The sequence below is a fragment of the Lepus europaeus genome, unplaced genomic scaffold (genome assembly GCF_033115175.1).
Source record: "Lepus europaeus isolate LE1 unplaced genomic scaffold, mLepTim1.pri SCAFFOLD_162, whole genome shotgun sequence".
NCBI classification, from domain to species: domain Eukaryota; kingdom Metazoa; phylum Chordata; class Mammalia; order Lagomorpha; family Leporidae; genus Lepus; species Lepus europaeus.
The window spans coordinates 5,971-78,059 of NW_026909064.1; the positions used below are offsets into that span (position 1 = coordinate 5,971).

Genomic DNA, 72,089 nt, shown 5'->3' on the forward strand with positions numbered 1-72,089 from the left:
TCTCCCTAGAAATTACGAATATGTAGAGCTGGTGTCTCCATGTGGAACCAATTAGTGTTTCCAAGCAGAAAATTAAATGTTTCCTGAAAAAAAAAAAACATTCAAAACAATAAAGTCTGTGGATAATATCAGGCATACACAACCACAGAGGATGTAGCAATTTCGGGGATTGAGTTAGCCAAAACACAACCGGGTATTTCCGGTTTCATCCAGTCATATCCGGAGAAACTGGTTGGAATTCGTATGAAATGGACACAGAAAATAACATTAAAAATGGTTTTGGAGAAAAGCAAAGTCTTTACTTTAAGCAAGTGCATCAAATGTCATCTATAGAAACAGAAATACCATGTTTGTTTACCGCAGTTCCTCTATTTTCTCCCGAGAAAATACCAATGTGTAGAGCTGGTGTCTCCATGTGGAACCAAGTAGTGATTCGAAGGAGAAAATTAAATGTTCCCAGATAAAAAACATTCAAAACAATAAAGTCTGTGGATATTATCTGGAATACACAAACACAGAAGCGGTAACAATATCTGGGATTGAGTTAGCCAAAACAAAACCAGATATTTCCGGTTTCATCCAGTCATGTCCGGTTATACTGGTGTGGAATTCTTATGCAATGGACCGAGAAAATCGCAGTACAAATGGTTTTGGAGAAAAGCAAAGTCTTTACGTTAGGCAAGTGCATCAAATGTCATCTATACAAACAGAAAGATCATGTTTGTTTGGCATAGTTCCTCTAGCTTTCTCCCTAGAAAATACGAATGTGTAGAGTTGGTGTCTCCATGTGGAAACAATTAGTGTTTCCAAGCAGAAAATTAAATGTTCCCCGATAAAAAAACATTCAAAACAATAAAGTCCGTGGATAATATCAGGAATGCACAAACACAGAGTATGTAGCAATTTCTGGGATTGAGTTAGCCATAACAAAACCAGATATTTCCGGTTTCCTCCAGTCATATCCGGACAAACTGGTGTGGAATTCGTATGCAATGGACCGAGAAAATCACAGTACAAATGGTTTTGGAGAAAAGCAAAGTCTTTTCATTAGGCAAGTGCATAAAATGTCATCGACACTACCAGAAATATCATGTTTGTTTATCGCAGTTTCTCTAGCTTTCTCCAAAGGAAATAAGAATTTGTAGAGCTGATGTCTCCATGTAGAACCAATTAGTTATTCCAAACATAAAATTAAATGGTCCCTGAACAAACAATCAAAACAATAATGTCCATCGATACTATCAAGAAAATACAAACACAGAGGCTTTCACAATATTTCGTATTGAGTTAGCCAACCACAACCGGATATTTCTGTTTTCATCCGGTCAAATCTGGGCAAACTGGTGTGGAATTCGTATGAATAGACCGAGAAAATCACAGAACAAATGGTTTTGGAGAAAAGCAAAGTCTTTCGTTAGGCAAGTGCATCAAATGTCATCTATACAAACAGAAATATCATGTTTGTTTGCCACAGTTCCTCCAGCTTTCTTCCTAGAAAATACGAATGTGTAGAGCTGCTGTCTCCATGTGGAAGCAATTAGAGTTTCTATGGTACAAAATGAAATGTTCCCTGATAAAAACATTCAAAACAATAAAGTCCATCGATAATATCCAGAAAACACAAACACAGAGGCTTTCACAATATTTCGGATTCAGTTAGCCAAAACTCAACTGGATATTTCTGGTTTCATCCAGTCATATCACGAAAAAGTCGTGTGGAATTCGTATGCAATGAACCGAAAAAATCAGAGTAAAAATGGTTTTGTTGAAAAGCAAAGTCGTTTCGTTAGGCAAGTGCATCAAATGTCATCTATACAAACAGAAATATCATGTTTTTTGCCGCAGTTCCTGTAGCTTTCTCCCTAGAAAATACGAATATGTTCAGCTGGTGTCTCCAGGAGGAACCAATTACTGTATCCAAGCTCAAAATAAAATGTTCCCCGATAAAAAAATTCAAAAAAAATAAAGTCGGTTGATAATATCCAGAAACACAAACCCAGAGACTGTAGCAATATCTGGGATTGCGTTAGATAAAACAAAACCGGATATTTCTGGTTTCATCCATTCATATCCGGACAAACTGGTGTGGAATTCGGATGCAATGGACCGAGAAAATCACAGTAAAAATGGTTTTTTAGAAAAGCAAAGTCTTTTCGTTAGGCAAGTGCATAAAATGTCATCTATAGAAACGGAAATATCATGTTTGTTTGTCTCAGCTCCTCTAGCTTTCTCCCTAGAAAATAGGAATGTGTAGAGCTGGTGTCTACATGTGGAACAAATTAGTTATTCCAAGCACAAAATTAAGTGTTCCCTGATAAAAATATTCAAAACAATAAAGTCCATCGATAATATCCAGAAAACACAAACTCAGAGGCTTTCACAATATTTCGGATTGAGTTAGCCAATGCACAACTGGATATTTTTGGTTTCATCCAGTTATATCCGGACAAACTGGTGTGGAATTCGTATGCAATGGACCGAGAAAATCACAGAAAATGGTTTTGGAGAAAAGCAAAGTCTTTTCGTTAGGCAAGTGCATAAAATATCATCGATACAAGCAGAAATATCATGTTTGTTTGCCGAAATTACTCTAGCTTTCTCCCTAGAAAATACGAATATATAGAGCTGGTGTCTCCATGTGGAACCAAATACTATATCCAAGGTCAAAATGAAATGTTCCCGATAAAAAACATTCTAAAGATTAAAGTCCGGATAGGAAATTAGGAGAGTGACAAGATGGCGGAATAGTCAGGGAGCACACTGTTAGTCCCGGGGAGAGACAGTTTAATAGAAGTGGAGATACTGCAGGGTCAAGGAAGTGTAGGGGATGAAACAGCAGAGGAAACAGTTCCAGAACTAATGATTCACAGTGTACCTGCGTGGAGAGCATGGGAGCCCAAGTTCGGGACATCAGCGGCAGACTCAACACTCCGGCACTGGAACGTGAGGTGAGCCGAACCTCAATAGCCCGAGACACCAGCGGGCAAGTGGAAAGAGGAGGCTAGAGGGAACGAGGCTTGAAACTCCGTGGGGAAAAATTCACCAGGATAACGAGAAGAGAGAGAGGAAAAAAATAAAAAAAGTGACCGATACGGACACAAGTTTCTCTCTCTCCGCTCACCTCTCAAAGGTGAGCAAGACAGAGCAGGTGCCATTTTGGACATACGTCATAAGCAGTGCGACCTCAGGTCTGTACCGGCCCTGAGCCTAGCAGAAACACCTGACTCTGGGGGGAGGGGTGAAATAACAGGAGGTTAGCATCTAACTTGGCAACCCAGTGGGAGACTGCAGGAGAATTGGAGCCCACACTGAGGGCAGCACACATTTCCTGTGTGGTCCTTGGGAAAGAGCTTCCGATCTCTGGCTCCTGTGGGTATATCATTTGCCTGCTAACTACCTCCAATTACGTTCAGCTGTGCAGAATTACTTCCCTTTTGAATCAAAAAAAGAAAGAGACATTTACCACACCTAACCTGGGAGTGTCATCTTTGACACACCCTCAACCCTGAGGAACCAAACACAGCTCTCAGTCCACACTCATCTCAAGCCTCTAAGACTCCACTGAAAGCAGACAGTCCACTTAATATAGAGCCATAGTGTAAAGAAAAAACACCACAGTGAAGAAACCAAATATCTCCAACATGCCAAACAACAAACACAAAAACCAAGCTAACGGGAACAAGGATGACACTATGACGCCTACAAATGAAAAACACACCCCAATTCAAGATTATGAAGACGATGAGATTGAAGAAATGCAAAAAGCGAATCTCAAAAAATTGATAAGAACATTAAGAAGTTCTCAAAAACAAATTCTTGAACTACAGAAATCCTTAATGGACAAGATAGAAAATCTCTCTCATGAAAATGAAATATTAAGGAGGAATCAAAATGAAATGAAGCAACTAGTGGAACAAGAAACTGTGATAGTGACGAGAAATCATAATGAAATGAAGAATTCAATAGATCAAAAGACAAACACATTAGAGAGCCTTAAAAACAGAATGGGCGAAGCAGAAGAGAGAATATCAGACTTAGAAGACGGAGAACAGGAAAGGAAACAGGCAAACCAAAGAAAAGAAGAAGAAATCAGAAATCTGAAAAATATTGTCAGGAATCTACAGGATACTATTAAAAAAACCAACATTCGGGTTCTAGGAGTTCCTGAAGGCATGGAAAGGGAGAAAGGATTAGAAGGCATTTTCAGGGAGATACTAGCACAAAATTTCCCAGGTTTGGAGAAGGACAGAGGCATCTTAGTACAGGAAGCTTATAGAACCCCTAATAAACATGACCAAAAGAGATCCTCACCACGACATGTTGTAATCACACTCACCACAGTGAAACATAAAGAAAAGATCCTAAAATGTGCAAGAGAGAAACGTCAGATTACTCTTAGAGGATCTCCAATTAGACTCACAGCAGACTTCTCATCAGAAACCCTACAAGCTAGAAGGGAATGGCGAGACATAGCCCAGGTATTAAGAGAGAAAAACTGCCAGCCCAGAATACTATATCCTGCAAAGCTCTCATTTGTGAATGAAGGTGAAATTCAGACTTTTCATAGCAAACAGAAACTGAAAGAATTTGTTGCCACTCATCCTGCCCTGCCAAAGATGCTTAACGATGTGTTACACACAGAAACACAGAAACACGGTCACCAATATGAAAGAAGGTAAAGGAAGGAAACCTCACAGCAAAAGATCACAGGAAGCTCAATTTCTCTTTGACATAGAATTAAACTCTGATGCTCTGTTAAAGCAATGTGTTCAAGTAATCTATTATGTGCTCTTGATGTCTGTTAAATTCTAATTGTTCAAAAACAGCTGAATTTTTATTAAGAGCTATGGGTTATTTAAATATGTGCTTCTTTTCAAAGATTTGAATAGTCACCTTGTAACAATGATCAAATTTGGTCTATGTTATGTCATGATTTTAAGGAATCTTAGTTCAACCAGATATTTTGGATTTTGAGCCTTCTTGGCATTCTTGACAGGCATTCAAAAAATCAAAGTTTCAAACAATCTGGTCTCTAAAATTTCCAGTAAATCCTGGACTTTGGTTTTTCCAGTTTGGGCCCAACTGAAAAAATCGAAGGACCTATGTCTCTCATCTTATAGAGACACCAACTAAGCAGGCTATTTGGATTCTATTAGAAGGACTGTCAGGATGTGATGTGCTACCAGACTTTAAGTTTCTATAATGGAAAATGCTATTAATACAAATGTTTGAGAATTAAAAAGTCTAATGATCTTGTGTTACTAGACATGATAGTTATCTTAATGAGAAAGCCCCAGAGGCCTAAAGGGTTAAATAATTGTAAAATCCTACAGGTGCTTTCAAAAATACTGTGAAGTAAGCAAGTGCCTCTTGTTGGTTGATGAGTTTATAATTTTAAACATGGCGACTTAAAGTCTTTTGTCATCCATAGTTATATATGATGTACTGCTCATAAAACTAAAGCGTTGTTGGTTCTGTGTTTAGCTGTCTTCCTATAGGTTCCTATGGACATTTTCCAGCCACTTTTATTGTATTCAGTACTTTGGGATGGCTCTGTAAACAGATGAAGCCAATAATGTATTAACAGTACCAACTGAGAGAAAGTATGGTTAACTGAGGTTACTAAAAACAAAAAGCAATTCAAATCCATTGGCAATCTAGAAAAAGAGTTAAAGATTTTAAAAGCTATTATTAAAATTGCTATATTGGTCTATTATGCTATGTTATATGTGTGTACATATTGTATGTCCACATGGGGGAATTTTATTAAGAGTTTTATTTTAAATGGCTTATAGATAAGATGGTCCATAAATTTAAGCTGCTAAAATCCATCAAAGATACATTTTAATTGGTGTGACCTGGATCTCTGTATCATATGTTTTATACTTGTTGGTAGAAAGAAACTAAAAACATTTTAGATGGTTGTGCTTAAGTTTACTGGCTAAACAAACTACACCATGTTAGATATTTAAGAGGTGTTTTCAAATACATGATTCTTAAAATTTATAGAAGGCATTGGACCTTCTGGTAAATGTTTTCTTAAGTTGTTATCTAATGGTTGAAACGGCTTGCTAAGTATTCATGTGATATTGCTATTGTCAGTAAGCCATCTAGGACTTGCTCCCTCATTTCTCTATTCTAAGCCCAACTTGTTCTTTCATTTCTCTATTCTCTTCAAGGTAGGAAACTAATTCTATTATAAAGGAATCTGTAGGATGCACAATTAAATCTTTAGACCTTATAAAAGAGATGGCTAACATTTTTCTGTAATAGCATAGCCAAAATAAGAACTTAACTAATAATCTCATAGTAGATTCACTTTGCCATCAGCAAAGTATACAGTAAGTAGAAAAAACCTCCCTTTCAGACCAAAGGGAAAGAAAGTTTTCAAGTGAGAATATAATTTTCCTCATGGGCATTGTCTACCTTAGAAAAACTACTGCAGAACATGCCTGTGACTATAGACTTGTAGTTCAGGCTGCAGAAGATTAGAGATGGGATTTGGGCACTCCCTTGACTTGCATGCTCTGGTCTGCTTTAACACAAACCAGGAGGAAAAGAAAGCTCGGTATCAGAAGCAAAGGGTGGCAGGCCTATTAATGGCTGATCTGTACAGTGATCTGCCCTCAAGGAGACCCAACAGGCCAGTCCACTGCAGTGGCTTTCAATGTGGTAAGCCTGGGCTTCAGCAGAAGTCAGCTTGTGAAGAGCCCTGGTAGCTCTGCCAAGAGTTGGATCACTGGAAATGGACCTGCCCTGGAGTCGAAGGATGCCCAGGTCAGAGCCACAGATCTTATTGGCTCTAAGCTCAAAAGCCCTTCACTCAGCCCAACTTCCAAAGTGACCACTGCAGCTGAGGGTTTGGTCAAGTAGGGTCAGCAACATTGCAGGCAGAACTGTAAATTTCTTGTTAGAGATGCCCCCTGCATTTACCTGCCCAGCTCTCCTCCCAGGCCAGCCAAGTAATGAAAGTCAACAGAGGGCCTTCCCCTAGGAGGTTCACACCTCCCTTAGGATATACCCCATGTGAAGAGATAGATAGGTCTGGGCCTCTGAATTTGCAAGGCCTAAAGCCCACCAGATTATTATCAAGCCCCTTCTATCAGGTTCTATTTGCCCCTCAATCAGAAAAAATACTTGTAGCTTAGACAGCACCTTTCTTAGCTCCTCTAATAATGACTCTGTCCTTTGTTCTAGGCCCTGTCTAGTGCACTTGGGCCTCATTCCTTTGTAATCATAACCTCTACTCTACCACCAATGGCTCTATTCCCAACCTGTGTGTACTGATGATCCTCTTCCCCACTTAATGCTGTACAATTGTTCAAACCTGGTAAATGCCACTCTTAGGATCATTGGTTACTATCCTCACTCTGTCTTTTATGACCTTGTCTAAATATGATCAGAGTCGGTAAACTTGGAAGGCTTCCATAGCCTTGGCAAGTCATGATGACAGCATAGGATGGTTACTGGCGCCATAAACTAGAGTATCAATTTGTTGGGTCAACAACAGGAGCCACTGTGCACTTGCTCTTCATGTGGGATCTCTGTCCTTAATGTGCTGTACATTGTGATTTAATGCTATAGCTAGTACTCAAACAGTATGTTTCCCTTTGTGTTTCTATGTGGGTGCAATTGTTGAAATCTTTACTTCATATATACTAAATTGATCTTCTGTATATAAAGAGAATTGAAAATGAATCTTCATGCAAATGAAAGGGTAGAGGGAGCAGGAGAGGGGAGGCTTGCAGAAGGAGGGAAGTTATGGGAGGGGGAAGCCATTGTAATCCATAAGCTGTACACTGGAAATTTATATTCATTAAATAAAAGTTAAAAAAAGGAAAAAAAAATAAAGTCCGTTGATAATATCCAGAAAATACAAACGCAGAGGCTGTAGCAATATCTGGGATTGAGTTAGCCAAAACACAACCGTATATTTCTGGTTTCATCCAGTCATATCCCGACAAAGTGGTGTGGAATTCGTATGCAATGAACCAAACAAATCACAGTAAAATGGTTTTGGAGAAAAGCACAGTCTTTTCATTAGGCGAGTGCATAAAATGTCATCTATAGAAACAGAAATATCATGTTTGTTTGCCACAGTTCCTCTAGCTTTCTCCCTAGGAAATATGAATATGTTCAGCTGGTGTCTACATGTGGAACGAATTACCTTATCCAAGCTCAAAATAAAATGTTCCCCGATAAAAAACATTCAAAAAACTAAAGTCCGTTGATAATATCCAGAAAACACAAACACAGAGGCTTTCATAATATTTCGGATTGAGTTAGCCAAAACAATACCGGATATTTCCGGTTTCATCCAGTCATATCTGGACAAATTATTGTGGAATTCGTATGCAATGGACCGAGAAAATCTCAGTAAAAATGGTTTTGGAGAAAAGCAAAGTCTTTTCGTTAGGCAATTGCATAAAATGTCATCTATACAAACCAAAATATCATGTTTATTTGTCGCAGTTCCTCTAGATTTCTCCCTAGAAAATACAAATGTGTAGAGCTGGTGTCCCCATGATGAACCAGTTAGTGTTTCAACGGTACAAAATTAAATGTTCCCTGATAAAAACATTCAAAACCATAAAGTCCATTCCAGGCCGGCATTCCCCATCCAGGGGCCATTCCTAACGGATACCACATAGTTACCATTGATATCAAAGATTGCTTCTTTTCCATCCCCATTGCAGAGCAGGATAAGGCTTACTTTGCCTTTACAGTATGGGAGCCCAATTTCCAGCTCCCGGCAAAAAGATTCCAGTGGACAGTACTCCCACAAGGCATGCAAAATAGCCCTGCCATTTGCCAAAGATACGTTTCTCATGCGACCAGCACACTTAAAGATCAGTGCTTGGTCATACATTATATGGATGATATCTTACTTGCTCACAAGAATGTAGCAATTCTGAATGCCTGTCTAAGTGAGACAGTAAGAAATTTACAATTCTTGGGTTTGTCTATTGCCACAGAAAAAGTACAACATTTTCCTCCCTTTCAATTCTTGGGTTATCAAATCTCCTCCCATATATCTCCACTGGGCCCAAACCTGAAAGTCAAGCATAAATACTCACTTAATGAACTTCAGCAACTATGTGGCCAAATCAATTGGCTGAAGCCCTTCCTTCCCCTAACACCTGCAGAACTTAGACCGCTATACGATTTATTAACTAAAGGAAACAGCCCTTCCTCAAAAATCACATTGACACCAGCAGCCAAATCCACTATAGAAAAGATTAACATCCAGTTGTCAAATTTAAAAACCTGTAGATATGACCCTCAGGTGCCTCTATTTGCCATAACCATATCTACCTTCAAGGCCCCCTTAGGAGTTATTTGGCAACGACATGGACCACTTTTTTGGGTGCACATAGCCTGGAGCGATTGTCGTAAAATAGTAAACAAAGTAGATGCCATCCTTATGATGGGACTTAAATTAAGATATTATACCAATAAGATATTTAACGCAGAGCCAGACATAGTAGTCCTACCACTATCACAATTGGAACTGTCAACATTGATGCAGAACAGCACGCTCTTTCAAACTTTAATGATAAATTTTCCAGGACAGATTGACAATCACCTGCCAGCAGACAGGCTACTCCAGACACTAAAAACCTTAGAGATAGACTATCCAAAACATGCTTTCCCTGCTAATCAACCTATACCCATGGCACCATGTGCGTTTACGGATGCCAACAAGTCACTCTTTGGAATGGTGATCAAATCTTTATCTGAAAAAGATAAGATCCATGTAGAACCCCATGGGGGATCAGTACAGTTGGGAGAAATAAGAGCAATAGTCAAGGTTCTACTCCTTAGCCAAGATGGACCAGTAAATATATTTTCGGACAGCAAATACTCAGTACAGGTAGCAAAGACGATCCCTTTTGCAATCTTTAACCCGACCAGTAAACCAATTGACCAGATGTTCACAACACTTAAAGAGCTAACTGAGAACAGAAAATACCCATGGTATATCTCACACGTAAGATCACATACTGGGTTACCTGGCTTTATTTTCCAAGGCAACAGAAAGGTTGATCGTCTTATCTCCTGCAACACGGCTTCCATTGGACACTTAGAACAAGCCCGTATTTTACACCAAAAATTTCATATGTCAGCAAGCAACATAAAATTGCTTTTCCCAGAGCTAACAATGAGCCAATGCAAACACCTAGTGCACTCTTGCAAGAATTGTGCACCCCTCGCCCCATTAGGCCCACTGCAACAAGCAGGAGTGAACCCACGAGGCCTTGCTCCTAATAAACTATGGCAAGTGGACATCACCCACATTAATTCCTTTGGTAAACTTAAGTTTGTTCATGTGGTGGTAGGTACTTATTCAAAGGCTGTATTTGCAACAGCCCAATCCGGAGAAAAGGCTAGTAATGTGATAAAGGCAGTTAAATCAGCCATGCTGGTCCTTGGTGTCCCCTGGACCATAAAGACTGATAACGGGCCAGCGTATACATCACAGGAATTTACTTCCTTCCTGAAATCTTGGAACATACAGTCTGCTACAGGTATCCCATACAACCCACAGGGACAGGCAATTATTGAAAGAACTCATAGGACGATTAAAGATCTCTTACAAAGGCAAAAAAATAATCATATACCCTCAGACCCACAGCTTGCTTTGACTGAGGTCCTTTTCACTATCAATTTTCTTACTTTTGATTCCCAAGGGATCAGCCCAGCTTATAAACACTGGGGATCCTTTCCATCCCAGACCCCAGCCCCTATGGTTAGATGGAAAGACCCCCTGACAGGAGAATGGAAAGGACCACACCCCCTGCTAACCAAGGGTCGAGGATATGCTTGTGTCTTTCCAGAGAATGCAGAACAGCCCATTTGGGTACCAGCCAGAAACATCAAGCTTGCAACTGACAGCCAACCAGAACCAGCTGAACAAGACCGAGACTCCGCCTTGTTAGCAGACACACCTGCCCTATCATCCTACCCTAAGAAACTGCCCATAGCCACATCTGTTACCATTGTGTACCCCACTAGCTCTGGTCAGCCACTCCAATGGCCCACAGCCTGTGTGCGGTCATGCCATTCCTGATAACCGTTATTCCTCATTCCCACCCCCATCTGAGCAAGCACTCCTGTGGTCTCTCGATTTGAGCGCTGGTTAGTCAATGACGGGTAAGATCCCCTGGGGGACAACCTAAGACAGGCACAGCTGCATACGGAGACCACATGGAAACGGGGTCAACAATGGTATGGCCAAGAATCATGCCTCCCGTTGCTCAAAAATAAATGAAAAGGGGGAAATGTAGTGGAATGAGAAGGCCATGCCAAGGTGGCCACTGGCAAGCGAGCGTCAGTTAGTCAGGAATGGCTTTGAAACTGCCTAGCAACAGGCTGTGATTGGATGGCTCTGGAAACTGCCTGGCGACAGGCTGTGATTGGATGGATTTGAAACTGCCTGGTGACGGGCTGTGATTGGATGGCTCTGGAAACTGCCTGGCAACAGGCTGTGATTGGATGGATTTGAAACTGCCTGGCGACGGGCTGTGATGGATGGCTCTGGAAACTGCCTGGCAACAGGCTGTGATTGGATGGATTTGAAACTGCCTGGCGACAGGCTGTGATTGGATGGCTGTGGAAACTGCCTGGCAACAGGCTGTGATTGGTTGGGGTAAGGACCACCCCTTGACCAGATTGGCTGGTCTTGGCTATATAAGCTGTTGTACCAACTGTAATAAATGAGTCTGCAGGCTGCTCGCCTCAAGCCTGCTCTCACCGGACTCCAGGAGTCTGTGTGTTGACTCCGCGCCTCTTACCCCCACAAAGCTGCTCTTCTCAGAAACGAACCCACTGCAACATTGTGGAGAAATCAACTGCAACACAATGGACCGTGATAATCACAGTAAAAATGGTTTGGAGAAAAGCAAAGTCTTTTCGTTAGGCAAATGCATAAAATGTCATCTATACAAACAAAAAATATCATGTTTGTTTTTCTCAGTTCCTCTAGCTTTCTCCCTAGAAAATACGAATGTGTAGAGCTAGTCTCTCCATGTGGAACCAATTAGTGATTCCAAGCACAAAATTAAATGTTCCCTGATAAAAAACATTCAAAACAATGAAGTCTGTGGATAGTATCTGGAATACACAAACACAGAGGCGGTAACAATATCTGGGATTGAGTTAGCCAAAACACAGCCGGATATTTCCGGTTACTTGCAGTCATATCCGGAAAACTGGTCTGGAATTCGTATGCAATGGACTGAGAAAATCACAGTAAAAATGGTTTGGGAGGACAGCAAAGTCTTTTCATTAGGCAAGTGCATAAAATGTCATCTATACAATCAGAAATATCATGTTTGTTTGCCACAGTTCCTCTAGCTTTCTCCTTAGAAAACACGAATGTGTAGAGCTGGAATTTCCATGTGGAACCAATTAGTGTTTCCAAGCTCAAAATTAAATGATCCCTGAGGAAAAAAAAAAACATTCCAAACAATAAAGTCTGTGGATAATATCAGGAATACACAAACACAGAGTCTATAGCAATATCTGGGATTGAGTTAGGCAAAACAAAACCGGATATTTCCGGTTTCATGCAGTCATATCTGGACAAACTGGTGTGGAATTCGTATGCAATGGACTGAGAAAAAAACAGTAAAAATGGTTTTGGAGAAAAGCAAAGTCTTTTCATTAGGGAAGTAGATAAAATATCATCGATACAAACAGAAAAATCACGTTTGTTTGCCGCATTTCCTCTAGCTCTCTCCCTATAAAATACGAATGTGTAGAGCTGGTGTCCCCATGGTGAACCAATTAGTGTTTCTACGGTACTGAATTAAATGTTCCCTGATAAAAATATTCAAAACAATAAAGTCAATTGATAATATCCAGAAAACACAAACACAGAGTCTGTAGCAATATTTCGGATTGAGTTAGCCAAAACACAACTGGATATTTCTGGTTTCATCCAGTCATATCCGGACAAAGTGGTTTGGAATTCGCATGCAATGGACCGACAAAATCAGACTAAAAATGGTTTTGGAGAAAAGCAAAGTCTTTAAATTAGGCAAGTGCATAAAATGTCATCTATACAAACAGAAATATCATGTTTGTTTGTCGCAGTTCCTCTAGCTTTCTCCCCAGAAAATACGAATATGTAGAGCTGGTGTCTCCATGTTGAACCAATTACTGTATCCAATCTCAAAATGAAATGTTCCCTAATAAAAAACATTCCAAACAATAAAGTCTGTGGATAATATCCAGAAAAAACAAACACAGAGGCTGTAGCAATATCTGGGATTCAGTTAGCCAAAAAACAACCAGATATTTCCGGTTTCATCCAGTCATATACGGACAAAGTGGTGTGGAATTCGTATGCAATGGACCGAGAAAAATCACAGTAAAAAGGATTTTGGAGAAAAGCAAAGTCTTTACGTCATGCAAGTGCACAAAAATTCATCTATACAAACAGAAATATCATGTTTCTTTGCCGCAGTTCCTCTAGCTTTCTCCCTAGAAAACTGAATGTGTAGTGCTGGTGTCTCCATGTGGAACCAATTAATGTTTCCAAGCACAAAATTAAATGTTTCCTGATCAAAAAAAATTGAAAAAAATAAAGTCTGTGGATAATATCAGGAATACACAAACACAAAGTCTGGAGCAACATCTGGGATTGAGTTAGGCAAATCAAAACCGGATATTTCCGGTTTCATCCAATCATATCTGGAGAAACTGGTGTAGAATTCGTATGCAATGGACCAAGAAAATCACAGTAAAAATGGTTTTGGAGAAAAGCAAAGTCTTTCTGTTCAGCAAGTGCATAAAATGTCATCTATACAAACAGAAATATCATGTTTGTTTGCCGCAATTCCTCTAGCTTTCTCCCTAGAAAATACAAATGTGTAGAGCTGGCGTCTCCATGTGGAAACAATTAGTGTTTCAATGGTAAAAAATTTAATGTTCCCTGATAGAAATATTAAAAAAATAAGGCCGTTCATAATATCCAGAAAACACAAACACAGAGGGTGCAGCAATATTTCAGATTGAGTTAGCCAAAACACAAGTGGATAGTCTGGATTCATCCAGTCATATCCGGACAAAGAGGTGTCAAATTCGAATGCAAAGGACCGAGAAAATCACATTAAAAATGGTTTTGTAGAAAAGCAAAGTCTTTTTGTTACGGAAGTAGATAAAATATCATCGAAACAAACCGAAATATCATGTTTGTTTGCCGCATTTCCTCTAGCTTTCTCCCTAGAATATACAAATGCGTAGAGCTCGTGTCTCCATATGGAAACAATTAGTGTTTCAATGGTACAAAAATAAATGTTCCCTGATAAAAAACATTCAAAACAATAAAGTCTGTGAATAATATCAGGAATACACAAACACAGAGGCGGTAACAATATCTGGGATTGAGTTAGCCAAAACAAAACCGGATATTTCGGTTTCATCCAATCATTTCCGGACAAACTAGTGTGGAATTCGTATGCAGTGGACCAAGTAAATCACAGTAAAAATGGTTTTGGAGAAAAGCAAAGTCTTTTCTTTAGAGAAGTAGATAAAATATCACAGAGGGTGCAGCAATATTGCAGATTGAGTTAGCCAAATCAAAACCGGACATTTCTGGTTTCATCCAGTCATAACATGACAAACTGGTGTGAAATTCGTATGCAATGGACCGAGAAAATCAGACTAAAAATGGTTTTGGAGAAAAACAAAGTCTTTTCGTTAGGCAAGTGCATCAAATGTCATCTATACAAACAGAAATATCATGTTTGTTTGTCGCAGTTCCTCTAGCTGTCGCCCTAGGAAATACGAATGTGTAGAGCTGGTGTCTCCATGTGGAAACAATTAGCGTTTCAACGGTCTCAAAAACATTCAAAACAATAAAGTCTGTAGATAATATCAGGAATATACAAACGCAGAGACGGTAACATATCTGGGATTGAGTTAGCCAAAACACAACCGTATATTTTGGTTTCATCCAGTCATATCCGGACAAACTGTTCTGGAATTCATATGCAATGGACCAGAAAATCACAGTAAAAATCGTTTAGGAGAAAAGCAAAGAGTTTTCGTTTGGCGAGTGCTTAAAATGTCATCTAGACAAACAGAAATATCATGTTTCTTTGTCGCAGTTCCTCTAGCTTTCTCCCTAGAAAATACGAATGTGTAGAGCTGGTGTCCTCATGTGGAACCAATTAGTGTTTCCAAGCAGAAAATTAAATTTTCCCTGATAAAAAATATTCAAACAATTAAGTCCGTAGATAATATCAGGAATGCACAAACACAGAGGATTTAGCAATTTCTAATATTGAGTTAGCCAAAACAAAACCAGATATTTCCGGTTTTATCCAGTCATATCCGGACAAACTTTTGTGGAATTCGTATGCAATGGACCGAGAAAATCAAAGGAAAATGGTTTTGGAGAAAACCAATGTCTTTTCATTAGGCAAGTGCATAAAATGTCATCTATACAAACAGAAATATCATGTTTGTTTGTCGGAGTTCCTCTAGCTTTCTCCCTAGAAAATATGAATATGTAGAGCTGGTGTCCTCATGTGGAACCAATTACTATATCCAATCTAAAAATAAAATGTTCCCCGATAAAAAAAATATTCCAAACAATAAATTCTGTGGATAATATCCAGAAAAAAAAAAAAACCAGAGGCTGTAGCAATATCCGGATTGAGTTAGCCAAAGAAAACCAGATATTTCCGTTTTCATCCAGTCATATTCGGACAAAGTGTTGTGGAATTCGTATGCAATGGACCGAGAAAATCACAGTAATAATGGTTTCAAGAAAAGGAAAGTCTTTTCATTAGGCAACTGCATAAAATCTCATCTATACAAACACAAATATCATGTTTGTTTGTCACAGTGCCTCTAGCTTTCTCCCTAGAAAATACGAATGTGTAGAGCTGGTGTCTCCATGTGGAAACAATTAGTGTTTCAACGGTACAAACTTAAATGTTCCCTGATGAAAACATTCAAAACAATAAGTCCATCGATAATATGCAGAAAACACAAACACAGAGTCTGTAGCAATATTTTGGATTGAGTTAGCCAAAACACAGCCGGATATTTCTGGTTTCCTGCAGTCATATCCGGAGAAACTGGTGTGGAATTCGTATGCAACGGACCGGGAAAATCACAGTAAAAATAGTTTCAAGAAAAGCAAAGACTTTTCGTTAGCAAGAACATAAAATGTCATCTATACTAACAGAAATATCATGTTTGTTTGCCACAGTTCCTCTAGCTTTGTCCCTAGAAAATACGAATGTGTAGAGCTGGTGTCTCCATGTGGAACCAATTAGTGTTTCCAAGCAGAAAATTAAATATTCCCTGATAAAAAACATTCAAAACAATAAAGTCTGTGGATAATATCAGGAATACACAAACACAGAGGCAGTAAAAATATCTGGGATTGGCCAGCACCGTGGCTCAACAGGCTAATCCTCCACCTTGCGGCGCCGGCACACCGGGTTCTAGTCCCGGTCGGGGCACAGATCCTGTCCCGGTTGCCCTTCTTCCAGGCCAGCTCTCTGCTGTGGCCAGGGAGTGCAGTGGAGGATGGCCCAAGTGTTTGGGCTCTGCACCCCATGGGAGACCAGGAGAAGCACCTGGCTCCTGCAATTGGAACAGCAAGCTACACCGGCCGCAGCGCACCTACCGTGGCGGCCATTGGAGGGTGAACCAACGGCAAAAGGAAGACCTTTCTCTCTGTCTCTCTCTCAATGTCCACTCTGCCTGTCAAAAATAAAAAAAAAAATATCTGGGATTGAGTTAGCCAAAACACAACTGGATATTTCCGGTTTCATCCAGTCATATCCGGACAAACTGGTGTGGAATTCATATGCAATGGACCGAGAAAATCACAGTAAAAATGGTTTTGGAGAAAAGCAAAGTCTTTTCGTTAGGCAAGTGCATAAAATGTCATCGATTCAAACATAAATATCATGTTTGTTTGCCGCAGTTCGTCTAGCATTCTCCCTAGAAAATACGAATGTGTAGAGCTGGTGTCTCCATGTGTAAACAATTAGTGATTCCAAGCAAAAAATTAAATGTTCCCTGAAAAAAAAATATTCAAAACAATAAACTCCGTGGATGATATCAGGAATACACAAACACAGAGGCGGTAACAATATCTGTGATTGAGTTAGCCAAAACAAAACCGGATATTTCCGGTTTCATCCAGTCATATCCGGACATACTGATATGGAATTCGTATGCAATGTACCGACAAAATCACAGTAAAACTGATTTTGGAGAAAAGCAAAGTCTTTTCATTAGGCAAGTACATAAAATGTCATCGATAAAAACAGAAATACCATGTTTGTTTGCCACAGTTCCTCTAGCTTTCTCCCTAGAAAATGCGAATGTGTAGCGCTGGTGTCTGCATGTGGAAACAATTAGTGTTTCAACGGTACAAAATTAAATGTTCCCTGATAAAAAACATTCAAAACAATGAAGTCTGTGGATAATATCAGGAATACACAAAATCAGAGGCTGTAGCAATATCTGGGATTCAGTTAGCCAAAACAATATCGAATATTTGCCGCAGTTCCTCTAGCTTTCTCCCTAGAAAATAAGAATGTGTAGAGCTGGTGTCTCCATGTGGAAATAATTAGTGTTTCAATTGTACAAAATTAAATGTTCCCTGATAAAAAACATTCAAAATAATAAAGTCCATAGATAATATCAGGAATGCACAAATACAGAAGATGTAGCAATATCTGGGATTGAGTTAGCCAAAACAAAACCAGATATTTCCGGTTTCATCCAGTCATATCTGGACAAACTTGTGTGCAATTCGTATGCAATGGACCGAGAAAATCAAAGGAATAATGGTTTTGGAGAAAAGCAATGTCTTTTCATTAGGCAAGTGCATAAAATGTCATCTACACAAACAGAAAGATCATGTTTGTTTGCCGCAGTTCCTCTAGCTTTCTCCCTAGAAAATACGAATGTGTAGAGCTGGTGTCTCCATGTTGAAACAATTAGTGTTTCAACGGTACAAAATTAAATGTTCCCTGATACAAAATATTCAAAATAATAAAGTCCGTAGATAATATCAGGAATGCACAAACAGTGAGGATGTAGCAATATCTGGGAGTAAGTTAGCCAAAACAAAACCAGATATTTCCAGTTTCATCCAGTCATATATGGACAAACTGGTGTGGAATTCGTATGCAATGTACCGAGAAAATCACAGTAAAAATGGTTTAGGAGAAAAGCAATGTCTTTTCGTTAGACAAGTGCATCAAATGTCATCTATACAAAGAAAAATATCATGTATGTTTGCCGCAGTTCCTCTAGCTTTCTACGTAGAAAATACGAATGTGTAGAGCTGGTGTCTTCATGTGGAACCAATTACTATATCCAAGCTAAAAATAAAATGTTCCCCGATAAAAAACATTCCAAACAATAATGTCTGTGGATAATATCTGGAATACACAAACAGAGAGGATGTTGCAATTTCTGGGATTGAGTTAGCCAAAACAAAACCAGATATTTCCTGTTTCATCCAGTCATATCCGGACAAACTGGTGTGGAATTTGTATGTAATGGACCAAGAAAATCACAGTAGAAATGGTTTGGAGAAAAGCAAAGTCTCAAAGGTGAGTAAGACAGAGCAGGTGCCATTCAGGCAAACCAAAGAAAAGAAGAAGAAATCAGAAATCTAAAAAATATTGTCAGGAATCTACAGGATACTATTGAAAAACCCAACATTCGTGTTCTAGGAGTTCCTGAAGGCATGGAAAGGGAGAAAGGATTAGAAGGCATTTTCAGGGAGTTACTAGCAGAAAATTTCCCAGGTTTGGAGAAGGACAGAGGCATCTTAGTACAGGAAGCTTATAGAACCCCTAATAAACATGACCAAAAGAGATCCTCACCACGACATGTTGTAATCACACTCACCACAGTGAAACATAAAGAAAAGATCCTAAAATGTGCAAGAGAGAAACGTCAGATTACTCTTAGAGGATCTCCAATTAGACTCACAGCAGACTTCTCATCAGAAACCCTACAAACTAGAAGGGAATGGCGAGACATAGCCCAGGTATTAAGAGAGAAAAACTGCCAGCCCAGAATACTATATCCTGCAAAGCTCTCATTTGTGAATGAAGGTGAAATTCAGACTTTTCATAGCAAACAGAAACTGAAAGAATTTGTTGCCACTCATCCTGCCCTGCCAAAGATGCTTAACGATGTGTTACACACAGAAACACAGAAACACGGTCACCAATATGAAAGAAGGTAAAGGAAGGAAACCTCACAGCAAAAGATCACAGGAAGCTCAATTTCTCTTTGACATAGAATTAAACTCTGATGCTCTGTTAAAGCAATGTGTTCAAGTAATCTATTATGTGCTCTTGATGTCTGTTAAATTCTAATTGTTCAAAAACAGCTGAAGTTTTATTAAGAGCTATGGGTTATTTAAATATGTGCTTCTTTTCAAAGATTTGAATAGTCACCTTGTAACAATGATCAAATTTGGTCTATGTTATGTCATGATTTTAAGGAATCTTAGTTCAACCAGATATTTTGGATTTTGAGCCTTCTTGGCATTCTTGACAGGCATTCAAAAAATCAAAGTTTCAAACAATCTGGTCTCTAAAATTTCCAGTAAATCCTGGACTTTGGTTTTTCCAGTTTGGGCCCAACTGAAAAAATCGAAGGACCTATGTCTCTCATCTTATAGAGACACCAACTAAGCAGGCTATTTGGATTGTATTAGAAGGACTGTCAGGATGTGATGTGCTACCAGACTTTAAGTTTCTATAATGGAAAATGCTATTAATACAAATGTTTGAGAATTAAAAAGTCTAATGATCTTGTGTTACTAGACATGATAGTTATCTTAATGAGAAAGCCCCAGAGGCCTGAAGGGTTAAATACTTGTAAAATCCTACAGGTGCTTTCAAAAATACTGTGAAGTAAGCAAGTGCCTCTTGTTGGTTGATGAGTTTGTAATTTTAAACATGGCGACTTAAAGTCTTTTGTCATCCATAGTTATATATAATGTGCTACTCATAAAACTAAAGCGTTGTTGGTTCTGTGTTTAGCTGTCCTCCTATAGGTTCCTATGGACTTTTTCCAGCCACTTTTATTGTATTCAGTACTTAGGGATGGCTCTGTAAAGAGATGAAGCCAATAATGTATTAACAGTACCAACTGAGGGAAAGTATGGTTAACTGAGGTTACTAAAAACAAAAAGTAATTCAAATCAATTGGCAATCTAGAAAAAGAGTTAAAGATTTTAAAAGCTATTATTAAAATTGCTATATTGGTCTATTATGCTATGTTATATGTGTGTACATATTGTATGTCCACATGGGGGAATTTTATTAAGACTTTTATTTTAAATGGCTTATAGATAAGATGGTCCATAAATTTAAGCTGCTAAAATCCATCAAAGATACATTTTAATTGGTGTGACCTGGATCTCTGTATCATATGTTTTATACTTGTTGGTAGAAAGAAACTAAAAACATTTTAGATGGTTGTGCTTAAGTTTACTGGCTAAACAAACTACACCATGTTAGATATTTAAGAGGTGTTTTCAAATACATGATTCTTAAAATTTATAGAAGGCATTGGACCTTCTGGTAAATGTTTTCTTAAGTTGTTATCTAATGGTTGAAACGGCTTGCTAAGTATTCATGTGATATTGCTATTGTCAGTAAGCCATCTAGGACTTGCTCCCTCATTTCTCTATTCTAAGCCCAACTTGTTCTTTCATTTCTCTATTCTCTTCAAGGTAGGAAACTAATTCTATTATAAAGGAATCTGTAGGATGCACAATTAAATCTTTAGACCTTATAAAAGAGATGGCTAACATTTTTCTGTAATAGCATAGCCAAAATAAGAACTTAACTAATAATCTCATAGTAGATTCACTTTGCCATCAGCAAAGTATACAGTAAGTAGAAAAAACCTCCCTTTCAGACCAAAGGGAAAGAAAGTTTTCAAGTGAGAATATAATTTTCCTCATGGGCATTGTCTACCTTAGAAAAACTACTGCAGAACATGCCTGTGACTATAGACTTGTAGTTCAGGCCGCAGAAGATTAGAGATGGGACTTGGGCACTCCCTTGACTTGCATGCTCTGGTCTGCTTTAACACAAACCAGGAGGAAAAGAAAGCTCGGCATCAGAAGCAATGGGTGGCAGGCCTATTAATGGCTGATCTGTACAGTGATCTGCCCTCAAGGAGACCCAACAGGCCAGTCCACTGCAGTGGCTTTCAATGTGGTAAGCCTGGGCTTCAGCAGAAGTCAGCTTGTGAAGTGCCCTGGTAGCTCTGCCAAGAGTTGGATCACTGGAAATGGACCTGCCCTGGAGTCAAAGGATGCCCAGGTCAGAGCCACAGATCTTATTGGCTCTAAGCTCAAAAGCCCTTCACTCAGCCCAACTTCCAAAGTGACCACTGCAGCTGAGGGTTTGGTCAAGTAGGGTCAGCAACATTGCAGGCAGAACTGTAAATTTCTTGTTAGAGATGCCCCCTGCATTTACCTGCCCAGCTCTCCTCCCCGGCCAGCCAAGTAATGAAAGTCAACAGAGTGCCTTCCCCTAGGAGGTTCACACCTCCCTTAGGATATACCCCATGTGAAGAGATAGATAGGTCTGGGCCTCTTAACTTACAAGGCCTAAAGCCCACCAGATTATTATCAAGCCCCTTCTATCAGGTTCTATTTGACTCTCAATCAGAAAAATTACTTGTAGCTTAGACAGCACCTTTCTTAGCTCCTCTAATAATGACTCTGTCCTTTGTTCTAGGCCCTGTCTAGTGCACTTGGGCCTCATTCCTTTGTAATCATAACCTCTACTCTACCACCAATGGCTCTACTCCCAACCTGTGTGTACTGATGATCCTCTTCCCCACTTAATGCTGTACAATTGTTCAAAGCTGGTAAATGCCACTCTTAGGATCATTGGTTACTATCCTCACTCTGTCTTTTATGACCTTGTCTAAATATGATCAGAGTCGGTAAACTTGGAAGGCTTCCATAGCCTTGGCAACTCATGATGACAGCCTAGGATGGTTACTGGCGCCATAAACTAGAGTGTCAATTTGTTGGGTCAACAAGAGGAGCCACTGTGCACTTGCTGCTCATGTGGGATCTCTGTCCTTAATGTGCTGTACATTGTGATTTAATGCTATAGCTAGTACTCAAACAGTATGTTTCCCTTTGTGTTTCTATGTCGGTGCAAACTGCAGAAATCTTTACTTCATATATACTAAATTGATCTTCTGTATATAAAGAGAATTGAAAATGAATCTTGATGCAAACGAAAGGGGAGAGGGAGCGGGAGAGGGGAGGCTTGCGGATGGAGGGAAGTTATGGGAGGGGGAAGCCATTGTAATCCATAAACTGTACACTGGAAATTTATATTCATTAAATAAAAGTTAAAAAAAAGGAAAAAAAATAAAGTCCGTTGATAATATCCAGAAAACACAAACACAGAGGCTTTCACAATATTTTGGATTGAGTTAGCAAAAACACAACCGTATAGTTCTGGTTTCATCCAGTCATATCCGGACGAAGTGGTGTGGAACTCGTATGCAATGAACCAAACAAATCACAGTAAAATGGTTTTGGAGAAAAGCACAGTCTTTTCATTAGGCGAGTGCATAAAATGTCATCTATACAAACAGAAATATCATGTTTGTTTGCCACAGTTCCTCTAGCTTTCTTCCTAGAAAATACGAATATGTTCAGCTGGTGTCTACATGTGGAACGAATTACTGTATCCAAGCTCAAAAAAAAAATGTTCCCCGATAAAAAACATTCAAAAAACTAGAGTCCATTGATAATATCCAGAAAACACAAACACAGAGTCTTTCACAATATTTTGGATTGAGTTAGCCAAAAAACAACCGGATATTTCTGTTTTCATCCAGTCATATCCGGACAAACTATTGTGGAATTCGTATGCAATGGACTGAGAAAATCTCAGTACAAATGGTTTTGGAGAAAAGCAAAGTCTTTTCGTTAGGCAATTGCATAAAATGTCATCTATACAAACAAAAATATCATGTTTATTTGCCGCAGTTCCTCTAGCTTTCTCCCTAGAAAATGCGAATGTGTAGAGCTGGTGTTCCCATGATGAACCAATTAGTGTTTTCCAGCACCAAGTTAAATGTTCCCTGATAAAAAACATTCAAATCAATAAAATATGTGGATAGTATCAAGGATAAACAAACACAGAGGCTGCAGCAATATCTAGGATTGAGTTAACGAAAACACAACCAGATATTTCTGGTTTCATCCAGTCATATCCGGACAAACTGGTGTGGAATTCGTATGCAATGGACCAAAAAACCACAGTAAAAATGGTTTTGGGGAGAAGCAAAGTCTTTTCGTTAGGCAAGTGCATAAAATGTCCTCGACACAAACAGAAATATCATGTTTGTTTACCGCAGTTCCTCTAGCTTTCTCCCTAGAAAATACGAATGTGCAGAGCTGGTGTCTCCATAGGGAATCAATTAGTGTTTTGCAGCACAAAGTTAAATATTCCCTGATAAAAAACATTCAAATCAATAAAGTCCGTGGATAATATCAGGAATACACAAACACAGAGCCTGTAGCAATATCTGGGATTGAGCTAGCCAAAACAAAACCGGATATTTCCGGTTTTATCCAGTCATATCCGGACAAACTGGTGTGGAATTAGTATGCAAAAGACCGAGAAAATCACAGCAAAAATGGCTTTGGAGAAAATAAAAGTCTTTTCGTTAGGCAAGTGCAGAAAATGTCATATATACAAACAGAAATGTCATGTTTGTTTGCCGCAGTTCCTCTAGCTTTCTCCCTAGAAAATACAAATGTGTAGAGCTTGTGTTCCCATTATGAACCAATGCGTGTTTCAACGGTACAAAATTAAATGTTCCTTGATAAAAAAATTCAAAACAATAAGTCCCTCGATAATATCCAGAAAACACAAACACAGAGGCTTTCACAATATTTCTGATTGAGTTAGGGAAAACACCACCGTATATTTCTGGTTTCATTCAGTCATATCCGGAAAAAAGTGGTGTGGAATTTGTAAGCCATGGACCGAGAAAACCACAGTAAAAATGGTTTTGGAGAAAAGCAAAGTCTTTTCGTTAGGCAAGTGCATAAAATGTCATCGGTACAAACAGAAATGTCATGTTTGTTTACTGCAGTTCCTCTACCTTTCTCCCTAGAAAATATGAATGTGTAGAGCTGGTGTCTCCATGTGGAACCAATTAGTGTTTCCAAGCACAAAATTAAATGTTCCCTGAAAAAAGAAATTCAAAAAATATAGTCCGTGGATAATATCAGGAAATCCCAAACACAGAGGCTGTAGCAATATCTGGGATTGTGTCTGCCAAAACAAAACCAGATATTTCCGGTTTCATTCAGTCATATCCGGACAAACTGGTGTCGAATTCGTGAGCAGTGGACTGAGATATTCACAAGAAAAATGGTTTTGGAGAAAAGCAAAGTCTCTTCATTAGCCAAGTGCATAAAATGTCATCTCTACAAACAGAAACATCATGTTTACTTGCCGCAGTTCCTCTAGCTTTCTCACTAGAAAATACGAATGTGTAGAGCTGGTGTCACCATGATGAACCCATTAGTGTTTCGCAGCACAAAATCAATGTTCCCTGATAAAAACATTCAAAACAATAAAGTCCTTGTATAATATCAGGAATACACAAACACAGAGGCTGTAGCAATATCTGGGATTGAATTGGCAAAACACAACCGGATATTTCTTTTTTCATCCAGTCATATCCGGACAAACTGGTGTGGAATTCGTATGCAATGGACCGAGAAAATCACAGTACAAATGATTTTGGAGAAAAGCAATGTCTTTTCGTTAGGCAACTGCATAAAATGTGATTTATACAAACAGAAATATCAGGTTTGTTTGCCGCAGTTCCTCTAGCGTTCTCCATAGAAAATAGGAATACTGAGAGTTGGTGTCTCCATGTGGAACCAAAAATTGTATCCAAGCTCAAAATAAATTGTTTCCTGATAAAAAAATATTCAAAACAATAAAGTGCGATGATAATATCCAGAAAACACAAACACAGAGGCTGTAGCGTTACTGGGATTGGGTTAGCCAAAACACAACCGGATATTTCCGGTTTCATCCAGTCATATCCGGACAAACTGGTGTGGAATTCGTATGCAATGGACCGAGAAAATCACCGTAAAAATGGTTTGGAGAAAAGCAAAGTCTTTTTGTAAGGCAATTGCATAAAATGTCATCTATACAAACAGAAATATCATGCTTGTTTCCGTAGTTCCTCTAGCTTCCTACCTAGAAAATACGAATATGTAGAGCTGTTGTCCACACGATGAACCAATTAGTGTTTCAATGGTACAAAATTAAATGTCCCATGATAAAACATTCAAAATAATAAAGTCCATAGATAATACCCAGAAAACACAAACACAGATGCTTTCACAAAATTACGGATTGCCTTAGCCAAAAAAACTGGATATTTCCGGTTTCAACCAGTCGTATCAGGACAAAGTGTTGTGGAATTCGTAGGAATTGGACTGAGAAAATCACAGTAAAAATGGTTTTTTAGAAAAGCATAGTCTATTGGTTAGGCAAGTGCATCAAATGTCATCTATACAAACAGAAATATCATGTTTGTTTGTCGCTGTTCCTCTAGCTTTCTCCCTAGAATATACTTATGTGTAGAGCTGGTGTCCCCATGATGAACCAATTAGTGTTTCTACGGTACAAAATTAAATGTTCCCTGATAAAAACATTCAAAACAATAAAGTCCATAGATAATACCCAGAAAACACAAACACAGATGCTTTCACAAAATTACGGATTGACTTAGCCAAAAAAACTGGATATTTCCGGTTTCAACCAGTCGTATCAGGACAAAGTGTTGTGGAATTCGTAGGAATTGGACTGAGAAAATCACAGTAAAAATGGTTTTTTAGAAAAGCATAGTCTATTGGTTAGGCAAGTGCATCAAATGTCATCTATACAAACAGAAATATCATGTTTGTTTGTCGCAGTTCCTCTAGCTTTCTCCCTAGAATATACTTATGTGTAGAGCTGGTGTCTCCATGTGGAAACAATTAGTGTATCAATGGTACAAAATTAAATGTTCCCTGAAAAAAACATTCAAAACAATAAAGTCCATCGATAATATCCAGAAAACACAAACACAGAGGCTTTCACCATATTTCAGATTGAGTTAGCCGAAACACAACCGGATATTTCTGTTTTCATCCAGTCATATACGGACAAACTGGTGTGGAATTCGTATGCAATGTGCTGAGAAAATCACATTACAAATGGTTTTGGAGAAAAGCAAAGTCTTTTCGTTAGGCAAGTGCGTAAAATATCATCTATACAAACAGAAATATCAAGTTTTTTGCCGCAGTTCCTCTAGCTTTCTCCCTAGAAAATACAAATATATAGAGCTGGTTTCTCCATGTGGAACCAATTACTGTATCCAAGCTCAAAATAAAATATTCCCCGATAAAAAACTTTCGAAACAATAAATTCCCTGGATAATATAGGGAAAACATAAACAAAGAGTCTGTAGCAATATCTGGGATTGAGTTAGCCAAAACACAGCCGGATATTTCCGGTTTCTTCCAGTTATATCCGGTAAACTGGTGTGGAATACGGAAGTAATGGATTGAGATATTCTCAGTAAATTGGTTTTGGAGAAAATCAAAGTCTTTTCGTTAGGCAAGTGCATAAAATGTCATCTATACAATCAGAAATATCATGTTTGTATGTTGCAGTTCCTCTAGTTTTCTCCCTCGAAAATAGGAATGTGTAGAGCTGGGGTTTCCATTGGAACCAATTAGTGACTCCAAGCACAAAATTAAATGTTCCCTGATAAAAAGCATTCAAAACAATAAAGTCCGTGGATAATATAAGGAATACACAAACACAGAGCCTGTGGCAATATCTGGGATTGAGTTAGCCAAAACAAAACCGGATATTTCCGGTTTCTTCCAGTCCTATCCGGACAAACTTGTGTGGAATTCGTATGCAATGGACCGAGAAAATCACAGTAAAAATGGTTTTGTTGAATAGCAAAGTCTTTTCGTTAGCCAAGTGCATAAAATGTCATCTATACAAACAGAAATATCATGTTTGTTTGCCACAGTTCCTCTAGCTTTCTTCCTAGAAAATACAAATATGTTCAGCTGGTGTCTCCTTGTGGAACGAATTACTGTATCCAAGCTCAAAATAAAATGTTCCCCAATAAAAAACATTCAAAAACATAAAGTCCGTTGATAATATCCAGAAAACACAAACACAGAGGCTTTCACAATATTTTGGATTGAGTTAGCCAAAACAATACCGGATATTTCCGGTTTCATGCAGTCATATCTGGACAAAATCTTGTGGAATTCATATGCAATGGACCGAGAAAATCACAGTAAAAATAGTTTTGGAGAATAGCAAAGTATTTTATTAGGCAAGTGCATAAAATGTCACCTATACAAACAGAAATATCATGTTTGTTTGTTGCAGTTCCTCTAGCTTCACCCTAGAAAATAAGAATGTGTAGAGCTGGTGTCCCCATGATGAACCAATTAGTGTTTCAACGGTACAAAATTAAATGTTCCCTGATGAAAATATTCAAAACAATAAAGTCCATCGATAATATCCAGAAAACACAAACACAGAGTCTTTCACAATATTTCGGATTGAGTTAGCCAAACCACCACCGGATATTTCTGTTTTCATCCAGTCATATCCGGACAAACTGGTGTGGAATTCGTGAACAATGGACTCAGATATGCACAGTAAAAATGGTTTTGGAGAAAAGCAAAGTCTTCTTTTTTGGCAAGTGCATAAAATGTCATCGATACAAACAGAAATATCATGTTTGTTTGCCGCAGTTCTTCTAGTTTTCTTCCTAGAAAATACCAATGTGTAGAGCTGGTGTCCCCATATTGAACCAATTAGTGTTTCAAAGGTACAAAATTAAATATTCCCAGGTTAAAAGCATTCAAAACAATAAAGTTCGTGGATAATGTCAGGGACACACAAACACAGAAGCTGTAGCAATATCTGGGATTGAGTTAGCCAAAACAAAATCAGATATTTCCTGTTTCATCCACTCATATCCGGACTAATTGCTGTGGAATTCATATACAATGCACCAAGAAAAACACAGTAGAAACGGTTTTGGAGAAAAGCAAAGTCTTTTCGTTAGGCAAGTGCATAAAATGTCATCTATACAAACAGAAATATCAAGTTTTTTGCCGCAGTTCCTCTAGCTTTCTCCCTAGAAAATACAAATATATAGAGCTGGTTTCTCCATGTGGAACCAATTACTGTATCCAAGCTCAAAATAAAATATTCCCCGATAAAAAAAATTTCAAAACAGTAAATTCCCTGGATAATATCCGGAAAACATAAACACAGAGGCTGTAGCAATATCTGGGATTGAGTTAGCAAAAACAAAACTGGGTATTTCTAGTTTCATCCAGTCATATCCAGTAAACTGATGTGGAATTCGTAAGCAATGGACTGAGATATTCACAGTAAAAATGGTTTTGGAGAAAAGCAAAGTCTTTTCGTTAGGCAAGTTCATCAAATGTCATCTATACAAACAGAAATATCATGTTTGTTTGTCGCAGTTCCTCTGGCTTTCTCCCTAGAAAATACGACGGTGTAGAGCTGGTATCCCCATGATGAACCAATTAGTGTTTCAACGGTACAAAATTAAATGTTCCCTGATAAAAACATTCAAAACAATAAAGTCCATCGTAATATCCAGAAAACACAAACACAGAGGATTTCACAACATTACGGATTGAGTTAGCCAAAACACACCGGGATATTTCTGTTTTCATCCAGTCATATCCGGAAAAACTGGTGTGGAATTCGTATGCAATGGACCAAGAAATCACAGTAAAAGTGGTTTTGGAGAATAGCAAATTCTTTTCGTTAGGCAACTGCATAAAATGTCATCTATACAAACAGAAAATTCATGTTTGTTTGCCGCAGTTCCTCTAGCTTTCTCCCTAGAAAATACGAATGTCTAGAGCTGGTGTCTCCATGTGGAAACAATTATTGTTTCAACGGTACAAAAGTAAATGTTCCCTGATAAAAAACATTCAAAACAATAAGTCCATCGATAATATCCAGAAAGCACAAACACAGAGTCTGTAGCAATATTTCGGATTGAGTTAGCAAAAACAAAGCCGGATATTTCCGGTTTCATACAGTCATATCCGGACAAACTGGTGTGGAATTCGTATGCAATGGACCGAGAAAATCAAAGGAAAAATGGTTTTGGAGAAAAGCAATGTCTTTTCGTTAGGCAAGTGCATCAAATGTCATCTATACAAACAGAAAGATCATGTTTGTTTGTCGCAGTTCCACTAGCTTTCTCCCTAGAAAATACGAATGTGTAGAGCTGGTGTCTCCATGTGGAAACAATCAGTGTTTCAACGGTACAAAATTAAATGTTCCATGATAAAAACATTCAAAACCATAAGTTCATCGATAATATCCAGAAAACACAAACACAGAGTCTGTAGCAATATATAGGATTGAGTTACCCAAAACACAACCGGATATTTCTGGTTTCCTACAGTCATATCCGGACAAACTGGTGTGGAACTCGTATGCAATGGACCGAGAAAATCACAGTACAAATGGTTTTGGAGAAAAGCAAAGTCTTTTCGTTAGGCAAGTGCATCAAATGTTATCTATAGAAACAGAAATATCATGTTTGTTTGCCGCAGTTCCTCTAGCTTTCTCCCTAGAAAATACGAATGTGTAGAGCTGGTGTCTCCATGTGGAAACAATTAGTGTTTCCAAGCAGAAAATTAAATGTTCCCTGAGAAAAAACATCCAAAATAATAAAGTCTGTGGATATTATCTGGAATACACAAACACAGAAGCGGTAACAATATCTGGGATTGAGTTAGCCAAAACAAAACCAGATATTTCCGGTTTCATCCAGTCATATCCGGACAAACTGGTGTGGAATTCGTATGCAATGGACCGAGAAAATCACAGTACAAATGGTTTTGGAGAAAAGCAAAGTCTTTTCCTTAGGCAAGTGCATCAAATGTCATTTATACAAAGAGAAATATCATGTTTGTTTGCCGCACTTCCTCTAGCTTACTTCCTAGAAAATATGAATGTGTAGAGCTGGTGTCTCCATGTGGAAAGAATTAATGTTTCCAAGCATAAAATTAAATGTTTCCTGAAAAAAAAAAACATTCAAAACAATAAAGTCCATGGATAATATCAGGAATACACAAACACAGAGTCGGTAACAATATCTGGGATTGAGTTAGGCAAAAATCAACCGGATATTTCCGGTTTCATCCATTCATATCCGGACAAACTGGGGTGGAATTCGTATGCAATAAACCGTGAAAATCACAGTAAAAATAGTTTTGGAGAATGCAAAGTCTTTTCGTTAGGCAAGTGCAAAAAATGTCATCTATACCAACAGAAATATCATGTTTGTTTGTCGCAGTGCCTCTAGCTTTCTCCCTAGAAAATACGAATGTTTAGAGCTGGTGTCTCATGATGAACCAATTAGTGTTTCAATGGTACAAAATTAAATGTTCCCTGATAAAAACATTCAAAACAATATAGTCCATCAATAATATCCAGAAAACACAAACACAGACGCTTTCACAATATTTCGGATATAGTTAGCAAAACACGGGACATTTCTGTTTTCATCCAGTCATATCTGGACAGAATGGTGTGAAAATCGTATGCAATGGACCGAGAAAATCACAGTAAAAATGGTTTTGGGGAAAAGCAAACTCTTTTCGTTAGGCAAGTGCATAAAATGTCATCGATACAAACAGAAATATCATGTTTGTTTGCCGCAGTTCCTCTAGCTTTCTCCCTAGAAAATATGAATATGTTCAGCTGGTGTCTCCATGTGCAACTAATTAGTGTATCCAAGCTCAAAATAAAATGTTCCCTGATAAAAAGCATTCAAAACAATAAAGTCCATCGATAATATCCAGAAAACACAAACACAGAGGCTTTCACAATATTTCGGATTGAGTTAGCCAAAACGATACCGGATATTTCTGTTTTCATCCAGTCATATCCGGACAAACTGGTGTGGAATTCGTATGCAAGGGATCGAGAAAATCAGAGTAGAAATGGTTTGGGAGAAAAGCAAAGTCTTTTCGTTAGGCAAGTGCATCAAATGTCATCTATACAAACAGAAATATCATGTTTGTTTGCCGCAGTTCCTCTAGCTTTCTCCCTAGAAAATACGAATGTGTAGAGCTGGTGTCTCCATGTGGAAACAATTAGTGTTTCAACGGTACAAAATTAAATGTTCCCTGATAAAAACATTCAAAACAATCAGTCCATCGATAATATCCAGAAAGCACAAACAGAGAGTCTGTAGCAATATTTCGGATTGAGTTAGCCAAAACAAAGCCGGATATTTCCGGTTTCATCCAGTCATATCCGGACAAACTGGTGTGGAATTCTTATGCAATGGACCGAGAAAATCAAAGGAAAATGGTTTTGGAGAAAAGCAATGTCTTTTCATTAGGCAAGTGCATCAAATGTCATCTATACAAACAGAAATATCATGTTTGTTTGCCGCAGTTCCTCTAGCTTTCTCCCTAGAAAATACGAATGTGTAGAGCTGGTGTCTCCATGTGGAAACAATTAGTGTTTCAACGGTACAAAATTAAATGTTCCCTGATAAAAACATCGAAAACAGTAAGTCCATCGATAATATCCAGAAAAAACAAACACAGTGTCTGTAGCAATATCTGGTATTGAGTTAGCCAAAACACAGCCGGATATTTCCGGTTTCATCCAGTCATATCCGGACAAACTGGTGTGGAATTCGTATGCAATGGACCGAGAAAATCACAGTAGAAATGGTTTTGGAGAACAGCAAAGTCTTTTCGTTAGGCAAGTGCATCAAATGTCATCTATACAAACAGAAAGATCATGTTTGTTTTCCACAGATCCTCTAGCTGTCTCCCTAGAAAATACGAATGTGTAGAGCTGGTGTCTCCATGTGGAAACAATTAGTGTTTCCAAGCAGAAAATTAAATGTTCCCTGATAAAAACATTCAAAACCATAAGTCCATCGATAATATCCAGAAAACACAAACACAGAGTCTGTAGCCATATATAGGATTGAGTTACCCAAAACACAACCGGATATTTCTGGTTTCCTACAGTCATATCCGGACAAACTGGTGTGGAACTCGTATGCAATGGACCGAGAAAATCACAGTACAAATGGTTTTGGAGAAAAGCAAAGTCTTTTCGTTAGGCAAGTGCATCAAATGTCATCTATAGAAACAGAAATATCATGTTTGTTTGCCGCAGTTCCTCTAGCTTTCTCCCTAGAAAATACGAATGTCTAGAGCTGGTGTCTCCATGTGGAAACAATTAGTGTTTCCAAGCAGAAAATTAAATGTTCCCTAATAAAAACATTCAAAACAATAAGTCCATCGCTAATATCCAGAAAACACAAACACAGAGTCTGTAGCAATATGTCGGATTGAGTTACCCAAAACACAACCGGATATTTCTGGTTTGCTACAGTCATATCCGGACAAACTGCTGTGGAATTCGTATGTAATGGACCGAGAAAATAACAGTACAAATGGTTTTGGAGAAAAGCATAGTCTTTTCGTTAGGCAAGTGAATCAATTGTCATCTATACAAACAGAAATATCATGTTTGTTTGCCGCAGTTCCTCAAGCTTTCTCCCTACAAAATACGAATGTGTAGAGCTGGTGTATCCATGTGGAACCAATTAGTGTTTCCAAGCAGAAATTTAATGTTCCCTGATAAAAAACATCCAAAACAATAAAGTCTGTGGATATTATCTGGAATACACAAACACAGAAGCGGTAACAATATCTGGGATTGAGTTAGCCAAAACAAAACCAGATATTTCCGGTTTCATCCAGTCATATCCGGACAAACTGGTGTGGAATTCGTATGCAATGGACCGAGAAAATCACAGTACAAATGGTTTTGGAGAAAAGCAAAGTCTTTTTCTTAGGCAAGTGCATCAAATGTCATTTATACAAAGAGAAATATCATGTTTGTTTGCCGCACTTCCTCTAGCTTACTTCCTAGAAAATATGAATGTGTAGTGCTGGTGTCTGCATGTGGAAAGAATTAGTGTTTCCAAGCAGAAAATTAAATGTTTCCTGAAAAGAAACATTCAAAACAATAAAGTCTGTGGATAATATCAGGAATACACAAACACAGAGGCGGTAACAATATCTGGGATTGAGTTAGGTAAAAATCAACCAGATATTTCCTGTTTCATCCAGTCATGTCCGGAGAAACTGGTGTGGAATTCGTATGCAATGGACCAAGAAAATAACAGTAAAAATCGTTTTGGAGAAAAGCAAAGTCTTTCGTTAGGCAAGTGCATAAAATGTCATCTATACAAACAGAAAGATCATGTTTGTTTGCCACAGTTCCTCTAGCTTTCTTCCTGGAAAATACGAATCTGTAGAGCTGGTGTCTCCATGTGGAACCAATTAGTGTTTCCAAGCAGAAAATTAAATGTTCCCTGATAAAAAACATTCAAAACAATAAAGTCTGTGGATAATATCTGGAATACACAAACACAGAGGCGGTAACAATAACTGGGATTGAGTTAGCCAACACAAAACCAGATATTTCCGGTTTCATCCAGTCATATCCAGACAAACTGCTGTGGAATTCATGTGCAATGCACCGAGAAAATCACAGTAGAAATGGTTTTGGAGAAAAGCAAAGTCTTTTCGTTAGGCAAGTGCATAAAATGTCATCTATACAAACAGAAATATCATGTTTGTTTGTCGCAGATCCTCTAACTTCCTCCCTAGAAAATACGAATATGTAGAGCTGGTGTCTCCATGTTGAACCAATTACTGTTTCCAAGAACAAAATTAAATGTTACCCGATAAAACAAAGATCAAAAAAATAAAGTCCATCGATTCTATCAGGAATACACAAACACAGAGGCTGTGTTTCATCCAGTCATATCCGGACACACTGGTGTGGAATTCGTATGCAATTGACCAAGAAAATCACAGTAAATATGGTTTGGAGAATAGCAAAGACTTTTTGTTAGGCAATGTATAAAATATCAGTTATACAAACAGAAATATCATGCTTGTTTCCGCAGTTCCTCTAGCTTTCTACATAGAAAATACGAATGTCTAGAGTTGGTGTCCCCATGATGAACCAATTAGTGTTTCAATGGTTGAAAATTAAATTTCCCCTGATATAACATTCAAAACAATATAGTCCATCGACAATACCCAGAAAACACAAACACAGAGGCTTTCACAATATTTCGGATTGAGTTAGCCAAAACACCACCGGATATTTCTGTTTTTATCCAGTCATATCCGGACAAAGTGGTGTGGAATTCGTATGTAATGAACCAAAAAAATCACAGTAAAAATTGTTTTGGAGAAAAGCAAAGTCTTTTCGTTAGGCAAGTGCATAAAATATCATATATACAAAGAGAAATATCATGTTTGTTTGTCGCAGTTCCTCTAGCTTTCTCACTAGAAAATACGAATGTGTAGAGCTGGTGTCTCCATGTGGAACCTATTAGTGATTCCAATCAAAAAATTAAATGTTCCCTGATAAAAAGCATTCAAAACAATAAAGTCCGTGGATAATATCAGGAATACACAAACACAGACACTGTAGCAATATCTGGGATTGAGTTAGCCAAAAGAAAACCGGATATTTCCGGTTTCTTCCAGTCATATCTGGACAAACTGGTGTCGAATTCGTGAGCAATGGACTGAGATATTCACAGGAAAAATGGTTTTGGAGAAAAGCAAAGTCTCTTCATTAGCCAAGTGCATAAAACTTCATCTCTACAAACAGAAACATCATGTTTACTTGCCGCAGTTCCTCTAGCTTTCTCCGTAGAAAATACGAATGTGTAGAGCTGGTGTCACCATGATGAACCCATTAGTGTTTCGCAGCACAAAATCAATGTTCCCTGATAAAAACATTCAAAACAATAAAGTCCTTGTATAATATCAGGAATACACAAACACAGAGGCTGTAGCAATATCTGGGATTGAATTGGCAAAACACAACCGGATATTTCCTTTTTCATCCAGTCATATCCGGACAAACTGGTGTGGAATTCGTATGCAATGGACCGAGAAAATCACAGTACAAATGATTTTGGAGAAAAGCAATGTCTTTTCGTTAGGCAACTGCATAAAATGTGATTTATACAAACAGAAATATCAGGTTTGTTTGCCGCAGTTCCTCTAGCGTTCTCCATAGAAAATAGGAATACTGAGAGTTGGTGTCTCCATGTGGAACCAAAAATTGTATCCAAGCTCAAAATAAATTGTTTCCTGATAAAAAATATTCAAAACAATAAAGTGCGATGATAATATCCAGAAAACACAAACACAGAGGCTGTAGCGTTACTGGGATTGGGTTAGCCAAAACACAACCGGATATTTCCGGTTTCATCCAGTCATATCCGGACAAACTGGTGTGGAATTCGTATGCAATGGACCGAGAAAATCACCGTAAAAATGGTTTGGAGAAAAGCAAAGTCTTTTTGTAAGGCAATTGCATAAAATGTCATCTATACAAACAGAAATATCATGCTTGTTTCCGTAGTTCCTCTAGCTTCCTACCTAGAAAATACGAATATGTAGAGCTGTTGTCCACACGATGAACCAATTAGTGTTTCAATGGTACAAAATTAAATGTCCCATGATAAAACATTCAAAATAATAAAGTCCATAGATAATACCCAGAAAACACAAACACAGATGCTTTCACAAAATTACGGATTGCCTTAGCCAAAAAAACTGGATATTTCCGGTTTCAACCAGTCGTATCAGGACAAAGTGTTGTGGAATTCGTAGGAATTGGACTGAGAAAATCACAGTAAAAATGGTTTTTTAGAAAAGCATAGTCTATTGGTTAGGCAAGTGCATCAAATGTCATCTATACAAACAGAAATATCATGTTTGTTTGTCGCTGTTCCTCTAGCTTTCTCCCTAGAATATACTTATGTGTAGAGCTGGTGTCCCCATGATGAACCAATTAGTGTTTCTACGGTACAAAATTAAATGTTCCCTGATAAAAACATTCAAAACAATAAAGTCCATAGATAATACCCAGAAAACACAAACACAGATGCTTTCACAAAATTACGGATTGACTTAGCCAAAAAAACTGGATATTTCCGGTTTCAACCAGTCGTATCAGGACAAAGTGTTGTGGAATTCGTAGGAATTGGACTGAGAAAATCACAGTAAAAATGGTTTTTTAGAAAAGCATAGTCTATTGGTTAGGCAAGTGCATCAAATGTCATCTATACAAACAGAAATATCATGTTTGTTTGTCGCAGTTCCTCTAGCTTTCTCCCTAGAATATACTTATGTGTAGAGCTGGTGTCTCCATGTGGAAACAATTAGTGTATCAATGGTACAAAATTAAATGTTCCCTGAAAAAAACATTCAAAACAATAAAGTCCATCGATAATATCCAGAAAACACAAACACAGAGGCTTTCACCATATTTCAGATTGAGTTAGCCGAAACACAACCGGATATTTCTGTTTTCATCCAGTCATATACGGACAAACTGGTGTGGAATTCGTATGCAATGTGCTGAGAAAATCACATTACAAATGGTTTTGGAGAAAAGCAAAGTCTTTTCGTTAGGCAAGTGCGTAAAATATCATCTATACAAACAGAAATATCAAGTTTTTTGCCGCAGTTCCTCTAGCTTTCTCCCTAGAAAATACAAATATATAGAGCTGGTTTCTCCATGTGGAACCAATTACTGTATCCAAGCTCAAAATAAAATATTCCCCGATAAAAAACTTTCGAAACAATAAATTCCCTGAATAATATAGGGAAAACATAAACAAAGAGTCTGTAGCAATATCTGGGATTGAGTTAGCCAAAACACAGCCGGATATTTCCGGTTTCTTCCAGTTATATCCGGTAAACTGGTGTGGAATACGGAAGTAATGGATTGAGATATTCTCAGTAAATTGGTTTTGGAGAAAATCAAAGTCTTTTCGTTAGGCAAGTGCATAAAATGTCATCTATACAATCAGAAATATCATGTTTGTATGTTGCAGTTCCTCTAGTTTTCTCCCTCGAAAATAGGAATGTGTAGAGCTGGGGTTTCCATTGGAACCAATTAGTGACTCCAAGCACAAAATTAAATGTTCCCTGATAAAAAGCATTCAAAACAATAAAGTCCGTGGATAATATAAGGAATACACAAACACAGAGCCTGTGGCAATATCTGGGATTGAGTTAGCCAAAACAAAACCGGATATTTCCGGTTTCTTCCAGTCCTATCCGGACAAACTTGTGTGGAATTCGTATGCAATGGACCGAGAAAATCACAGTAAAAATGGTTTTGTTGAATAGCAAAGTCTTTTCGTTAGCCAAGTGCATAAAATGTCATCTATACAAACAGAAATATCATGTTTGTTTGCCACAGTTCCTCTAGCTTTCTTCCTAGAAAATACAAATATGTTCAGCTGGTGTCTCCTTGTGGAACGAATTACTGTATCCAAGCTCAAAATAAAATGTTCCCCAATAAAAAACATTCAAAAACATAAAGTCCGTTGATAATATCCAGAAAACACAAACACAGAGGCTTTCACAATATTTTGGATTGAGTTAGCCAAAACAATACCGGATATTTCCGGTTTCATGCAGTCATATCTGGACAAAATCTTGTGGAATTCATATGCAATGGACCGAGAAAATCACAGTAAAAATAGTTTTGGAGAATAGCAAAGTATTTTATTAGGCAAGTGCATAAAATGTCACCTATACAAACAGAAATATCATGTTTGTTTGTTGCAGTTCCTCTAGCTTCACCCTAGAAAATAAGAATGTGTAGAGCTGGTGTCCCCATGATGAACCAATTAGTGTTTCAACGGTACAAAATTAAATGTTCCCTGATGAAAATATTCAAAACAATAAAGTCCATCGATAATATCCAGAAAACACAAACACAGAGTCTTTCACAATATTTCGGATTGAGTTAGCCAAACCACCACCGGATATTTCTGTTTTCATCCAGTCATATCCGGACAAACTGGTGTGGAATTCGTGAACAATGGACTCAGATATGCACAGTAAAAATGGTTTTGGAGAAAAGCAAAGTCTTCTTTTTTGGCAAGTGCATAAAATGTCATCGATACAAACAGAAATATCATGTTTGTTTGCCGCAGTTCTTCTAGTTTTCTTCCTAGAAAATACCAATGTGTAGAGCTGGTGTCCCCATATTGAACCAATTAGTGTTTCAAAGGTACAAAATTAAATATTCCCAGGTTAAAAGCATTCAAAACAATAAAGTTCGTGGATAATGTCAGGGACACACAAACACAGAAGCTGTAGCAATATCTGGGATTGAGTTAGCCAAAACAAAATCAGATATTTCCTGTTTCATCCACTCATATCCGGACTAATTGCTGTGGAATTCATATACAATGCACCAAGAAAAACACAGTAGAAACGGTTTTGGAGAAAAGCAAAGTCTTTTCGTTAGGCAAGTGCATAAAATGTCATCTATACAAACAGAAATATCAAGTTTTTTGCCGCAGTTCCTCTAGCTTTCTCCCTAGAAAATACAAATATATAGAGCTGGTTTCTCCATGTGGAACCAATTACTGTATCCAAGCTCAAAATAAAATATTCCCCGATAAAAAAAATTTCAAAACAGTAAATTCCCTGGATAATATCCGGAAAACATAAACACAGAGGCTGTAGCAATATCTGGGATTGAGTTAGCAAAAACAAAACTGGGTATTTCTAGTTTCATCCAGTCATATCCAGTAAACTGATGTGGAATTCGTAAGCAATGGACTGAGATATTCACAGTAAAAATGGTTTTGGAGAAAAGCAAAGTCTTTTCGTTAGGCAAGTTCATCAAATGTCATCTATACAAACAGAAATATCATGTTTGTTTGTCGCAGTTCCTCTGGCTTTCTCCCTAGAAAATACGACGGTGTAGAGCTGGTATCCCCATGATGAACCAATTAGTGTTTCAACGGTACAAAATTAAATGTTCCCTGATAAAAACATTCAAAACAATAAAGTCCATCGTAATATCCAGAAAACACAAACACAGAGGATTTCACAACATTACGGATTGAGTTAGCCAAAACACACCGGGATATTTCTGTTTTCATCCAGTCATATCCGGAAAAACTGGTGTGGAATTCGTATGCAATGGACCAAGAAATCACAGTAAAAGTGGTTTTGGAGAATAGCAAATTCTTTTCGTTAGGCAACTGCATAAAATGTCATCTATACAAACAGAAAATTCATGTTTGTTTGCCGCAGTTCCTCTAGCTTTCTCCCTAGAAAATACGAATGTCTAGAGCTGGTGTCTCCATGTGGAAACAATTATTGTTTCAACGGTACAAAAGTAAATGTTCCCTGATAAAAAACATTCAAAACAATAAGTCCATCGATAATATCCAGAAAGCACAAACACAGAGTCTGTAGCAATATTTCGGATTGAGTTAGCAAAAACAAAGCCGGATATTTCCGGTTTCATACAGTCATATCCGGACAAACTGGTGTGGAATTCGTATGCAATGGACCGAGAAAATCAAAGGAAAAATGGTTTTGGAGAAAAGCAATGTCTTTTCGTTAGGCAAGTGCATCAAATGTCATCTATACAAACAGAAAGATCATGTTTGTTTGTCGCAGTTCCACTAGCTTTCTCCCTAGAAAATACGAATGTGTAGAGCTGGTGTCTCCATGTGGAAACAATCAGTGTTTCAACGGTACAAAATTAAATGTTCCATGATAAAAACATTCAAAACCATAAGTTCATGGATAATATCCAGAAAACACAAACACAGAGTCTGTAGCAATATATAGGATTGAGTTACCCAAAACACAACCGGATATTTCTGGTTTCCTACAGTCATATCCGGACAAACTGGTGTGGAACTCGTATGCAATGGACCGAGAAAATCACAGTACAAATGGTTTTGGAGAAAAGCAAAGTCTTTTCGTTAGGCAAGTGCATCAAATGTTATCTATAGAAACAGAAATATCAAGTTTGTTTGCCGCAGTTCCTCTAGCTTTCTCCCTAGAAAATACGAATGTGTAGAGCTGGTGTCTCCATGTGGAAACAATTAGTGTTTCCAAGCAGAAAATTAAATGTTCCCTGAGAAAAAACATCCAAAACAATAAAGTCTGTGGATATTATCTGGAATACACAAACACAGAAGCGGTAACAATATCTGGGATTGAGTTAGCCAAAACAAAACCAGATATTTCCGGTTTCATCCAGTCATATCCGGACAAACTGGTGTGGAATTCGTATGCAATGGACCGAGAAAATCACAGTACAAATGGTTTTGGAGAAAAGCAAAGTCTTTTCCTTAGGCAAGTGCATCAAATGTCATTTATACAAAGAGAAATATCATGTTTGTTTGCCGCACTTCCTCTAGCTTACTTCCTAGAAAATATGAATGTGTAGAGCTGGTGTCTCCATGTGGAAAGAATTAATGTTTCCAAGCATAAAATTAAATGTTTCCTGAAAAAAAAAACATTCAAAACAATAAAGTCCATGGATAATATCAGGAATACACAAACACAGAGTCGGTAACAATATCTGGGATTGAGTTAGGCAAAAATCAACCGGATATTTCCGGTTTCATCCATTCATATCCGGACAAACTGGGGTGGAATTCGTATGCAATAAACCGTGAAAATCACAGTAAAAATAGTTTTGGAGAATGCAAAGTCTTTTCGTTAGGCAAGTGCAAAAAATGTCATCTATACCAACAGAAATATCATGTTTGTTTGTCGCAGTGCCTCTAGCTTTCTCCCTAGAAAATACGAATGTTTAGAGCTGGTGTCTCATGATGAACCAATTAGTGTTTCAATGGTACAAAATTAAATGTTCCCTGATAAAAACATTCAAAACAATATAGTCCATCAATAATATCCAGAAAACACAAACACAGACGCTTTCACAATATTTCGGATATAGTTAGCAAAACACGGGACATTTCTGTTTTCATCCAGTCATATCTGGACAGAATGGTGTGAAAATCGTATGCAATGGACCGAGAAAATCACAGTAAAAATGGTTTTGGGGAAAAGCAAACTCTTTTCGTTAGGCAAGTGCATAAAATGTCATCGATACAAACAGAAATATCATGTTTGTTTGCCGCAGTTCCTCTAGCTTTCTCCCTAGAAAATATGAATATGTTCAGCTGGTGTCTCCATGTGCAACTAATTAGTGTATCCAAGCTCAAAATAAAATGTTCCCTGATAAAAAGCATTCAAAACAATAAAGTCCATCGATAATATCCAGAAAACACAAACACAGAGGCTTTCACAATATTTCGGATTGAGTTAGCCAAAACGATACCGGATATTTCTGTTTTCATCCAGTCATATCCGGACAAACTGGTGTGGAATTCGTATGCAAGGGATCGAGAAAATCAGAGTAGAAATGGTTTGGGAGAAAAGCAAAGTCTTTTCGTTAGGCAAGTGCATCAAATGTCATCTATACAAACAGAAATATCATGTTTGTTTGCCGCAGTTCCTCTAGCTTTCTCCCTAGAAAATACGAATGTGTAGAGCTGGTGTCTCCATGTGGAAACAATTAGTGTTTCAACGGTACAAAATTAAATGTTCCCTGATAAAAACATTCAAAACAATCAGTCCATCGATAATATCCAGAAAGCACAAACAGAGAGTCTGTAGCAATATTTCGGATTGAGTTAGCCAAAACAAAGCCGGATATTTCCGGTTTCATCCAGTCATATCCGGACAAACTGGTGTGGAATTCTTATGCAATGGACCGAGAAAATCAAAGGAAAATGGTTTTGGAGAAAAGCAATGTCTTTTCATTAGGCAAGTGCATCAAATGTCATCTATACAAACAGAAATATCATGTTTGTTTGCCGCAGTTCCTCTAGCTTTCTCCCTAGAAAATACGAATGTGTAGAGCTGGTGTCTCCATGTGGAAACAATTAGTGTTTCAACGGTACAAAATTAAATGTTCCCTGATAAAAACATCGAAAACAGTAAGTCCATCGATAATATCCAGAAAAAACAAACACAGTGTCTGTAGCAATATCTGGTATTGAGTTAGCCAAAACACAGCCGGATATTTCCGGTTTCATCCAGTCATATCCGGACAAACTGGTGTGGAATTCGTATGCAATGGACCGAGAAAATCACAGTAGAAATGGTTTTGGAGAAAAGCAAAGTCTTTTCGTTAGGCAAGTGCATCAAATGTCATCTATACAAACAGAAATATCATGTTTGTTTTCCACAGATCCTCTAGCTGTCTCCCTAGAAAATACGAATGTGTAGAGCTGGTGTCTCCATGTGGAAACAATTAGTGTTTCCAAGCAGAAAATTAAATGTTCCCTGATAAAAACATTCAAAACCATAAGTCCATCGATAATATCCAGAAAACACAAACACAGAGTCTGTAGCAATATATAGGATTGAGTTACCCAAAACACAACCGGATATTTCTGGTTTCCTACAGTCATATCCGGACAAACTGGTGTGGAACTCGTATGCAATGGACCGAGAAAATCACAGTACAAATGGTTTTGGAGAAAAGCAAAGTCTTTTCGTTAGGCAAGTGCATCAAATGTCATCTATAGAAACAGAAATATCATGTTTGTTTGCCGCAGTTCCTCTAGCTTTCTCCCTAGAAAATACGAATGTGTAGAGCTGGTGTCTCCATGTGGAAACAATTAGTGTTTCCAAGCAGAAAATTAAATGTTCCCTAATAAAAACATTCAAAACAATAAGTCCATCGCTAATATCCAGAAAACACAAACACAGAGTCTGTAGCAATATGTCGGATTGAGTTACCCAAAACACAACCGGATATTTCTGGTTTGCTACAGTCATATCCGGACAAACTGCTGTGGAATTCGTATGTAATGGAACGAGAAAATAACAGTACAAATGGTTTTGGAGAAAAGCATAGTCTTTTCGTTAGGCAAGTGAATCAATTGTCATCTATACAAACAGAAATATCATGTTTGTTTGCCGCAGTTCCTCAAGCTTTCTCCCTACAAAATACGAATGTGTAGAGCTGGTGTATCCATGTGGAACCAATTAGTGTTTCCAAGCAGAAAATTAAATTTTCCCTGATAAAAAACATCCAAAACAATAAAGTCTGTGGATATTATCTGGAATACAGAAACACAGAATCGGTAACAATATCTGGGATTGAGTTAGCCAAAACAAAACCAGATATTTCCGGTTTCATCCAGTCATATCCGGACAAACTGGTGTGGAATTCGTATGCAATGGACCGAGAAAATCACAGTACAAATGGTTTTGGAGAAAAGCAAAGTCTTTTCCTTAGGCAAGTGCATCAAATGTCATTTATACAAAGAGAAATATCATGTTTGTTTGCCGCACTTCCTCTAGCTTACTTCCTAGAAAATATGAATGTGTAGAGCTGGTGTCTCCATGTGGAAAGAATTAATGTTTCCAAGCATAAAATTAAATGTTTCCTGAAAAAAAAAAAACATTCAAAACAATAAAGTCCATGGATAATATCAGGAATACACAAACACAGAGTCGGTAACAATATCTGGGATTGAGTTAGGCAAAAATCAACCGGATATTTCCGGTTTCATCCATTCATATCCGGACAAACTGGGGTGGAATTCGTATGCAATAAACCGTGAAAATCACAGTAAAAATAGTTTTGGAGAATGCAAAGTCTTTTCGTTAGGCAAGTGCAAAAAATGTCATCTATACCAACAGAAATATCATGTTTGTTTGTCGCAGTGCCTCTAGCTTTCTCCCTAGAAAATACGAATGTTTAGAGCTGGTGTCTCATGATGAACCAATTAGTGTTTCAATGGTACAAAATTAAATGTTCCCTGATAAAAACATTCAAAACAATATAGTCCATCAATAATATCCAGAAAACACAAACACAGACGCTTTCACAATATTTCGGATATAGTTAGCAAAACACGGGACATTTCTGTTTTCATCCAGTCATATCTGGACAGAATGGTGTGAAAATCGTATGCAATGGACCGAGAAAATCACAGTAAAAATGGTTTTGGGGAAAAGCAAACTCTTTTCGTTAGGCAAGTGCATAAAATGTCATCGATACAAACAGAAATATCATGTTTGTTTGCCGCAGTTCCTCTAGCTTTCTCCCTAGAAAATATGAATATGTTCAGCTGGTGTCTCCATGTGCAACTAATTAGTGTATCCAAGCTCAAAATAAAATGTTCCCTGATAAAAAGCATTCAAAACAATAAAGTCCATCGATAATATCCAGAAAACACAAACACAGAGGCTTTCACAATATTTCGGATTGAGTTAGCCAAAACGATACCGGATATTTCTGTTTTCATCCAGTCATATCCGGACAAACTGGTGTGGAATTCGTATGCAAGGGATCGAGAAAATCAGAGTAGAAATGGTTTGGGAGAAAAGCAAAGTCTTTTCGTTAGGCAAGTGCATCAAATGTCATCTATAGAAACAGAAATATCATGTTTGTTTGCCGCAGTTCCTCTAGCTTTCTCCCTAGAAAATACGAATGTGTAGAGCTGGTGTCTCCATGTGGAAACAATTAGTGTTTCAACGGTACAAAATTAAATGTTCCCTGATAAAAACATTCAAAACAATCAGTCCATCGATAATATCCAGAAAGCACAAACAGAGAGTCTGTAGCAATATTTCGGATTGAGTTAGCCAAAACAAAGCCGGATATTTCCGGTTTCATCCAGTCATATCCGGACAAACTGGTGTGGAATTCTTATGCAATGGACCGAGAAAATCAAAGGAAAATGGTTTTGGAGAAAAGCAATGTCTTTTCATTAGGCAAGTGCATCAAATGTCATCTATACAAACAGAAATATCATGTTTGTTTGCCGCAGTTCCTCTAGCTTTCTCCCTAGAAAATACGAATGTGTAGAGCTGGTGTCTCCATGTGGAAACAATTAGTGTTTCAACGGTACAAAATTAAATGTTCCCTGATAAAAACATCGAAAACAGTAAGTCCATCGATAATATCCAGAAAAAACAAACACAGTGTCTGTAGCAATATCTGGTATGAAGTTAGCCAAAAAACAGCCGGATATTTCCGGTTTCATCCAGTCATATCCGGACAAACTGGTGTGGAATTCGTATGCAATGGACCGAGAAAATCACAGTAGAAATGGTTTTGGAGAACAGCAAAGTCTTTTCGTTAGGCAAGTGCATCAAATGTCATCTATACAAACAGAAATATCATGTTTGTTTTCCACAGATCCTCTAGCTGTCTCCCTAGAAAATACGAATGTGTAGAGCTGGTGTCTCCATGTGGAAACAATTAGTGTTTCCAAGCAGAAAATTAAATGTTCCCTGATAAAAACATTCAAAACCATAAGTCCATCGATAATATCCAGAAAACACAAACACAGAGTCTGTAGCCATATATAGGATTGAGTTACCCAAAACACAACCGGATATTTCTGGTTTCCTACAGTCATATCCGGAGAAACTGGTGTGGAACTCGTATGCAATGGACCGAGAAAATCACAGTACAAATGGTTTTGGAGAAAAGCAAAGTCTTTTCGTTAGGCAAGTGCATCAAATGTCATCTATAGAAACAGAAATATGTTTGTTTGCCGCAGTTCCTCTAGCTTTCTCCCTAGAAAATACGAATGTGTAGAGCTGGTGTCTCCATGTGGAAACTATTAGTGTTTCAACGGTACAAAATTAAATGTTCCCTGATAAAAACATCGAAAACAGTAAGTCCATCGATAATATCCAGAAAAAACAAACACAGTGTCTGTAGCAATATCTGGTATTGAGTTAGCCAAAACACAGCCGGATATTTCCGGTTTCATCCAGTCATATCCGGACAAACTGGTGTGGAATTCGTATGCAATGGACCGAGAAAATCACAGTAGAAATGGTTTTGGAGAAAAGCAAAGTCTTTTCGTTAGGCAAGTGCATCAAATGTCATCTATACAAACAGAAATATCATGTTTGTTTTCCACAGATCCTCTAGCTGTCTCCCTAGAAAATACGAATGTGTAGAGCTGGTGTCTCCATGTGGAAACAATTAGTGTTTCCAAGCAGAAAATTAAATGTTCCCTGATAAAAACATTCAAAACCATAAGTCCATCGATAATATCCAGAAAACACAAACACAGAGTCTGTAGCAATATATAGGATTGAGTTACCCAAAACACAACCGGATATTTCTGGTTTCCTACAGTCATATCCGGACAAACTGGTGTGGAACTTGTATGCAATGGACCGAGAAAATCACAGTACAAATGGTTTTGGAGAAAAGCAAAGTCTTTTCGTTAGGCAAGTGCATCAAATGTCATCTATAGAAACAGAAATATCATGTTTGTTTGCCGCAGTTCCTCTAGCTTTCTCCCTAGAAAATACGAATGTGTAGAGCTGGTGTCTCCATGTGGAAACAATTAGTGTTTCCAAGCAGAAAATTAAATGTTCCCTAATAAAAACATTCAAAACAATAAGTCCATCGCTAATATCCAGAAAACACAAACACAGAGTCTGTAGCAATATGTCGGATTGAGTTACCCAAAACACAACCGGATATTTCTGGTTTGCTACAGTCATATCCGGACAAACTGCTGTGGAATTCGTATGTAATGGACCGAGAAAATAACAGTACAAATGGTTTTGGAGAAAAGCATAGTCTTTTCGTTAGGCAAGTGAATCAATTGTCATCTATACAAACAGAAATATCATGTTTGTTTGCCGCAGTTCCTCAAGCTTTCTCCCTACAAAATACGAATGTGTAGAGCTGGTGTATCCATGTGGAACCAATTAGTGTTTCCAAGCAGAAAATTAAATTTTCCCTGATAAAAAACATCCAAAACAATAAAGTCTGTGGATATTATCTGGAATACAGAAACACAGAATCGGTAACAATATCTGGGATTGAGTTAGCCAAAACAAAACCAGATATTTCCGGTTTCATCCAGTCATATCCGGACAAACTGGTGTGGAATTCGTATGCAATGGACCGAGAAAATCACAGTACAAATGGTTTTGGAGAAAAGCAAAGTCTTTTCCTTAGGTAGGTGCATCAAATGTCATTTATACAAAGAGAAATATCATGTTTGTTTGCCGCACTTCCTCTAGCTTACTTCCTAGAAAATATGAATGTGTAGAGCTGGTGTCTCCATGTGGAAAGAATTAGTGTTTCCAAGCAGAAAATTAAATGTTTCCTGAAAAAAAAACATTCAAAACAATAAAGTCCATGGATAATATCAGGAATACACAAACACAGAGTCGGTAACAATATCTGGGATTGAGTTAGGCAAAAATCAACCGGATATTTCCGGTTTCATCCATTCATATCCGGACAAACTGGGGTGGAATTCGTATGCAATAAACCGTGAAAATCACAGTAAAAATAGTTTTGGAGAATAGCAAAGTCTTTTCGTTAGGCAAGTGCAAAAAATGTCATCTATACCAACAGAAATATCATGTTTGTTTGTCGCAGTGCCTCTAGCTTTCTCCCTAGAAAATACGAATGTTTAGAGCTGGTGTCTCATGATGAACCAATTAGTGTTTCAATGGTACAAAATTAAATGTTCCCTGATAAAAACATTCAAAACAATATAGTCCATCAATAATATCCAGAAAACACAAACACAGACGCTTTCACAATATTTCGGATATAGTTAGCAAAACACGGGACATTTCTGTTTTCATCCAGTCATATCTGGACAGAATGGTGTGAAAATCGTATGCAATGGACCGAGAAAATCACAGTAAAAATGGTTTTGGGGAAAAGCAAACTCTTTTCGTTAGGCAAGTGCATAAAATGTCATCGATACAAACAGAAATATCATGTTTGTTTGCCGCAGTTCCTCTAGCTTTCTCCCTAGAAAATATGAATATGTTCAGCTGGTGTCTCCATGTGCAACTAATTAGTGTATCCAAGCTCAAAATAAAATGTTCCCTGATAAAAAGCATTCAAAACAATAAAGTCCATCGATAATATCCAGAAAACACAAACACAGAGGCTTTCACAATATTTCGGATTGAGTTAGCCAAAACGATACCGGATATTTCTGTTTTCATCCAGTCATATCCGGACAAACTGGTGTGGAATTCGTATGCAAGGGATCGAGAAAATCAGAGTAGAAATGGTTTGGGAGAAAAGCAAAGTCTTTTCGTTAGGCAAGTGCATCAAATGTCATCTATAGAAACAGAAATATCATGTTTGTTTGCCGCAGTTCCTCTAGCTTTCTCCCTAGAAAATACGAATGTGTAGAGCTGGTGTCTCCATGTGGAAACAATTAGTGTTTCAACGGTACAAAATTAAATGTTCCCTGATAAAAACATTCAAAACAATCAGTCCATCGATAATATCCAGAAAGCACAAACAGAGAGTCTGTAGCAATATTTCGGATTGAGTTAGCCAAAACAAAGCCGGATATTTCCGGTTTCATCCAGTCATATCCGGACAAACTGGTGTGGAATTCTTATGCAATGGACCGAGAAAATCAAAGGAAAATGGTTTTGGAGAAAAGCAATGTCTTTTCATTAGGCAAGTGCATCAAATGTCATCTATACAAACAGAAATATCATGTTTGTTTGCCGCAGTTCCTCTAGCTTTCTCCCTAGAAAATACGAATGTGTAGAGCTGGTGTCTCCATGTGGAAACAATTAGTGTTTCAACGGTACAAAATTAAATGTTCCCTGATAAAAACATCGAAAACAGTAAGTCCATCGATAATATCCAGAAAAAACAAACACAGTGTCTGTAGCAATATCTGGTATTGAGTTAGCCAAAACACAGCCGGATATTTCCGGTTTCATCCAGTCATATCCGGACAAACTGGTGTGGAATTCGTATGCAATGGACCGAGAAAATCACAGTAGAAATGGTTTTGGAGAACAGCAAAGTCTTTTCGTTAGGCAAGTGCATCAAATGTCATCTATACAAACAGAAAGATCATGTTTGTTTTCCACAGATCCTCTAGCTGTCTCCCTAGAAAATACGAATGTGTAGAGCTGGTGTCTCCATGTGGAAACAATTAGTGTTTCCAAGCAGAAAATTAAATGTTCCCTGATAAAAACATTCAAAACCATAAGTCCATCGATAATATCCAGAAAACACAAACACAGAGTCTGTAGCCATATATAGGATTGAGTTACCCAAAACACAACCGGATATTTCTGGTTTCCTACAGTCATATCCGGACAAACTGGTGTGGAACTCGTATGCAATGGACCGAGAAAATCACAGTACAAATGGTTTTGGAGAAAAGCAAAGTCTTTTCGTTAGGCAAGTGCATCAAATGTCATCTATAGAAACAGAAATATCATGTTTGTTTGCCGCAGTTCCTCTAGCTTTCTCCCTAGAAAATACGAATGTGTAGAGCTGGTGTCTCCATGTGGAAACAATTACTGTTTCCAAGCAGAAAATTAAATGTTCCCTAATAAAAACATTCAAAACAATAAGTCCATCGCTAATATCCAGAAAACACAAACACAGAGTCTGTAGCAATATGTCGGATTGAGTTACCCAAAACACAACCGGATATTTCTGGTTTGCTACAGTCATATCCGGACAAACTGCTGTGGAATTCGTATGTAATGGACCGAGAAAATAACAGTACAAATGGTTTTGGAGAAAAGCATAGTCTTTTCGTTAGGCAAGTGAATCAATTGTCATCTATACAAACAGAAATATCATGTTTGTTTGCCGCAGTTCCTCAAGCTTTCTCCCTACAAAATACGAATGTGTAGAGCTGGTGTATCCATGTGGAACCAATTAGTGTTTCCAAGCAGAAATTTAATGTTCCCTGATAAAAAACATCCAAAACAATAAAGTCTGTGGATATTATCTGGAATACACAAACACAGAAGCGGTAACAATATCTGGGATTGAGTTAGCCAAAACAAAACCAGATATTTCCGGTTTCATCCAGTCATATCCGGACAAACTGGTGTGGAATTCGTATGCAATGGACCGAGAAAATCACAGTACAAATGGTTTTGGAGAAAAGCAAAGTCTTTTTCTTAGGCAAGTGCATCAAATGTCATTTATACAAAGAGAAATATCATGTTTGTTTGCCGCACTTCCTCTAGCTTACTTCCTAGAAAATATGAATGTGTAGTGCTGGTGTCTGCATGTGGAAAGAATTAGTGTTTCCAAGCAGAAAATTAAATGTTTCCTGAAAAGAAACATTCAAAACAATAAAGTCTGTGGATAATATCAGGAATACACAAACACAGAGGCGGTAACAATATCTGGGATTGAGTTAGGTAAAAATCAACCGGATATTTCCTGTTTCATCCAGTCATGACCGGAGAAACTGGTGTGGAATTCGTATGCAATGGACCAAGAAAATAACAGTAAAAATCGTTTTGGAGAAAAGCAAAGTCTTTCGTTAGGCAAGTGCATAAAATGTCATCTATACAAACAGAAAGATCATGTTTGTTTGCCACAGTTCCTCTAGCTTTCTTCCTGGAAAATACGAATCTGTAGAGCTGGTGTCTCCATGTGGAACCAATTAGTGTTTCCAAGCAGAAAATTAAATGTTCCCTGATAAAAAACATTCAAAACAATAAAGTCTGTGGATAATATCTGGAATACACAAACACAGAGGCGGTAACAATAACTGGGATTGAGTTAGCCAACACAAAACCAGATATTTCCGGTTTCATCCAGTCATATCCAGACAAACTGCTGTGGAATTCATGTGCAATGCACCGAGAAAATCACAGTAGAAATGGTTTTGGAGAAAAGCAAAGTCTTTTCGTTAGGCAAGTGCATAAAATGTCATCTATACAAACAGAAATATCATGTTTGTTTGTCGCAGATCCTCTAACTTCCTCCCTAGAAAATACGAATATGTAGAGCTGGTGTCTCCATGTTGAACCAATTACTGTTTCCAAGAACAAAATTAAATGTTACCCGATAAAACAAAGATCAAAAAAATAAAGTCCATCGATTCTATCAGGAATACACAAACACAGAGGCTGTGTTTCATCCAGTCATATCCGGACACACTGGTGTGGAATTCGTATGCAATTGACCAAGAAAATCACAGTAAATATGGTTTGGAGAATAGCAAAGACTTTTTGTTAGGCAATGTATAAAATATCAGTTATACAAACAGAAATATCATGCTTGTTTCCGCAGTTCCTCTAGCTTTCTACATAGAAAATACGAATGTGTAGAGCTAGTGTCTCCATGTGGAACCAATTAGTGATTCCAAGCACAAAATTAAATGTTCCCTGATAAAAAACATTCAAAACAATGAAGTCTGTGGATAGTATCTGGAATACACAAACACAGAGGCGGTAACAATATCTGGGATTGAGTTAGCCAAAACACAGCCGGATATTTCCGGTTTCATCCAGTCATATCCGGACAAACTGGTGTGGAATTCGTATGCAATGGACCGAGAAAATCACAGTAGAAATGGTTTTGGAGAACAGCAAAGTCTTTTCGTTAGGCAAGTGCATCAAATGTCATCTATACAAACAGAAATATCATGTTTGTTTTCCACAGATCCTCTAGCTGTCTCCCTAGAAAATACGAATGTGTAGAGCTGGTGTCTCCATGTGGAAACAATTAGTGTTTCCAAGCAGAAAATTAAATGTTCCCTGATAAAAACATTCAAAACCATAAGTCCATCGATAATATCCAGAAAACACAAACACAGAGTCTGTAGCCATATATAGGATTGAGTTACCCAAAACACAACCGGATATTTCTGGTTTCCTACAGTCATATCCGGACAAACTGGTGTGGAACTCGTATGCAATGGACCGAGAAAATCACAGTACAAATGGTTTTGGAGAAAAGCAAAGTCTTTTCGTTAGGCAAGTGCATCAAATGTCATCTATAGAAACAGAAATATCATGTTTGTTTGCCGCAGTTCCTCTAGCTTTCTCCCTAGAAAATACGAATGTGTAGAGCTGGTGTCTCCATGTGGAAACAATTAGTGTTTCCAAGCAGAAAATTAAATGTTCCCTAATAAAAACATTCAAAACAATAAGTCCATCGCTAATATCCAGAAAACACAAACACAGAGTCTGTAGCAATATGTCGGATTGAGTTACCCAAAACACAACCGGATATTTCTGGTTTGCTACAGTCATATCCGGACAAACTGCTGTGGAATTCGTATGTAATGGACCGAGAAAATAACAGTACAAATGGTTTTGGAGAAAAGCATAGTCTTTTCGTTAGGCAAGTGAATCAATTGTCATCTATACAAACAGAAATATCATGTTTGTTTGCCGCAGTTCCTCAAGCTTTCTCCCTACAAAATACGAATGTGTAGAGCTGGTGTATCCATGTGGAACCAATTAGTGTTTCCAAGCAGAAATTTAATGTTCCCTGATAAAAAACATCCAAAACAATAAAGTCTGTGGATATTATCTGGAATACACAAACACAGAAGCGGTAACAATATCTGGGATTGAGTTAGCCAAAACAAAACCAGATATTTCCGGTTTCATCCAGTCATATCCGGACAAACTGGTGTGGAATTCGTATGCAATGGACCGAGAAAATCACAGTACAAATGGTTTTGGAGAAAAGCAAAGTCTTTTTCTTAGGCAAGTGCATCAAATGTCATTTATACAAAGAGAAATATCATGTTTGTTTGCCGCACTTCCTCTAGCTTACTTCCTAGAAAATATGAATGTGTAGAGCTGGTGTCTGCATGTGGAAAGAATTAGTGTTTCCAAGCAGAAAATTAAATGTTTCCTGAAAAGAAACATTCAAAACAATAAAGTCTGTGGATAATATCAGGAATACACAAACACAGAGGCGGTAACAATATCTGGGATTGAGTTAGGTAAAAATCAACCAGATATTTCCTGTTTCATCCAGTCATGTCCGGAGAAACTGGTGTGGAATTCGTATGCAATGGACCAAGAAAATAACAGTAAAAATCGTTTTGGAGAAAAGCAAAGTCTTTCGTTAGGCAAGTGCATAAAATGTCATCTATACAAACAGAAAGATCATGTTTGTTTGCCACAGTTCCTCTAGCTTTCTTCCTGGAAAATACGAATCTGTAGAGCTGGTGTCTCCATGTGGAACCAATTAGTGTTTCCAAGCAGAAAATTAAATGTTCCCTGATAAAAAACATTCAAAACAATAAAGTCTGTGGATAATATCTGGAATACACAAACACAGAGGCGGTAACAATAACTGGGATTGAGTTAGCCAACACAAAACCAGATATTTCCGGTTTCATCCAGTCATATCCAGACAAACTGCTGTGGAATTCATGTGCAATGCACCGAGAAAATCACAGTAGAAATGGTTTTGGAGAAAAGCAAAGTCTTTTCGTTAGGCAAGTGCATAAAATGTCATCTATACAAACAGAAATATCATGTTTGTTTGTCGCAGATCCTCTAACTTCCTCCCTAGAAAATACGAATATGTAGAGCTGGTGTCTCCATGTTGAACCAATTACTGTTTCCAAGAACAAAATTAAATGTTACCCGATAAAACAAAGATCAAAAAAATAAAGTCCATCGATTCTATCAGGAATACACAAACACAGAGGCTGTGTTTCATCCAGTCATATCCGGACACACTGGTGTGGAATTCGTATGCAATTGACCAAGAAAATCACAGTAAATATGGTTTGGAGAATAGCAAAGACTTTTTGTTAGGCAATGTATAAAATATCAGTTATACAAACAGAAATATCATGCTTGTTTCCGCAGTTCCTCTAGCTTTCTACATAGAAAATACGAATGTCTAGAGTTGGTGTCCCCATGATGAACCAATTAGTGTTTCAATGGTTGAAAATTAAATTTCCCCTGATATAACATTCAAAACAATATAGTCCATCGACAATACCCAGAAAACACAAACACAGAGGCTTTCACAATATTTCGGATTGAGTTAGCCAAAACACCACCGGATATTTCTGTTTTTATCCAGTCATATCCGGACAAAGTGGTGTGGAATTCGTATGTAATGAACCAAAAAAATCACAGTAAAAATTGTTTTGGAGAAAAGCAAAGTCTTTTCGTTAGGCAAGTGCATAAAATATCATATATACAAAGAGAAATATCATGTTTGTTTGTCGCAGTTCCTCTAGCTTTCTCACTAGAAAATACGAATGTGTAGAGCTGGTGTCTCCATGTGGAACCTATTAGTGATTCCAATCAAAAAATTAAATGTTCCCTGATAAAAAGCATTCAAAACAATAAAGTCCGTGGATAATATCAGGAATACACAAACACAGACACTGTAGCAATATCTGGGATTGAGTTAGCCAAAAGAAAACCGGATATTTCCGGTTTCTTCCAGTCATATCTGGACAAACTGGTGTCGAATTCGTGAGCAATGGACTGAGATATTCACAGGAAAAATGGTTTTGGAGAAAAGCAAAGTCTCTTCATTAGCCAAGTGCATAAAACTTCATCTCTACAAACAGAAACATCATGTTTACTTGCCGCAGTTCCTCTAGCTTTCTCCGTAGAAAATACGAATGTGTAGAGCTGGTGTCACCATGATGAACCCATTAGTGTTTCGCAGCACAAAATCAATGTTCCCTGATAAAAACATTCAAAACAATAAAGTCCTTGTATAATATCAGGAATACACAAACACAGAGGCTGTAGCAATATCTGGGATTGAATTGGCAAAACACAACCGGATATTTCCTTTTTCATCCAGTCATATCCGGACAAACTGGTGTGGAATTCGTATGCAATGGACCGAGAAAATCACAGTACAAATGATTTTGGAGAAAAGCAATGTCTTTTCGTTAGGCAACTGCATAAAATGTGATTTATTCAAACAGAAATATCAGGTTTGTTTGCCGCAGTTCCTCTAGCGTTCTCCATAGAAAATAGGAATACTGAGAGTTGGTGTCTCCATGTGGAACCAAAAATTGTATCCAAGCTCAAAATAAATTGTTTCCTGATAAAAAATATTCAAAACAATAAAGTGCGATGATAATATCCAGAAAACACAAACACAGAGGCTGTAGCGTTACTGGGATTGGGTTAGCCAAAACACAACCGGATATTTCCGGTTTCATCCAGTCATATCCGGACAAACTGGTGTGGAATTCGTATGCAATGGACCGAGAAAATCACCGTAAAAATGGTTTGGAGAAAAGCAAAGTCTTTTTGTAAGGCAATTGCATAAAATGTCATCTATACAAACAGAAATATCATGCTTGTTTCCGTAGTTCCTCTAGCTTCCTACCTAGAAAATACGAATATGTAGAGCTGTTGTCCACACGATGAACCAATTAGTGTTTCAACGGTACAAAATTAAATCCCATGATAAAACATTCAAAATAATAAAGTCCATAGATAATACCCAGAAAACACAAACACAGATGCTTTCACAAAATTACAGATTGACTTAGCCAAAAAAACTGGATATTTCCGGTTTCAACCAGTCGTATCAGGACAAAGTGCTGTGGAATTCGTAGGCATTGGACTGAGAAAATCACAGTAAAAATGGTTTTTTAGAAAAGCATAGTCTATTGGTTAGGCAAGTGCATAAAAGGTGATCTATACAAACAGAAATATCATCTTTGTTTGTCGCAGTTCCTCTAGCTTTCTCCCTAGAATATACTTATGTGTAGAGCTGGTGTCCCCATGATGAACCAATTAGTGTTTCTACGGTACAAAATTAAATGTTCCCTGATAAAAACATTCAAAACAATAAAGTCCATCGATAATATCCAGAAAACACAAACACAGAGGCTTTCACCATATTTCAGATTGAGTTAGCCGATACACAACCGGATATTTCTGTTTTCATCCAGTCATATCCGGAAAAACTGGTGTGGAATTCGTATGCAATGTTCTGAGAAAATCACATTACAAATGGTTTTGGAGAAAAGCAAAGTCTTTTCGTTAGGCAAGTGCGTAAAATATCATGTATACAAACAGAAATATCAAGTTTTTTGCCGCAGTTCCTCTAGCTTTCTCCCTAGAAAATACAAATATATAGAGCTGGTTTCTCGATGTGGAACCAATTACTGTATCCAAGCTCAAAATAAAATATTCCCCGATAAAAAACTTTCAAAACAATAAATTCCCTGGATAATATCCGGAAAACATAAACACAGAGGCTGTAGCAATACCTGGGATTGAGTTAGCAAAAACAAAACTGGATATTTCTGGTTTCATGCAGTCATATCCGGTCAAACTGGTGTGGAATTCGTATGCAATGGACTGAGAAAGTCACAATAAAAATAGTTTTGGAGAAAAGCAAAGTCTTTCCGTTAGGCAAGTGCATAAAATCTCATAGATAGAAACAGCAATATCATGTTTGTTTGCCGCAGTTCCTCTAGCTTTCTCCCTAGAAAATACGAATGTGTAGAGCTGGTGTCTCCAGGATGAACCAATTTGTGTTTCAACGGTACAAAATTAAATGCTCCCTTATAAAAATATTCAAAACAATAAAGTCCGTGGATAATATCATGAATACACAATCACAGAGGCTGTAGTAATATCTTGGATTGAGTTAGCCAAAACAAAATCGGATATTTCCGGTTTCTTCCAGTCATATCCGGTAAACTGGTGTGGAATGCGGAAGTAATGGATTGAGATATTCTCAGTAAATTGGTTTTGGAGAAAAGCAAAGTCTTTTCGTTAGGCAAGTGCATAAAATGTCATCTATACAATCAGAAATATCATGTTTGTATGTTGCAGTTCCTCTAGCTTTCTCCCTCGAAAATAGGAATGTGTAGAGCTGGGGTTTCCATGTGGAACCAATTAGTGACTCCAAGCAGAAAATTAAATGTTCCCTGATAAAAAGCATTCAAAACAATAAAGTCCGTGGATAATATCAGGAATACACAAACACAGAGGCTGTAGCAATATCTGGGATTGAGTTAGCCAAAACAAAACCGGATGTTTCCGGTTTCTTCCAGTCCTATCCGGACAAACTGGTGTGGAATTCGTATGCAATGGACCGAGAAAATCACAGTAAAAATGGTTTTGTTGAATAGCAAAGTCTTTTCGTTAGCCAAGTGCATAAAATGTCATCGATACAAACAGAAATATCATGTTTGTTTGCCATAGTTCGTTTAGCTTTCTTCCTTGAAAATACTAATATGTTCAGCTGGTGTCTCCTTGTGGAACGAATTACTGTATCCAAGCTCAAAATAAAATGTTCCCCAATAAAAAACATTCAAAAACATAAAGTCCGTTGATAATATCCAGAAAACACAAACACGGAGGCTTTCACAATATTTTGCTTTGAGTTAGCCAAAACAATACCGGATATTTCCGGTTTCATCCAGTCATATCCGGACAAACTCTTGTGGAATTCATATGCAATGTACCGAGAAAATCACAGTAAAAATAGTTTTGGAGAATAGCAAAGTCTTTTATTAGGCAAGTGCATAAAATGTCACCTATACAAACAAAATTTCATGTTTGTTTGTTGCAGTTCCTCTAGCTTCACCCTAGAAAATAAGAATGTGTAGAGCTGGTGTCCCCATGATAAACCAGTTAGTGTTTCAACGGTACAAAATTAAATGTTCCCTTATAAAAATATTCAAAACAATAAATCCTTTGATAATATCCAGAAAACACAAACACAGAGTCTTTCACAATATTTCGGATTGAGTTAGCTAAACCACCACCGGATATTTCTGTTTTCATCCAGACATATCTGGACAAACCGGTGTGGAATTCGTATGCAAAGGACCGAGAAAATCAAAGCAAAAATGGTTTTGGAGAAAAGCAATGTATTTTCATTAGGCAAGTGCATCAAATGTCATCTATACAAACAGAAATATCATGTTTGTTTGTCGCAGTTCCTCTAGCTTTCTCCCTAGAAAATATGAATATGTAGAGCTGGTGTCCTCATGTGGAACCAATTACTATATCCAAGCTAAAAATAAAATATTCCCCGATAAAAAACATTCCAAACTATAAAGTCTGTGGATATTATCCAGAAAAACAAACACAGAGGCTGTAGCAATATCTGCGATTGAGTTAGCCAAAACAAAACCAGGTATTTCCGGTTTCATCCAGACATATCCGGACAAACTGTTCTGGAATTCGTATGCAATGGACCAGAAAATCACAGTAAAAATGGTTTCAAGAAAAGCAAAGTCTTTTCGTTAGGCAAGTGCATCAAATGTCATCTATACAAACAGAAATATCATGTTTGTTTGTCACAGTTCCTTTAGCTTTCTCCATAGAAAATATGAATGTGTAGAGCTGGTGTCTCCATGTGGAAAGAATTAGTGTTTCCAAGCAGAAAATTAAATGTTCCCTGATAAAAAATATTCAAAACAAGAAAGTCCGTGGATAATATCAGGAATAAACAAACACAGAGGCGGTAACAGTATCTGGAATTGAGTTAGTCAAAACAAAACCAGATATTTCCGGTTTCATCCAGGCATATCCGGACAAACTGGTGTGGAATTCGTAAGCAATGGACCAGAAAATCACAGTAAAAATGGTTTTGGAGAAAAGCAAAGTCTTTTCATTAGGCAAGTGCATAAAATGTCATAGATACAAACAGAAATATCATGTTTGTTTGCCGCAGTTCCTCTAGCTTTCTCCCTAGAAAATACGAATGAATGTGTAGAGCTGGTGTCTCCATGTGGAACCAATTAGTGTTTCCAAGCAGAAAATTAAATGTTCCCTGATAAAAAAACATTCAAAACAATAAAGTCTCTGGATAATATCAGGAATACACAAACACAGAGGTGGTAACAATATCTGGGATTGAGTTAGCCAAAACAAAACCAGATATTTCCGGTTTCATCCAGTCATATCCGGACAAATTGGTGTGGAATTTGTATGCAATGGACCGAGAAAATCACCGTAAAAATGGTTTTGGAGAAAAGCAAAGTCTTTTCGTTAGGCAAGTGCATCAAATGTCATCTATACAAACAGAAATATCATGTTTGTTTGTCGCAGTTCCTCTAGCTTTCTTGCTAGAAAATACGAATGTGTAGAGCTGGTGTCTCCATGTGGAAACAATTAGTATTTCAACGGTACAAAATTAAATGTTCCCTGATAAAAACATTCAAAACAATAAGTCCATCAATAATATCCAGAAAACACAAACACAGAGTCTGTAGCAATATTTCGGATTGAGCTACCCAAAAAAAAACCGGATATTTCTGGTTTCCTACAGTCATATCCGGACAAACTGGTGTGGAATTCGTAAGCAATGGACCAGAAAATCACAGTAAAAATGGTTTTGGAGAAAAGCAAAGTCTTTTCATTAGGCAAGTGCATAAAATGTCATAGATACAAACAGAAATATCATGTTTGTTTGCCGCAGTTCCTCTAGCTTTCTCCCTAGAAAATACGAATGAATGTGTAGAGCTGGTGTCTCCATGTGGAACCAATTAGTGTTTCCAAGCAGAAAATTAAATGTTCCCTGATAAAAAACATTCAAAACAATAAAGTCTGTGGATAATATATGGAATACACAAACACAGAGGCGGTAAAAATATCTGGGTTGAGTTAGCCAAAACAAAACCAGATATTTCCGGTTTCATCCAGTCATATCCGGAAATACTGGTGTGGAATTCGTATGCAATGGACCGAAAAATCACAGTACAAATGGTTTTGGAGAAAAGCAAAGTCTTTTCGTTAGGCAAGTGCATCAAATGTCATCTATACAAACAGAAATATCATGTTTGTTTGCCGCAGTTCTTCTAGCTTTCTCCCTAGAAAATACGAATGTGTAGAGCTGGTGTCCCCATGATGAACCAATTAGTGTTTCAACGGTACAATATTAAATGTTCCCTGATAAAAATATTCGAAACAATAAAGTCCATCGATAATATCCAGAAAAGAAACACAGAGGCTTTCACAATATTTCGGATTGAGGTAGACAAAACACAACCGGATATTTCTGTTTTCATCCAGTCATATCCGGACAAAGTGATGTGGAATTCGTATGCAAGGGACCGAGAAAATCACAGTAAAAATAGTTTAGGAGAAAAGCAAAATCTTTTCGTTAGGCAAGTGCATAAAATGTCATCTATACAAACAGAAATATCATGTTTGTTTGCCGCAGTTTCTCTAGCTTTCTCCCTAGAAAATACGAATATGTTCAGCTGGTGTCTCCATGTGGAACCAAATACTGTATCCAAGCTCAAAATAAAATGTTCCCCGATAAACAACATTCTAAAGAACAATGTCCGGATAGGAAATTAGGAGAGCGGCAAGATGGCGGAATAGGCAGCGAGCACACTATTAGTCCGGGGGAGAGAATGTTTAATAGAAGTGGAGATACTGCAGGGTCAAGGAAGAGTAGGTGATGAAACAGCAGAGGAAACAGTTCCGGAACTAGTGATTCACAGTGTACCTGCGTGGAGAGCATGGGAGCCCAAGTTCGGGACACCAGCGGCAGACTCAACACACCAGCTCTGGAACGTGAGGTGAGCCGAACCTCAATAGCCCGAGACACCAGCGGGCAAGTGGAAAGAGGAGGCTAGAGGGAACGAGGCTTGAAACTCCGTGGGGAAAAATTCACCAGGCTAACGAGAAGAGAGAGAGGAAAAAAATAAAAAAGTGACCGATACGGACACAAGTTTCTCTCTCTCCGCTCACCTCTCAAAGGTGAGTAAGACAGAGCAGGTGCCATTCAGGCAAACCAAAGAAAAGAAGAAGAAATCAGAAATCTAAAAAATATTGTCAGGAATCTACAGGATACTATTAAAAAAACCAACATTCGGGTTCTAGGAGTTCCTGAAGGCATGGAGAGGGAGAAAGGATTAGAAGGCATTTTCAGGGAGATACTATCAGAAAATTTCCCAGGTTTGGAGAAGGACAGAGGCATCTTAGTATAGGAAGCTTATAGAACCCCTAATAAACATGACCAAAAGAGATCCTCACCACGACATGTTGTAATCACACTCACCACAGTGAAACATAAAGAAAAGATCCTAAAATGTGCAAGAGAGAAACGTCAGATTACTCTTAGAGGATCTCCAATTAGACTCACAGCAGACTTCTCATCAGAAACCCTACAAGCTAGAAGGGAATGGCGAGACATAGCCCAGGTATTAAGAGAGAAAAACTGCCAGCCCAGAATACTATATCCTGCAAAGCTCTCATTTGTGAATGAAGGTGAAATTCAGACTTTTCATAGCAAACAGAAACTGAAAGAATTTGTTGCCACTCATCCTGCCCTGCCAAAGATGCTTAACGATGTGTTACACACAGAAACACAGAAACACGGTCACCAATATGAAAGAAGGTAAAGGAAGGAAACCTCACAGCAAAAGATCACAGGAAGCTCAATTTCTCTTTGACATAGAATTAAACTCTGATGCTCTGTTAAAGCAATGTGTTCAAGTAATCTATTATGTGCTCTTGATGTCTGTTAAATTCTAATTGTTCAAAAACAGCTGAAGTTTTATTAAGAGCTATGGGTTATTTAAATATGTGCTTCTTTTCAAAGATTTGAATAGTCACCTTGTAACAATGATCAAATTTGGTCTATGTTATGTCATGATTTTAAGGAATCTTATTTCAACCAGATATTTTGGATTTTGAGCCTTCTTGGCATTCTTGACAGGCATTCAAAAAATCAAAGTTTCAAACAATCTGGTCTCTAAAATTTCCAGTAAATCCTGGACTTTGGTTTTTCCAGTTTGGGCCCAACTGAAAAAATCGAAGGACCTATGTCTCTCATCTTATAGAGACACCAACTAAGCAGGCTATTTGGATTATATTAGAAGGACTGTCAGGATGTGATGTGCTACCAGACTTTAAGTTTCTATAATGGAAAATGCCATTAATACAAATGTTTGAGAATTAAAAAGTCTAATGATCTTGTGTTTCTAGACATGATAGTTATCTTAATGAGAAAGCCCCAGAGGCCTAAAGGGTTAAATACTTGTAAAATCCTACAGGTGCTTTCAAAAATACTGTGAAGTAAGCAAGTGCCTCTTGTTGGTTGATGAGTTTATCATTTTAAACATGGCGACTTAAAGTCTTTTGTCATCCATAGTTATATATGATGTGCTGCTCATAAAACTAAAGCGTTGTTGGTTCTGTGTTTAGCTGCCCTCCTATAGGTTCCTATGGACTTTTTCCAGCCACTTTTATTGTATTCAGTACTTAGGGATGGCTCTGTAAAGAGATGAAGCCAATAATGTATTAACAGTACCAACTGAGGGAAAGTATGGTTAACTGAGGTTACTAAAAACAAAAAGTAATTCAAATCCATTGGCAATCTAGAAAAAGAGTTAAAGATTTTAAAAGCTATTATTAAAATTGCTATATTGGTCTATTATGCTATGTTATATGTGTGTACATATTGTATGTCCACATGGGGAAATTTTATTAAGAGTTTTATTTTAAATGGCTTATAGATAAGATGGTCCATAAATTTAAGCTGCTAAAATCAATCAAAGATACATTTTAATTGGTGTGACCTGAATCTCTGTATCATATGTTTTATACTTGTTGGTAGAAAGAAACTAAAAACATTTTAGATGGCTGTGCTTAAGTTTACTGGCTAAACAAACTACACTATGTTAGATATTTAAGAGGTGTTTTCAAATACATGATTCTTAAAATTTATAGAAGGCATTGGACCTTCTGGTAAATGTTTTCTTAAGTTGTTATCTAATGGTTGAAATGGTTTGCTAAGTATTCATGTGATATTGCTATTGTCAGTAAGCGATCTAGGACTTGCTCCCTCATTTCTCTATTCTAAGCCCAACTTGTTCTTTCATTTCTCTATTCTCTTCAAGGTAGGAAACTAATTCTATTATAAAGGAATCTGTAGGAGGCACAATTAAATCTTTAGACCTTATAAAAGAGATGGCTAACATTTTTCTGTAATAGCATAGCCAAAATAAGAACTTAACTAATAATCTCTTTATTATACTTTATTTTATTTATTTATTTATTTATTATTATTTAATAATACTTTGCCATCAGCGAAGTATACAGTAAGTAGAAAAAACCTCCCTTTCAGACCAAAGGGAAAGAAAGTTTTCAAGTGAGAATATAATTTTCCTCATGGGCATTGTCTACCTTAGAAAAACTACTGCAGAACATGCCTGTGACTATAGACTTGTAGTTCAGGCCGCAGAAGATTAGAGATGGGACTTGGGCACTCCCTTGACTTGCATGCTCTGGTCTGCTTTAACACAAACCAGGAGGAAAAGAAAGCTCGGCATCAGAAGCAATGGGTGGCAGGCCTATTAATGGCTGATCTGTACAGTGATCTGCCCTCAAGGAGACCCAACAGGCCAGTCCACTGCAGTGGCTTTCAATGTGGTAAGCCTGGGCTTCAGCAGAAGTCAGCTTGTGAAGAGCCCTGGCAGCTCTGCCAAGAGTTGGATCACTGGAAATGGACCTGCCCTGGAGTCGAAGGATGCCCAGGTCAGAGCCACAGATCTTATTGGCTCTAAGCTCAAAAGCCCTTCACTCAGCCCAACTTCCAAAGTGACCACTGCAGCTGAGGGTTTGGTCAAGTAGGGTCAGCAACATTGCAGGCAGAACTGTAAATTTCTTGTTAGAGATGCCCCCTGCATTTTCCTGCCCAGCGCTCCTCCCCGGCCAGCCAAGTAATGAAAGTCAACAGAGGGCCTTCCCCTAGGAGGTTCACACCTCCCTTAGGATATACCCCATGTGAAGAGATAGATAGGTCTGGGCCTCTTAACTTACAAGGCCTAAAGCCCACCAGATTATTATCAAGCCCCTTCTATCATGTTCTGTTTGCCTCTCAATCAGAAAAATTACTTGTAGCTTAGATAGCACCTTTCTTAGCTCCTCTAATAATGACTCTGTCCTTTGTTCTAGGCCCTGTCTAGTGCACTTGGGCCTCATTCCTTTGTAATCATAACCTCTACTCTACCACCAATGGCTCTACTCCCAACCTGTGTGTACTGATGGTCCTCTTCCCCACTTAATGCTGTACAATTGTTCAAAGCTGGTAAATGCCACTCTTAGGATCATTGGTTACTATCCTCACTCTGTCTTTTATGACCTTGTCTAAATATGATCAGAGTCGGGGAACTTGGAAGGCTTCCATAGCCTTGGCAACTCATGATGGCAGCCTAGGATGGTTACTGGCACCATAAACTAGAGTGTCAATTTGTTGGGTCAACAACAGGAGCCACTGTGCACTTGCTCCTCATGTGGGATCTCTGTCCTTAATGTGCTGTACATTGTGATTTAATGCTATAACTAGTACTCAAACAGTATGTTTCCCTGTGTGTTTCTATGTGGGTGCAAATTGTTGAAATTTTTACTTCATATATACTAAATTGATCTTCTGTATATAAAGAGAATTGAAAATGAATCTTGATGCAAATGAAAGGGGAGAGGGAGCGGGAGAGGGGAGGGTTCCGGGTGGGAGGGAATTTATGGGAGGTGGAAGCCACTGTAATCCATAAGCTGTACACTGGACATTTATATTCAATAAATAAAAGTAAAAAAAAAGAAAAAAACTAAAATCCATTGATAATATCCAGAAAACAGAAACACAGAGGCTGTAGCAATATCTGGGATTGAGTTAGCCAAAACACAACCGTATATTTCTGGTTTCATCCAGTCATATCCGGACAAAGTGGTGTGGAATTCATATGCAATGGACCGAGAAAATCACAGTAAATTGGTTTTGGAAATAGCAAAGTCTTTTCGTCAGGCAAGTGTATAAAATGTCATCTATACAACCAGAAATATCATGTTTATTTGCCGCAGATCCTCTAGCAGTCTCCCTAGAAAATACGAATGTGTAGAGCTGGTGTCTCCATGTGGAACCAATTAGTGTTTCTACGGTACAAAATTAAATGTTCCCTGATAAAAATATTCAAAACAATAAAGTCCATTGATAATGTCCAGAAAACACACAAAAAAAGAAACCTTCACAATATTTCGGATTTTGTTAGCCCAAGTGGCTGGAGCAATATTTGGGATTGAGTTAGCGAAAACAAAACCAGATATTTCCGGTTTCTCCCAGTCATATCCGGAAAAGCTGATGTGGAATTCGTGTGCAATGGATCGAGAAAATCACAGTAAAAATGGTTTTTGAGAATAGCAAAGTCTTTTCCTTAGGCAAGTGCATAAAATATCATAGATACAAACGGAAATATCATTTTTGTTTGCCGCAGTTCCTCTAGCTTTCTCCCTAGAAAATACGAATGTGTAGTGCTGGTGTCCCCATGTTGAATCAATTAGTGTTTCAACGGTACAAAATTAAATGTTCCCTGATAAAAGCATTCAAAACAATAAAGTCCGTGGATAATATCACGAATACACAAAGTGGCTGTAGCAATATCTAGGATTGAGTTAGCCAAAACAAAACGGGATATTTCCGGTTTTATCCAGTCATATCCAGTCAAACTTGTGTGGAATTCATATGAAGTGTACCGTGAAAATCACAGAAAAATGGATTTGGAGAAAATCAAAGTCTTTTCATTAGGCAAGTGCATAAAATTTCATCTATACAAACAGAAATACCATGTTTGTTTTCGTAGTTCCCCTAGCAGTCTCCCTAAAATATGAATGTGTAGAGCTGGTGTCCCCATGATGAACCAATTAGTGTTTCTACGGTACAAAATTAAATGTTCCCTGATAAAAATATTCAAAACAATAAAGTCCATCGATAATACCCAGAAAACACAAACACAGAGGCTTTCACAATATTTCGGATTGAGTTAGCCAAAACACCACCGGATATTTCTGTTTTCATCCAGTCATATCCGGTCAAAGTCGTGCAATTCGTATGCAATGGACCGAGAAAATCACAGTAAAAATTGTTTTGGAGAAAAGCAAAGTCTTTTCGTTAGCCAAGTGCATCAAATGTCATCTATACAAACAGAAATATCATGTTTGTTTGCCGCAGTTCCTCTAGCTGTCTCCCTTCAAAAAACGAATGTGTAGAGCTGGTGTCTCCATGTGGAACCAATTAGTGTTTCCAAGCAGAAAATTAAATGTTCCCTGATAAAAAACATTCAAAACAATAAAGTCCGTGGATAATATCAGGAATACACAAACACAGAGGCTATAGCAATATCTGGGATTGAGTTAGCCAAAACAAAACCGGATATTTCCGGTTTCTTCCAGTCATATCCAGTAAACTGGTTTGGAATTCGTAAGCAATGGACTGAGATATTCACAGTAAAAATGGTTTTGGAGAAAAGCAAAGTCTTTTCTTTAGGCAAGTGCATAAAGTGTCATCTATACAAAGAGAAATATCATGTTTGTTTGCCGCAGTTCCTCTAGCTTTCTCCCTAGAAAATATGAATATGTTCAGCTGGTGTCTCCATGTGGAACCAATTACTATATCCAAGCTCAAAATAAAAAGTTCCCCGATAAAAAACATTCAAAAAAATAATGTGCGTTGATAATTTCCAGAAAACACAAACACAGAGGCTTTCACAATAATTCGGATAGAGTTAACCAAAACAAATCCGGATATTTCCGGTTTCATCCAGTCATATGCGGACAAACTGGTGTGGAATTCATATGAAGTGTACCGGGAAAATCACAGAAAAATCATTTTGGAGACAATCAAAGTCTTTTCCTTACGCAAGTGCATAAAATGCCATCTATACAAACAGAAATATCAGGTTTGTTTGCCACAGTTCCTCTAGCTTTCTCCCTAGAAAATACGAATATGTTCAGCTGGTGTCTCCATGTGGAATGAATTACTGTATCCAAGCTCAAAATAAAATGTTCCCCGATAAAAAACATTCAAAAGAATAAAGTCCAGATAGGAAATTAGAAGAGTGGCAAGATGGCGGAATAATCAGGGAGCAGACTATTAATCTGGGGGAGACACAGTTTAATAGAAGTAGAGATACTGCAGGGTCAAGGAAGTGTATGGGATGAAACAGCAGAGGAAACAGTTCTGGAACTAGTGATTCACAGTGTACCTGCGTGGAAAGCGTGGGAGCCCAATTTCGGGACACCAGCGGCAGACTCAACACACAAGCGCTGGAACGTGAGTTGAGCCGTACCTCAATAGCCCGAGACACCAGCGGGCAAGTGGAAAGAGGAGGCTAGAGGGAACGAGGCTTGAAACTCCGTGGGGAAAAATTCACCAGGCTAATGAGAAGAGAGAGAGGAAAAAAATAAAAAAAAGTGGCCAATACGGACACAAGTTTCTCTCTCTCCGCTCACCTCTCAAATGTGAGCAAGACAGAGCAGGTGCCATTTTGGACATACGTCATAAGCAGGGCGACCTCAGGTCTGCACCGGCCCTGAGCCTAGCAGAAACACCTGACTCTGGGGGGAGTGGTGAAATAACAGGAGGTTAGGATCTAACTTGGCAACCCAGTGGGAGACTGCAGGAGAATTGGAGCCCACACTGAGGGCAGCACAGATTTCCTGTGTGGTCCTTGGGAAAGAGCTTCCAATCTCTGGCTCCTGTGGGTATATCATTTGCCTGCTAACTACCTCCAATTACGTTCAGCTGTGCAGAATTACTTCCCTTTTGAATCAAAAAAAAAGAAAGAGACATTTACCACACCTAACCTGGGAGTGTCATCTTTGACACACCCTCAACCCTGAGGAACCAAACACAGCTCTCAGTCCACACTCATCTCAAGCCTCTAAGAATCCACTGAAAGCAGACAGTCCACTTAATATAAAGCCATAGTGTAACAAGAAAAAACACCACAGTGAAGAAACCAAATATCTCCAACATGCCAAAAAACAAACACAAAAACCAAGCTAACGGGAACAAGGAAGACACTATGACGCCCCCAAATGAAAAAGACACCCCAATTCAAGATCATGAATACGATGAGATCGAAGAAATGCAAGAAGCGGATCTCAAAAAATTGATAAGAACATTAAGAAGTTCTCAAAAACAAATTCTTGAACTACAGAAATCCTTAATGGACAAGATAGAAAATCTCTCTCGTGAAAATGAAATATTAAGGAGGAATCAAAATGAAATGAAGCAACTAGTGGAACAAGAAACTGTGATAGTGACGAGAAATCATAATGAAATGAAGAATTCAATAGATCAAATGACAAACACATTAGAGAGCCTTAAAAACAGAATGGGCAAAGCAGAAGAGAGAATATCAGACTTAGAAGACGGAGAACAGGAAAGGAAACAGGCAAACCAAAGAAAGAAGAAGAAATCAGAAATCTAAAAAATATTGTCAGGAATCTATAACAGATGAAGCCAATAATGTATTAACAGTACCAACTGAGGGAAAGTATGGTTAACTGAGGTTACTAAAAACAAAAAGTAATTCAAATCCATTGGCAATCTAGAAAAAGAGTTAAAGATTTTAAAAGCTATTATTAAAATTGCTATATTGGTCTATTATGCTATGTTATATGTGTGTACATATTGTATGTCCACATGGGGAAATTTTATTAAGAGTTTTATTTTAAATGGCTTATAGATAAGATGGTCCATAAATTTAAGCTGCTAAAATCAATCAAAGATACATTTTAATTGGTGTGACCTGAATCTCTGTATCATATGTTTTATACTTGTTGGTAGAAAGAAACTAAAAACATTTTAGTTGGTTGTGCTTAAGTTTACTGGCTAAACAAACTACACTATGTTAGATATTTAAGAGGTGTTTTCAAATACATGATTCTTAAAATTTATAGAAGGCATTGGACCTTCTGGTAAATGTTTTCTTAAGTTGTTATCTAATGGTTGAAACGGTTTGCTAAGTATTCATGTGATATTGCTATTTTCAGTAAGCGATCTAGGACTTGCTCCCTCATTTCTCTATTCTAAGCCCAACTTGTTCTTTCATTTCTCTATTCTCTTCAAGGTAGGAAACTAATTCTATTATAAAGGAATCTGTAGGATGCACAATTAAATCTTTAGACCTTATAAAAGAGATGGCTAACATTTTTCTGTAATAGCATAGCCAAAATAAGAACTTAACTAATAATCTCATAGTAGATTCACTTTGCCATCAGCGAAGTATACAGTAAGTAGAAAAAACCTCCCTTTCAGACCAAAGGGAAAGAAAGTTTTCAAGTGAGAATATAATTTTCCTCATGGGCATTGTCTACCTTAGAAAAACTACTGCAGAACATGCCTGTGACTATAGACTTGTAGTTCAGGCCGCAGAAGATTAGAGATGGGACTTGGGCACTCCCTTGACTTGCATCCTCTGGTCTGCTTTAACACAAACCAGGAGGAAAAGAAAGCTCGGCATCAGAAGCAATGGGTGGCAGGCCTATTAATGGCTGATCTGTACAGTGATCTGCCCTCAAGGAGACCCAACAGGCCAGTCCACTGCAGTGGCTTTCAATGTGGTAAGCCTGGGCTTCAGCAGAAGTCAGCTTGTGAAGAGCCCTGGTAGCTCTGCCAAGAGTTGGATCACTGGAAATGGACCTGCCCTGGAGTCGAAGGATGCCCAGGTCAGAGCCACAGATCTTATTGGCTCTAAGCTCAAAAGCCCTTCACTCAGCCCAACTTCCAAAGTGACCACTGCAGCTGAGGGTTTGGTCAAGTAGGGTCAGCAACATTGCAGGCAGAACTGTAAATTTCTTGTTAGAGATGCCCCCTGCATTTACCTGCCCAGCTCTCCTCCCCGGCCAGCCAGGTAATGAAAGTCAACAGAGGGCCTTCCCCTAGGAGGTTCACACCTCCCTTAGGATATACCCCATGTGAAGAGATAGATAGGTCTGGGCCTCTTAACTTACAAGGCCTAAAGCCCAATAGATTATTATCAAGCCCCTTCTATCAGGTTCTATTTGACTCTCAATCAGAAAAATTACTTGTAGCTTAGACAGCACCTTTCTTAGCTCCTCTAATAATGACTCTGTCCTTTGTTCTAGGCCCTGTCTAGTGCACTTGGGCCTCATTCCTTTGTAATCATAACCTCTACTCTACTACCAATGGCTCTACTCCCAACCTGTGTATATTGATGGTCCTCTCCCCCACTTAATGCTGTACAATTGTTCAAAGCTGGTAAATGCCACTCTTAGGATCATTGGTTACTATCCTCACTCTGTCTTTTATGACCTTGTCTAAATATGATCAGAGTCGGTAAACTTGGAAGGCTTCCATAGCCTTGGCAACTCATGATGACAGCCTAGGATGGTTACTGGCGCCATAAACTAGAGTGTCAATTTGTTGGGTCAACAACAGGAGCCACTGTGCACTTGCTCCTCATGTGGGATCTCTGTCCTTAATGTGCTGTACATTGTGATTTAATGCTATAGCTAGTACTCAAACGGTATGTTTCCCTTTGTGTTTCTATGTGGGTGCAAACTGTTGAAATTTTTACTTCATATATACTAAATTGATCTTCTGTATAAAAAGAGAATTGAAAATGAATCTTGATGCAAATGAAAGGGGAGAGGGAGCGGGACAGGGGAGGCTTGCGGAGGGAGGGAATTTATGGGAGGAGGAAGCCATTGTAATCCATAAACTGTACACTGGAAATTTATTTCATGAAATAAAATTTTAAAAAAAGGGAAAAAAAATAAAGTCCATTGATAATATCCAGAAAACACAAACACAGAGGCTGTAGCAATATCTGGGATTGAGTTAGCCAAAACACAACCGTATATTTCTGATTTCATCCAGTCATGTCCGGACAAAGTGGTGTGGAATTCGTATGCAATGGACCGAGAAAATCACAGTAAAAATGGTTTTTGAGAATAGCAAAGTCTTTTTGTTAGGCAAGTGCATAAAATCTCATAGATACAGTATATATAGATATAGTTCCCTGATAAAAAAACATTCAAAATAATAAAGTCCGTGGATAATATCAGGAATACACAAACACAGAGGCTGTAGCAATATCTGGGATTGAGTTAGCCAAAACCAAACGGGATATTTCCGTTTTTTTTTTTTTTTTTCAAACTCACTCCCCGTTTATTGAGTCCAAGTTGCCATGGAGTAGTCTGGCGCTCAATAAGGGAAAGCGTGTTTGAATAAGGTAATGTTATCATCATCATGTCCAGGAGACGGTTACAGTCAAGTAGCAACGCAGTAAGGCGCTGGGGATCACAAAGGTTATACTTTGTCAAGGCCCAGCTCCTCTGGAGTAGAGATTCCCAGTTCATTTAAAGTTGGTCTAAGTTCCTGGATGACATAGGGATAGATTTCCTTATGAGGTCCTGCTTTGTCCTTCACAACCTCTAGGATGCGAACTGCACTAGCGAAGTCATTTAGCCGTCTGCAGGCCCGCAGAGCAGCATAAATGATTTTGGGCTCTGGCACCAGATCATAGCCAACAAGCGTGTTAATCCCTTTACGCAGCTCCCAAGCATCTATGTCTGGCTTGTTGAAGTACGTCACCCATCGAGCGTCAAACTCCTCATCTGTCTTGTGCGACCCATGGGAGTAGCAGCGGACTGACTGGAGAGCGGCGGCGGCGCCGGCAGCCGGGCCGGGGCGCTGGAAGCCTCAAAGTCCGGCTCGGACGGCTGCGGCCGCGGCGCAGCGGCGGAGAGTGGCGCCCAGCATGACTGCGATGGCAGCGCGCGGAGGCAGAGACCGGCCAGCGGCGCTCTCACAGCTGCTCCAGCGCTCCCGGGGGCCCGGCTCACGCCTATTTCCGGTTTTATCCAGTCATATCCAGACAAACTTGCGTGCAATTCATATGAAGTGTACCGAGAAAATCAGAGTAAAATGGCTTTGGAGAAAAGCAAAGTCTTTTCATTAGGCAAGTGAATAAAATGTCATCTATACAAACAGAAATATCATGTTTGTTTGCGTAGTTCCTCTAGCAGTCTCCCTAGAAAATATGAATGTGTAGAGCTGGTGTCCCCATGATGAACCAATTAGTGTTTCTACGGTACAAAATTAAATGTTCCCTGATAAAAATATTCAAAACAATAAAGTCCATCGATAATATCCAGAAAACACAAACCCAGAGGCTTTCACAATATTTCGGATTGAGTTAGCCAAAACACCACCGCTTATTTCTGTTTTCATCCAGTCATATCCGGACAAAGTGGTGTGGAATTCATATGCAATGAACCTAAAAAATTACAGTACAAATGGTTTTGGAGAAAAGCAAAGTCTTTTCGTTAGGCAAGTGCATCAAATGTCATCTATACAAAGAGAAATATCAGGTTTGTTTGCCGCAGTTCATCTAGCTGTCTCCCTAGAAAATATGAATGTGTTGAGCTGGTGTCTCCATGTGGAACCAATTAGAGATTCCAAGCAAAAAATTAAATGTACCCCGATAAAAAACATTCAAAACAATAAAGTCTGTGGATAATA

At 38.1% G+C, this 72,089-nt stretch overlaps 1 pseudogene; it reads right to left on the reverse strand.

Annotated features, from left to right (window-relative positions):
* Positions 1-70,736: 70,736 nt before the first annotated feature.
* LOC133754544 (cytochrome c oxidase subunit 5A, mitochondrial-like) lies at positions 70,737-71,327 on the reverse strand (annotated as a pseudogene).
* Between the last annotated feature and the right edge of the window lie 762 nt (positions 71,328-72,089).